Source organism: Adiantum capillus-veneris, chromosome 19 (assembly GCF_014529385.1).
Source record: "Adiantum capillus-veneris isolate H3 chromosome 19, ASM1452938v2, whole genome shotgun sequence".
NCBI classification, from domain to species: Eukaryota; Viridiplantae; Streptophyta; class Polypodiopsida; order Polypodiales; family Pteridaceae; genus Adiantum; species Adiantum capillus-veneris.
The window spans coordinates 86499154-86571242 of record NC_140949.1 but is presented as its reverse complement, the minus strand read 5'-3'; positions in this window follow the sequence as shown (position 1 = coordinate 86571242).

Sequence of the window (72089 nt, the reverse complement as noted above, 5' to 3'; positions counted from 1 at the left end):
TTGTAAGCAGTCAAGAGAATAAGTAATCTTCGACATAGACAGTGATTGAAGACAAATCAAACAGATGGAATCGACACAACAAGATTTTCCTCGTCAGCGGGCAAATTAGTTTAGTTATCTCTTTTTGATGAATTGCGGAGCCGTTAACGGCCCAGTGTGATCTGCAATGGGAGTTTAAGCTCCTAAACTATCATTAGCATTATTTAATGGTGTCATTAACGACACTTCTTCTTGATTGCATATCAGTTTCGTTGGTGTTACCAATTTTCAAGCAAGTTTTGTGCGTCAATAGCATTACCAAGTAATTAACTGCTGCTGTATTGTGCGGTGCGGCAATTTTTTGCTCTCAATTTTTCCACAGCTAGCAGCCCAGTGCTGACCTGGCTCAAGTTTCGAACACTTATCCCCCGACACCGCAGAAGCCCTTTCGCGCACATGAGAGCACTTAACCCATGGAAATCGCTCTCTCTTATTTTGCTTAGCACCTCGAATGTAGGGCCGCAGCGGCTAATTGTGTAGCAAGCCCTACTTAAACGCATTTGACGCAGCGGCAGTAAGATTCCAGCTAGGTCACGGTTTTTAGCTAGAGCGGTGGACTCTCAGGCTCATGTGCGCACCCTTTCAGGCATGTGTGCTTGCAAACACATGGACGACCACCCCTGTCTTTTTAAACTAATATATATTGTATATATATATCCTTTCCTTTGTATTGAGCAATGAACATTCACTTCATATTTGGAAACTCAAGACATGTCCATCGTTAGATTTACACACTCTCCATTTAAATGAGTGCCCACTATCTTGTTTCAACCAATCAGCATTTTTGGCCTATCAAAAAATGCTTGAAAATACAACTCAATCTTTTTTCTATTTTAGTCAGCAAAAAGAGAACGCATCTCTATAGCCTTTGCTCTTTGGACAGGCCAAAAATTTACATATGAGATTTTCACTAACAAAAAGGGAACACATCACTATGGCCTTAGCCCTTTGGGCAGGCCAAAAGAGTGATGAAATCATGAGGCCTGCAAAATGACCATTAGGAGATGTACATAATTAAAAACAAGACAGAGAGATAGAGAGTGTGGCCTGGTCGACCTTGGTGCCCTTCCAAGCCTGAGGCTACCCGACCGCTGAGGGCTACTGTGCAAGCTTCCGCGAGCTGTTGGCATATGATACCACGAGCAGTAGGGCATTGAGAGAGGGCACTAATGAGTAACTGAGGGCAAGCCACACTAAGCAACTTTTTTTTGTTAATGAGCAGAGTAGGGTGGTGCCCATTTTGTTTTGAAGGAAATTTCACAAAATCCCTCTATTTCGCACTTTCCATCTGGACAAGAGAGGGGATAGAGAGGGTGGTTGGAGGATGTGAGTGTAGGTGACATCTTGCATGTGGGCCGATGCAAGTGCTGACAACTACCGTGGGTGGAGCTGGTGAGAGCTATGGGAGGGTGCTCCTCTCTCTCTCTCTCTCTCTCTCTCTCTCTCTCTCTCTCTCTCTCTCTCTCTCTCTCTCTCTCTCTCTCTCTCTCTTGCGTGGGGGGGATGGGGCTACTCTAAGCCTCTGTGTGTGTGTGTGCGTGTGTGTGTGTGTGTGGACTAGACTGGCGATGAGACCCTCGCATGGAGAATCAAGGCAAGGCACGGACAGGCTCCGTGCTATGCAATCTCTCTCTCACTCTCTCTCGCTCTCTCTCTCTCTCTCTCTCTCTCTCTCTCTCACACAGCCGTTTTTTGACCTAGTAGGCAGCAGTTCACTCCCCCTTTCTCTCATTTTTTCTCCCTCAAATGCAAAGGTAGAGGCCAGTTTTTGAGCACCATTTTGGGCTCTCTTGGTGTGCTCTTTCACTTGGAGGTGAAAGAGGATAGACAAGAAGAGGAGACGGGAAATAATTTGGGTGGGTTGGGCTCCTCTCTCTCTCTCTCTCTCTCTCTCTCTCTCTCTCTCTCTCTCTCTCTCTCTCTCTCTCTCTCTCTCTCTCTCACACACACACACACACACACACACACACACACACACCCACACACAGCCGTTTTTTGACCATAACTTGCTCATCCGAACTCCGATTTAGGTGATCTATAGCCTCAATCGAAGAGCACAAAGCCCTCTACGCATTGATGTAAAGACAGAATTTTTCTGTGTAATGAAAGGCTTTGCTGTAACAGCATCTCAGAACTGAAAAAAACTGTCAAAACTTTGCGTTTTTGTTGCCGACTTGAAGGCAATGTCAGACAAAACTCGCAAGGGTGGAAAAGCCACACTCGCCATGGAGAATGATGCAAAATCTCCAAGGAATTTAGATGCTAATCCAACCACATCGTCTACAACAACGGAAGCAATGATCATGGCTTAATTGATCTCGTTACAAGAAACCGTCAACAAGCAAGGTGAAGAGTTGCACGCACTTGCAATGGAGAATGGTACTTTAAGAGTTCTCGTTGTGGAGAATGAGCACCTCAAGAAGGTTCTTGAAATGCAAACAACACGCTTGATGCATCTTGAGAATGAAGTTCAAGAATGTAAACGCTCTCTTGTGGACATGAATGTAGTGAAAGAGCGCTTGAGCAAAGTTGAGAGTGATCATGTATTGAAAGAGGAAACGATAGATACAATACGACATGATGTATGTGAGATGAGAAATGCATCCAAATCATGGGCTGATATATGTAAGGATAATGTGGTTTCTACATCTCCTATCACGCAAGCCGTTGTCCAAGCAAAGAATGTAGAGAATGTGGACACTCAAGAATTGCAAGAACGAAAAAAACGCTCAAAGAACATCGTCATTCGTGGAATCAAGGAGGAAAGCATGGAAACACCCCAATCTCTTGCGGTTGCTATTGAAGAGTTTTTTGCTACACACTTTGGCATGTCAGGAATCATGGCTTATGGTGCACATCGAGTTGGAAAACAAGGAGTCCCTCACTCGGGAGAAAGACCTATTGTATGTACCATGGCTGATGAGGTAAAGAGAAAGATCATCCTTGAGAATGGTTGGATCCACCTCAAAGGAACGGGTTGTAATGTATATGAGGATCGCACTCTTATGCAACAAAATGTACGTCACAAAGCATACGAGGAAAGAAGCAAGAAGGTTAAGGTATCATCTCAAGAAGAAAAGTCACTTGAGGAGGATGCAAGTCCACCCAACAAATAGGGACACGTGATCTATGAGACCAACTCACGCTTGCGAATAAGCTTTTGGAATTGTAACGGGTATCCATGGAATGCGGGAATTGGCATTGATGAGCTTACCAATGACTCCGATGTGATACTTCTTGTCGAAACATGGGAGCATGATGCGCAACGAATTCTTGGATTTGACAAATACGATGTACATTCTTTGATGTGGGCCAAAAATGCAAAGCAACGAAGAGGCCAAGGAGGCGTAGCATGTATGACCAAAAAGGGTTTGAAAGATGTTTCCATTGTCAAAGAAGATAAGTATAAACGCTACTTATGGCTGAAAATCAGCCCACCAAATGGTCAAGTCATGTTTGTGGCCGGCTACTACATTCCTCACTATGACTCCAACTTTTATGCTCGCTTGAATATGGATAGAGATCAGCCCTTTGTTGAACTAGAGGAAGACATTGCTCATTCCAAGGATCAAGGTGAAGTCATTGTTTTTGGAGACATGAATTCTCGCACAAATATGTTACAACGCGACACACAACAAGTCGACATGCCGCATGTATCAAGAAGAGTGGATGACTCATACATGTATAATCGAAGTTCTAATGATGCAAAAGAAGTGGATCACTATGGAAAGTCACTTCTACATATGTGCAATAGTACCGGAATGCTCATTGCAAATGGTGTATCTCTATGGCAAGGCACCAATGACTTTACATGTAGAAAGCACAATGGTGCTAGCGTGATTGACTATATGTTGTTCTCAGAAGCCACTCTAGAATGCATACAAAGCTTTACACTTGGTGAATGGAATCCAGAATCGGATCATAGGATGTTATGTATTGACCTCAAGTGTGGTAAACGGCCCGAGCATGTAGCCTCCAATCATGATGTGAATCATTTGTACCTACGTCTAGACTTCAAACGAGCACTTATATATGCTGATATGGTGGACCAAATGTTAAGCATGATAGAGCATCAAAGGAGCCCAACATTAGAATGCAAGTGGAAAGTTTTCAAAGAAGTAATTTTCTCTTGTGCGAAGGAATGCTTTTCGGTGAAACACATGTCTTGCAAAAGGTCTAAGAAGGGTAGCACCAAGAAGAAATGGTTTGACATGGAATGTAGTCAAGCCCGAAAACACTTGCTAAGATTGGATGCAATCAAAGACAAGGAAGTTTACTTGGAATGTTCACACACATACAAAGCACTTGTTCAAAAGAAGAGGAGAAGGTGGGAAGTCGAAAAACAACTTCTTTTAGCACAAGAGAAAGCACATGCATGTGGCAAGTTTTGGCAAAATCTAAAAGGCAAGCGCGTTGAGAGCTTTGGTGACTTGACTCTTGAGGATATGTATATGCATTGTAAGAACCTCTATGAGCAACCCAATGTTGATAAGATGGAGGGTTGTAGCTCCCTTCCATTTATGTCTCCCTTCTTTACCATTGAAGATGTATGCCGCGCGCTTGAGAAACTTGCTACTCGCAAGGCAGGTGACCTTCAAGGTGTCAAGGCTGAAATGATTAAATGGACAAGCAAGAAAACACGATATTGGATATGCGATATGTTTAACCTTGCACTTCAGTATGGCATGCCTCATGATTGGAGTGCAAATTGGATCAAACCTTTGCACAAAGGAGGAGATGTAAACAATGTGAACAACTATCGCACTATAATGGTTGGTTCTTTGATGGCAAAGTTATTTGGATGTATCATGGAGATGAAGATAAGTGAATGGGCTGAAAAGAATGGCAAACGTGCGCTTGGCCAAGCAGGTTTTCGAAAGCATCATAGCACTATTGATCACCTTGTCACTCTTCGAGTTCTTATGGAAGCGTCTCGATTGAAAGGAAAAAAGTTGTATTGTTGCTTTGTGGATTTCAAGAAAGCTTTTGACATGGTACCGCGAGGAAATCTTTGGAGACGTATGCAAAGCCTTCAAGTGCCGAGAGAATTTATGCATGCAGTCTTTCGCATCTACCAAAAAGTGATATGTCGATTACGTATGGGAGATGGAATTTCAGAATTTTTTGCAAGCACTATTGGTGTCAAACAAGGATGCCCACTTTCCCCAACCCTCTTTGGGCTACTCATTGATGAATTGGAATACATGGTTCTTGATTTTATGCAGCAAGAAGGCATAGAAGAGGTTAAGATTGGAAATGCGGTGATCATGCTTTTGCTTTATGCCGATGATGTAGTGCTCTTGGCACATACCTTAGAAGATGCACAAAAGCTTATGAGTGTCTTGGAACGCTTTTGCCTACATAGCGGGCTGATCGTGAATGGATCCAAAACCAAGGTTATGCTTGTAAAGACCCTCAATGACGAAAATCCATGCATTGTATACAACAATGAGAAACTTGAAGTGGTAGATCACTTCAAGTACCTTGGCCTTGAGGTTCCATCCAATCATAAATGGAAGGATTGTGCAATGCGTCGCTTGGAAGCTGGAAAGAGGGCTTATTATGCATTTGAGAACATGTGCAATGCAGGAGAGATCAAGTGTTGGGCTCTCAAAAAGTACCTCTTTGACACATTGGTGACACCGGTGCTTCTTTATGGAGTGGAGGTGTGGGGTGGAAGCATCGGGAAGTCTACTTGGAAAGAGTTTGAGAATGTCCAAAAGCGTTTTCTCACCAACTTTCTCCAAGTCAAGACACAAACACCCTACATGCTCTTACTTCTTGAGTCCGGATCGCTTCCCATTGAGGTCTTGGGCATGGAAAGGGTTGTGGAGTACATGCGTAAGACACAACGTAGCCCTTTGCATCGACTTCCTAGAATCGCATATGAAGCAAGTCAAAAGGTTCAAAAGACATGCAAGAGCAAAATACTAAGTTCGGGGTGGATGCTTGATATCAAGAAATGGTTTGGAAGATGGGATGCATGTCACTTGGTCAAGGATGCGTCGATCGACTCCCAAGTTAATGAGGCCTTCTTACAACGCCAATGTATCATGGCTTGGGAGAAATCCGGAGGTTCTCGCTTCAGCCATTACACCACACACGTTGCCCCAAACTACAAATCTCACTTCTTCTCGGAACGAGGTAACCGAACCCATTCCTACATCCTTGAGCCCATCCCGTTGAGTGCGATCCGCACCATTGCCTCCATTCGTCTTAGCTCCCATTCTCTACGCTGCGAGACAGGACGTTGGGGCACTGGCGAGGAGTGTCATCGACTTTGCACCTTATGCCCTCGTCAAGTGCGAGAGAGTGAGTACCACACACTACTTGAGTGCTCAGCTTTTGACCACATTAGGTCCTCTTTTCCCCATATATTCAGCCATGAGCTCTCCCTACATACCTTCCTCTCCCAACCACGATGTGGACTCTCTATTGCGACGCTCATTTCAGCCATTTTTGAGCATCGAGAGTCACTTATGAACTCCACTCACACCACGTGACATGTTCATTTGGTCCCATAGGTCATATTTGACCTCCCAGGACGATAATAGAACTATCTATCTATCTATCTCTCTCTCTCTCTCTCTCTCTCTCTCTCCCCCCCCCCCCCCCCCCCCCCCCCATGAGTTTTTCAGCATTTAAGGACAGGAAGGTGCAGCTTGGCTAGAAATGGAAATCATTGTCAGGCTACAGAAGCTGGAGAGTTGGACTCAACTACATAGAGTTTGTAATGTGACTTGTGGGTTACGCCTTCTAGCAACGCACTCTTACAAACATATAAAGGGGATGCATGCCTTATCATCGTCATCCTCCCTCCATCAGCTGCAAATCACATTTTCCAACATGGGTGTATTTTACTAGTAGCTTTCCTAAATGGAAAAGAAAATTTTGAAGGTTTGTCCCCCCCTTGAACGTGGTAAATTATATGGAAAAAAAGACCCTTTTTTCATTTGGGAATGTGTCGTGAAGTTCTTGTGATGTGTGCGTCAACTCCTTCATAAACGAGAGCATAGACAATCTGTGAAAATTCAAATGTAGAAGTAATCCAAATGTAGAGGTCGTCTTTGCAGGTATGTGGAGATGGGGGGGGATGCATCCCGGGGTGAAGCGTTTGGGAAACCCTAAGGATGCAAGTGTAGCGGTCCTTGATGAGGGAGAGAGCAACTTTATCTGTGTCGAGGAAAAGACGCAAAATGGGTGTGTACGACGAAGTCGAATACTAAATCTCACAAGAGGGGCAACCCATAGAGATTAGAAAGCAAGAAATGGACCTTTTTAAACAGAGGCGAGAGTTTAAGAGTGGGTTGCATTGGCGGCAATGGCTAACCTCGGCACTCACATATGAGACATGTGCACATTTGGACAATGGGAAGGGATCCCATACGATCCCACCCATAAGGATCAATGGTCCACTTTACAAGGCGCCAGCAAGGTAATTCTCTGTGGTCAAATTACCTCTTGTTGTGCTTCTCCTACTTCTTGGTTAGAGTCAACCAAGAGAGACAATGTGACATGCTCTAAGGTTCTCACTATTCAGCACTCACAGACTCACAAAGAAAATCTTTGAAGATACGGGGTGAGAAAATCTGACAGAGCTAGTGTCATGTGTGCCACAAATGTTGAGAGAGAGTGAGAGGGGACTCATAGACAACGCTCACAAGTCACAAGCTTACAAGGAAAATTGTAAAGAGTCGGAATGACACGAAGGGGCGGGAGCCTTGCCAACCAAAAATAATGTTTATTTAGATTTGAATGTTAGCTAAGCCTAATAGCAACAGTAAAGTCTTTAAAATTTACATTAACTTGATTAAGGCATCCTGATTCTCCATTCCCACTATCCTTAGTCCTATTCCTCACTTCAAGAACATAATGCACTTTAAAATTCTAAAAAAACTACATAACTTTTTTATTTTCCCTTATAATTATCTTTTCCTTGTATATTCAAAAGGCAATTTATCTCCTCTTCCTTTGCATACACTTAAAAAATCTAATAGGGTTTTTTTTAAAAGTTGCCAAAACCCACATAATTAATTTCAAGAGGTAAATTTTAAAATTTGTAGGTGGAAATACACTAAAACGAGGTTTCTTTCGAGCACTGACATGTGGCCTTCAGTTTTGGTTCAAGATAGTATAAAAGCTATAGGCTAGATCTTCAAGCATCTAGAACATGATAAAACAAAGAAAAGTATAGGGAATAGTATGTGCCCCCCCCTCCCCCCCAAAAAAAAATAAAAATGATACCCCCCTCCCTTATTTTTAAGCTTGGGGATAAATTATTGGGAGCCTACCCCTAACTTATACGCTTATGTAGCTTGTAAAAAACCCCCCTCCCTTGCACTTACATGGTGCGGTAAGTTTTCCATTGTGAATCCCCCGGGGTGTGTGTGTCTTCAACAATATAGATTTTTTTTTCCCACACACACACACACACACACACACACACACATTGCTAGCTATTGTTAGAGAGAGAGAGAGAGTAAGAGATGATCTTTTTTGGGAGGAGTCTACAGAAATTCCTTGGGAGGCGTCTGCTCCATTCCTCTCTCTCTCTCTCTCTCTCCATCTCTTTGACAAGAATCAGTCCCTCTCTCTCTCTCTCTGTGACACTAATAAGTCTCCCTCTCTCTCTCTCTCTCTCTCTCAGTTGGCAGGGACATGGATTCCACTTTTGTTATATGCTGATGACATAGTGTTGATCTCCGAATCCCCAGATGGAATGCAACGTCAATTGGATGCTTTGCATACGTTTGCCCACGAAAGTGGTTTGTCTGTCAACCTGGGTAAAACCAAGGTTATGGTGTTTAATACCACCCCACAGTGGATCAGGAGGTCAGCACCTACATTCACATACAGCCAGGAGACGGTGGAGTACACAGACGCTTACACTTACCTTGGAGTGGTTTTTAGCGGACCTGCATTCTCACTCGGAAGAGCAGCAGAGACCAGACTTACTAGAGCCCACGCAGCATTGGGTAGATTGGAGAGGATGTGTTCGCAGGTTCAGGTTCAGTTTCAGGAGCCCTGGACGAAGCTCTGGCTCTTTGACACCTTGGTGGCTTTAGCACTGCTCTATGGAACCGAGATATGGGGACCTTCGCTGGATCACCACGAGAGGCCGGGTCGCTCAGACGGATGGGGGAACATGGAGAAACCTCTCGTCTCTATGATCTCGCGGCTCATTAGAGCCAAGGCATCAGTACCACGGGCCATTATCCGAGCAGAGCTAGCGGCCCCCCCACTTGTGGTGGAGGCGCTCACCAGATCAGTCTCCTTCATAAACCGCACATGGGCACTTCCTAGAGACATATATGCTCGCATAGCACTTGAATCCTCTCGACAACTAGCCATACAAGGAGATACAACATGCTGGTATGGGGAGATGACATCATGGTTTCAGGCACATGGGTTCAGCATAGACAAGCTGCCACCATTCCAGTACTCATTGGATGCACCATCTCTCACTCTTACACAGTCAGAGATCACCAAGCTCATCCACCAAGACCTGACCCAGCTAGACACCAGGAGGACATGGATACAACCAGCACAAGAATTGGGCACGAAGATGGATTTCTACAGAGACCACCTCCTCCAGCTTACGGAAGATGGTTTTGTGGTGAGACCCAGATACATGGATACCCACTTGTCTCATGGGATACGATGTGCTATCGGCCAGTTACGCACATCTTCTCACCAGTTGCGGATTGAGACTGGGAGATACAGCGGAGTACCAGCAGAGGACAGGACATGCCCCTTATGTAACATGGAACTTGAGACAGAGATACACTATACATGCCTCTGCCCCATCTACTACTCATTGGATGCACCATCTCTCACTCTTACACAGTCAGAGATCACCAAGCTCATCCGCCAAGACCTGACCCAGCTAGACACTAGGAGTACATGGATACAACCAGCATAGGAATTGGGCACGAAGATGGATTTCTACAGAGACCACCTCCTCCAGCTTACGGAAGATGGTTTTGTGGCGAGACCCAGATACATGGATACCCACTTGTCTCATGGGATACGATGTGCTATTGGCCAGTTACGCACATCTTCTCACCAGTTGCGGATTGAGACTGGGAGATACAACAAAGTACCAGCAGAGGACAGGACATGCCCCTTATATAACATGGAACCTGAGACAAAGCTACACTATACATGCCACTGCCCCGTCTACTACGAGATACGAGGCCGCTTCCATTGCTTGTTCAGAGAGGGTTTTGGACCGCTCTCAAGAGTCATGGGATACAAAGATCAGAGATGCCTGGGTTTGTTCTTGCTCAAGCTGCGCAGACACAAAGATAGCCTGATGAATGGCGAGGCGAGCCAGTCTCAAAGACGGATCACAGACTTCTTCAGACCAGACACGGGACAACCGCAAGAGCCACTCCCATAGTAGAGCTCCCCCCCGTCTCACACCAGAGGCACATTGATTGACCGAGCGATTGAATTGGGAAAATCCAGGCGCCCGCGACTACGAAGAACTACACAGCATCGACGAAGGCTATGACAGAAATTTCGGAGCACGCTGGCCAGGCATACACGACACCCGGTCAGACTACTTACCATGGAGGAAATTGATGAGATTCGCCAACAACCGATGCTAGATCTCTTGTGATTCAGCTATCCCAACAAGCTGCCCATTATTCTGCTTAGTTTTTTGCTTGACTCACATAGACCAACTTAGGACCCCATAGTATATATCTTTGTTTTGTACTGTGGTTAGGTTATTTTGTTACTCTGACATTGTATCAGATCCACCACTTTGTAACTTTCGGGTCTCATAGGTCATTGTGGCCTTTTGAAGACGTTAATATAACATTTCATTTCATTTCATTTCTCTCTCTCTCTCTTTCCCTCTCTCTCTCTCTTTCTATGATTCTCTCTCTCTCTCTCTCTCTCTCTCTCTCTCTCTCTCTCTCTCTCTCTCTCTCTCTCTCTCGCTGAAGTAGTAGCATATCATCAATTACAATATCAACTTCAATAAGTGCAGAGAACCAATGGGTTGGACAAAGGATAAACAAAGGTTCATGGGTCCTAATGCAACCAAGAAGAGCTAAGAGGTCTAGTGCTATCAATGTTTACCGCTCAGCATGGAGGGCCAGAGTGTTGGATTTCAAACTTGAAATTGGCAAAAGATCTGTAAAGGAAGTTCTTGTTCAACATGTATTTACCCATCCAGACGTGATAGCAAACGGTGGAAATGTGTCAGATATACATCAACCACGTTGCAATTGTAAGTATTCTTCACATCTCAACTGCATTTAATTTGTCATTTCACTTATTGATACTCTCAATTTAACTTTTGTTATATATTTTGCAACGTTTATCCCTCTTCTTATGAGAAATGGCTCCATTCTTCACATCTCAACTACATTAGATTTGTCATTTTCACTTATTGATACTCTTAGTTTAACTCTTGTTATATATTTTTAAGATGTTTATCCCTCTTCTTATGAGCAATGGGAGCGTGTGGAGTGCATAATAGGCCTCTTCCTTATCGTTCATGCCCACATTGGTTCTCTACAGTATTCAGGGAGAACCAGCAAAAGCCTGGCTGATGATGGAATATTTTTCTATGACCACTTCTATCAACTCTGCCCAGGGAATAAGAATGACATGTTGGTGAAAGTGCCTCTACCAACCGATTGGAACATTGTGCACTAGCCAGTTCCTGAGGGAACAATGGTGGAGGCAATGCAAAGTAAGATCTACAAGGATATAAAGAGGTCTCTACGTAGCTCTATTCCCACCAAACTGGTTAGAATTGCAAACTTTTATCCTGCTGCACTGTTCATAGAGTTGTTTCATAACTACAATATACGTGTTATGAAAACTATGTTCATGTGCAAGTCATTTCAACAGTCATCTTGTGACAAACTTCTTGACAGAGGATGGTATGTAAAGGAAGAGATTGGCATACGGTGTGAGGTCGCGCTTGACACTCTAGTTGTCAAGTACATGATTACAAGCCGATCATTGTTAGTCTCCTTTTGGTATATGCGATCACAAATGCTCAGAGGTAAGTACATTCCTATGGACCAGGTTTCTACAGGTTTGAAAGATAATCCTGTTGTGGATGTGGAAGTGTTTGATAAGAGCATGGCCTAATGTTGGTGGTTACAATAAGGGAGCTATGCAGTGTTTTGCAGTTGCGGCACGACATAATTGAAGAGTCAATGGACAGGGACCTTTTAGATTTTTCCTTTGTCCTAGCTGGTTGTAAGCTAATGCGGCGTAGGGAAAAAGATATTTTGTGCAAAGAGTTGGATGGTCGGGTTGAAATAGTGTCAATGTAATAGAGATTCTAGTGAACCCAAGTGTATACGAGTGACTTTCAATACATGAAGTTTTTTTGAGCTCATTTTTCAATTGTGGTCTGTGAATATAAGTGTTCTTGAAATACATTTCTTTAGCCGTTGCCACATCTCTCTCTCTCTCTCTCTCTCTCTCTCTCTCTCGCTCTCTCTCTCTCTCTCTCTCTCTCTCTCTCTCTCTCTCTCTCAATGTAAGGCAACACAAAGACATGATAGAAGAGTCATCTTAATTCATTAGAAAGTACAAACTCATCCGTGAACAATGGACTGAGATACAATTTCTGTAAGTATGGAATCAAAATGTCTTCAAGGTAAAAATCAAAGGTATGCCCTTCAAAAGAGGGTGGTGAGATAGTTGTTCTTGGTGGATTTAGGTCTCCCTTTTCAGGAGTATCATCAATCAGTAGTGTATTATTTGCATCAAAGGGTACATCGATTTGGCTGAACGGTTTGTACAAAAGATGGAAGTTGGGTTTTTTAGGGTGGTAGTGGCCCTCAATGGTAACACATCTTCTTTGATCATACAAAAAGGCAAAATCTGCCGTATCAGCACTGGATACAATGCAAACTATTCTAACTAGTGACAACAAGTTTTGCCTTTGTACTGAAGACCATATGGCAACTCTGAAGCGTGGAAGAAGAAACTAAATAAATTCTTTTGTTCCTGGATGAACCACAACTCGAAAAGTGCCCATCCGAAATGTTTGCAAATCCTTGTAGGTGTTTGTTATACCCAGAGGCAGGTGCATCATCAGCAATCCATTGATGTCCAAGATAATCAACCTTTGCAAAAGTTGACAAGTACATATAAGTAGTTAGAAGCTGAACATATTTTGCCATACTTGAATAGACATTACCAGAAATACCATATCTATAGGTAGCAAGGGTCCATATTGGGTCTCTATAGTGTTGTTGTCATTGTTTCTATCCTCTGCTTTTGCTTCGTCATTATAGTCATTGTTCTCATCTTCATTAAGTGCCTCATCAGTTCGCTTGTCTTCCATGGTTTTCTCCAAGGTCTTTTCCTCACCCTCCGTTGGCCGGCTTGCCTCATCCATAGGCCTGCTTTCCTCATCCATGCTTGCTTGCTTTTGGGGCTCCTCCTGAGACTGGCTTGCCTCATCCAGGGTTTCCTCCATGGGCTTTTTTGGCTCCTCCACTGGTCTACTTGCCTCTTTCATTGTCTCCTCCATAAGCCTCTCTGCTTGTACACTAGCACCTTGCATATCCTTTTTTGGACTTTCTGCATCCTCAGCCCTTTCATCTTTGGCCGGTATGACCCCCTCGGCCCGTTGTGGTTCCACTGTGTTTGATGCAGGGTCTTGTGGTGGTGGCTCGTCATGTATTGTCATATCGACTATGCGGTCATCCAAGCAGCTATCTTCAACTTCTCGGGGGTTTGACATAGTGAGCACGTCTTGTATTAGACTTGCCCGATATCTTTGCAAATAATCATATGTGTAGTTCTCCACAGCACTCTGCAAAATTGAAAGGCCACATAGTGAGAAGTCTTGTTTAAAGAAAACCACAACTGATTGAATGCATTGCGAAATGGTTACCTTAGTCATGAAATGTTGTAATGCAAAGTAGCTTTGCAGGACATATTCTGCATGGAGAAGACATCTCCAGCCGCAAGAAGTTGCATTGGTTTGATCTGGTACAGGCACATCTTCGATTGGGGCCTTGTATAGTTCGTACCTTCTACATAGCTTGCCATAAGCAAGCAATAATCTCTTTACACAACTGCATAAAGGAGTATCAGGATGTTAGTTTGAGGCTTTCAAATTTACATGGATATCCATAAGAAACACCTTCTGATATATAACACTTACAACCTAATTTCAGGGTGGGTTCCTTTTATTGAATTGAACACCCACACTGCTGGCTGGTCAACATCAAGGCATATGAGACTCCAGTGATGGTTATTCTCATATGGAAAGATGATGACGGTTACTTCCAGCATAGCACAGTAAAGAAACCAACTTTCGAATGTGCCAGATGGAGTGTTCTTCTGTCTAATAATCACAGACATTTGTGGATCAAGAAGAAACACCTCCGTGTGGGTGTGCGGTGGAAGTTGACTTTTGATCAAACTGCAAGGAGTATACCTGATTTAGTACACCTATCATTTGAGTTTTCAAAGTTAGCAAAATATTAAAACTTACTTAAGACAAGCGTAGATAATTGTACCTGTTATCTGAGCATCTGGATCCAACAATATATTAATGTCCACTGTATCTAGAGCCAGCTTTCTGGCTCCATCTATAAATGGTATCTCTGCAAGCAAACCATCCTTCATTGAAAGTAGAGTATTTTTGTTGCTGGCATCTATGGATCGGGTCACATTGCATTCTCTTTGCCTATGGGACTCCACTGCTGCTTTTGTTTTCTCCTTAATTTCTGCTTTCCTTATGTCTTCTGTTTGGCGAGCAACCGTCTCTGCCCTTACCCTTGTATTAACATCATGTGTGACATCTACAACTGTGACTTGTGGCAATAGTTCAGGGGGGTATAGCAAAATTTCCCTCATTTTCTTATCCCTGCAGTCATTGGGTACCTAAAGTTTGTCATACCTCCACCTTACCCTTTTTAGTGTCTCACTGTCTTTGTCCATTACAGTCACCCTGTGGGCATGGGCTGCTACAATGGTCATGTCACTGAAGTATTCAAGCAAGAAGTCCTCTGATGCTGCTTGTAGAGCCATCAATGCAACCACTTTCCACCTTTTAGTGCCCAGGTCGCTTCCTCACAAATGGACCTCACCATCCTCTGGAAGGGCAGCTTTGGTATGCACAAATCAACACATTTCTGCGCCTTCCTGATTTCTCTAAAAAGTCCCATGCAGCTCTGTAACTTCTTCATCCTTGGACTTTTCAAAATCTTACTTGGTTTTCCAGGTCTCTTCTTTGGGATTGAAGATCTGCTACTTGCCTTAGCTGCTAACCCTGGTCCCCTTTCCCCCTTTCTTGTAGTGGCCTTTGTTCTAGCCATCCCACTGTATACAAATAGAAGAGTCTCTCTCTCTCTCTCTCTCTCTCTCTCTCTCTCTCTCTCTCTCTCTCTCCTCAAAACTCTCCCTGTCTCTCACCAAAACTTATCTCATCACTAATGACGCATGTGAAAGAATTTTATGGCGATAAAATACGCCTCTCCGCGCCGTTAGTGAAAAGGAAAGATCTCTCTCTCTCTCTCTCTCTCTCTCTCTCTCTCTCTCTCTCACTTTGATCAGCATTTCAGTCATTGTACACATTTGTTTTGGGTTCATAAGTCAGTTTTGCAGGGGAGACTCTGCTGAATTTTTTTTATTTTTCTATCATATTTTTTAGTGCAGTGGATCTATCACTTTTGTTCCTTGTCAAGTGATGGCTTCATCATCGGAGAACTCCTTGTTCAACATTGAGAAGTTCGATGGCACTAACTTCCCATTTTGGAAGGAACAAATTTACACTGTCTTAGTACATAAGAAGCAGATCCGACCGATAAAGATGAAGGGGATAAAGCCTGAGGATATGGATGAGTATGATTGGTAGGAGTTTGGATGAGCTTTCCAAGTCCACCATCATGCTGACTTTGTCAAAGAATGTATACTTCAATGTGAACATGGAAAAGACTAGCTATGAGTTGTGGAAGAAGTTATGTGACCTGTATGAGAAGCAAAGTGCAGCATCACAGGTTTATTGACTGAAAAAGTTAGTTGATTTGAAGATTGGTGAGGGCACACCCATGTGCAACCATCTCAATGAGTTCAACACAATTTTCAGTCAGCTGTCTGTACAGGGAGTCAATTTCGACAATTTAGTCAAAGCAATGTTCTTGCTAGTTACGTTGCCAGAAATTTGGGTTACTTTTCGCACAACCATAAGTAACTCAGTACCTCCTGATGGTTTAACATGTGCTAATGTTGAGGGAAATTTGTTTACTAAAGAGGTTAGCAGGAAGAATCTTGATACTCCTCATGGTACTAGCAACGCTCTCCTTGTTCATGGTGATCACAAGAAAAGGAGAAACAAAATTAGAGAGGAAAATATCGTAGAAAATCATGTGGCCAAAAAGACATTGAGTGCTATCATTGTCACAAAAAGGGTCATATGAAGAAAGATTGTCGAAAGTGGAAACAAGAGAAAGGTAAAGACAAGAAGTCAAAAGAAGACAAGACTAAGGAAAGCAGTATAAAGATTGAAGATATCAACAATGTTTTTGTTGAAGATTCTGATGGAGACATTTATCTCACATCTGCCATGGATTCATCACTTTTGGTTGCCACTAATGAATATGCTTTATAGGATTGGATTGGGTTATTGACTTAGCACTAGGTTGGTAATGGGACACTTTTATGTCCTGTTAAGTGACCATTTTTCTTGAATTATGTCAAGAGTTTCAAAATGGATTTTGAGGTGCTATCTGTCTAGAAAGTTGTCTCATGAGCTGAAAAAAACTCGACATTTTTTTGGAATATCAATTCCATCTTCAACCTTGTCCTTGCACAACATTTCACAACCTAAACTGTGTGAAAAAACGGGTCCTGTTTTTGGCTTTTTTCAACTTTTTGCAACTATACCACTCTAGAATTCATGTTTGTGAGGTTATAATGATAGAGAACTATCTTTAGTAGTCCTCAACATGTCCTAATGCTTCTAGGGAGAAATAAATGTTAAAGTTGTAAGTTATGACCAAAGTAAAAAAATTGTCAAATCCTATTTTTTAGCCAATTTTAGCTCTTCTATGATTTTTTTGGTGGCTTTCATGATATCCAAATGCAGTTTTGATTTTCTATGTCGCATATTGCAACATAAAGCTAATATTCCTTGAGTTTTGGGGCACCTAATACCCTATTTTTCATAGTAGACAACGATGGTTGATTTTTTCAATTATAGAAGAAAATGAAACATTCTAGTATATCAAGTAAAGCTGTTTCAATATTGTTAGTTTCTTGTGACAACTACATGCATTTTGTAGGTAGTAACCATATCTAGTCATAAGGATCAAATTTGGCTAGATATTGAATAGTTTCTATGGGATTCTACAACTCATAATGTTGAACCCAGTTTTTTCATGTTTGCTGTATTTAGCACTTCATCTTTGTCCCCAAGATTCCCCTTGGTAAGAGATGTATTATTCTTTTGACATGCTCCATGGCTCCTTATGAACCTAAAGGACAATAGGGAACTAAAAAAACATGCATATATTATTTGTATTGAGCGTGGCTATAGAAACTTTGATGATAGGTTTGCAGAATGGTAAAAATTCAACTTTTTTGTACCTATTTCTTTTGGCAAAACAAAAAATAGTGAGTGAGAAGCAATCATATGTTCTGATCACCAACCCATTGAAGTTAACTAGGGAATATATCTCAAGTCCTACAAAAATCCCTAATCTTATTTTTATGTAGCAAAATGTAAGAAATGACTGTTTTAATGAAAATGTACTGGTCCATCAACTTTGGAGGCTTGGTGTGACCAAAAGATGAGAAATTTTACAAGTTTCTTATTTTTTCCATGTGTAGTAGGCCTTGAACTATAACCTCATGAAAGGATTCTACAAAATGAGTGGATCTACTATGGTTTTGGAGGTTTTTTCCAAAACTCTGAAAGGACACTTTTATGTCCTGTTAGGTTACCAGTGCATCGTTTCATGTGACTCCTCACAGAGAGTGGTTCAGTACATATGATGCAGCCCGTAAAGGTCGTGTTTGTCTTGGCAATGATTTTGCTTGCGACATAGTTGGTGTCGGCGATGTGCAACTAAAATTTCAGAATGGTTCTTCATTCGTGCTTAAGAATGTGAGACATGTGCCAAAGCTTAACAAAAGCTTGATTAGTATATGACAATTGGATGATGCAGGATATTACTACACATTTGGTGATAGTTCATGGAAGAGCACCAAAGGTTCTTTAGTGGTAGCACATGGTTCAAAGTCTAGGACTTTGTACATGTTACATGTATCCAATGTTAAAAACCATGTAATTTGTGTAATCGAGGAGCCAAGTGTTTCTTTGTGGCATCACCAGTTAGGACATATGTCTCAAAAGGGAATGAAAATCTTGTCTCATTTTGGTTATGATCCTGGCTTCAATTTCTCAGACTTTTCAGTTTGTGAGCATTGTCTTTATGGTAAACAAACACAGTCACCACACAAAAGGGGAAGCACTTGGAAAAGTGAGCCATTAGAGTTGATGCAAGTGATGTGTGGGGACCTATGCCTAACGTATCCATGGGAGGTTCATTGTACTTTGTTACATTCATTAATGACCTCTCAAGGAAAGTGTGGGTATATCCTCAAAATTTTGTGGCATTAGTGGAGAATCTGTCTGGCAAGAAAGTCAAGTGCTTAAGGTCAGTATGTCACTAAAGCCTTTCAGAATTTTTGTGATTCCAAAGGCATCAAAAGAGAGTTGACTGCTCCATATAACCCTCCACAAAATGGTGTTATCTAATGCAGAGTTGTCCAATGTATTTTTGGGCAGATGTATTAGTAACAACTGCTATCCATCTTATTAATAGATCTCCTAACAAGGCTTTAGATGAGAAGGTACCTGAAGAGCTTTGGTCTGGGAAGCCACCTTCTTACAAGCATCTTAGAGTCTTTGGCTGTGAAGTGTATTGCGATGTTCCAAAGAAGTTTTGAAGCAAGTTGGCTCTCAAGTCAAACATATGCATATTTCTTGGCTATGGCAATCCTGGCAAGATGGGATTTTGGTTATGGGATCCTGAAGCTAAAAAGATAGTTTGCAGCAATGACGTATACTTCAATGAAGTAAAGATGCATAAGAAGCCTGTGCATATAGTGGAGGTCAGGAGAGTTATCTTCCAAGAAAATGGAATTGTCCACAATAGGGCTGAAGTGCCTAATGTTAGACAACAAGTACATACCTCGTGCAGTACAAGATGTTGCTGAGGGACAACCGGCTCAAGCAGTTATTAGAAGGTCTACAAGAGTTTCAAGGCCTCTTGATAAATTTACTTCCTCATTGGACTACATTATGTTGACAGATTGCAGAGATCCTTCCTTCTATAAGGAAGCCATGTCAATGGATGACAAGGCAAAGTGGGAGAAAGCTATGCAATCAAAATGGACTCGTTGCATAAAAATGTAACTTGGAATTTGGTACGGTTGCCTAAAGGTGAAAAGGCATTACCATGCAAATGGGTGTACAAGAAAAAAATTACACCTCATGATAATAAACCCAAGTACAAGGCACGACTTGTTGCTAAAGGATTTAAGCAGCAGTAGGTTATTGACTTTGATGAGATCTTCTCTCTAGTTGTCAAGATGACTACTCTGTGGTGTGTACTTGTGTTGGCTGCTAAAGACGACATGGAACTTGAACCGATGGATGTCAAGATGGCGTTCTTGCATGGTGATCCTCAAGAAGAAGTTTATATGCAGCAACCAAAAGGTTTTGTTGAGAAGGGCAATGAAGACTTGGTCTGTCAGTTAGAAAAGACTCTTTACGGTCTAAAACAATCATCAAGGGAGTGGTATCGTAAATTCTACTCGTTCGTGCTCTCTCAAGGCTACAAACGTAGCAATATGGACCATTGCCTCTACACTAAGCGAGCTAAAGATGGTAGTTTGCTGATTCTGGTCCTTTATGTGGATGATATGTTAATTTCCGGGAAATGCACAAATGATATTTTATCCTTGAAGTTAGAGTTACATGCAAACTTTGAAATGAAAGGCATGGGTGAAGCAAGCCATATCCTTGGCATGCACATTAGGCAAGATAGATGCAAGAAATTGGTCTATTTGTCTCAATCTGAGGACATTTCTGAAGTTCTCAAATCTTTCAATATGGACGAGGAAGGCATTGAGTACTCCATTGACTCCATTTGTGAAACTTTCTAGAAATGATTGCCCTAAGTATGCAGAAGAAAATGCTGAAATGGCACAAGTGCCTTATTCATCTGCAGTTGGGAGTTTGATACATGCACAACTGATATTGCTTTTGTAGTGGGACTTGTTAGAAGATATATGTCAAATCTAGGCAAGAAACATTGGAAGGCACTGAAAGGGGTAATGCGATATTTGAATGGTACAAAAGACATGTGCATTTTCTTTGGAAGAAATAGAGCATGTGTAATGGGTTACACGGATGCAGATTATGTAGGAGAATTGGACAAGAGAAGGTCCACTTCAAGCTATGTTTTTGAATTCACTGGAGGTGCAGTTTCACGGCGATCTCATTTGCAAGATTGTGTTACCTTGCTTACTATTCTGGCTCTCCTCTCTTCATTGTCTGAGCTCTCACTTCTATGAGCTTCGTGGGAGCTTTCAACAAATTTCTCACTAGATTTATAAACTTTCTTTGTCGACCGTGTGGTTCTAGGAGAAGGGTGTGCAGACACAATCCACGTGTTTTGATCTGGGGCAGGTGGCAAATTGTCTGCCATGCCAATAGCATGGCATGCTATTCTTGTCAGTACCTCAAGTGCACCCAGATACTTGATTTTACCTTCTTTCTTGGTGCCCTTTAGTGTTGATAGCACACAATGAGTGAAGTCAATAGGTTGCCTGGTTGTCAACTTCAACACTTGGGTAAATGTAGTCGCAACTGCATGATTTGGTGTGGTGTACCTTGGTGGTCTTTTTTCTAGGAAATGGAAGTGTTGATGATACAAACGTGTTGGTTCTTCCACTTTATTTTGGATGAGGTCAGCAAAGGTTGCAGCAACAGTCTCCTTGGTGAAGGTGCATGCTGTCTTTCTATCACGGGCCCTCATTGTTTTTTGTCCGCAACTTCAGGGCCTTGGCCATAATTTCCTTTGTTATAACCACTTCTACTTTTTGTCCTTGTTGGTCGGTGATTTGGGCTGATCCATCCTCTGTAATTGTAGCCAACAACTTATAGGCTTTCTGGAAATATACGTCGCATGGTTCATGGTTGTAGAAGTCCCTGAGGCCCAGCCTCTACTGGCCTCCTTTGTGTCTGGCTTTGTAGCGACATCATAGATCTCTTTTGGTAGTAGTTGCAGCTCTACGTTGTGTCCTTCTTCACTTTTGAACTTGCATGTGAAAATTTTTGTACTGTTTTCCTCAAGTTGTTCTTTGGATAAGTACGTTGCTTTGGCCGTCTTTACTGAACTTGGGTCCAGCTGGTAGGGTGGAAGCTCTTGCAACTTATCTTTTTGGGACACCCTCTTCTTGTCTTTCTCTGCATCTTGCATTGCTCCTGTTAAGTGAATACAGTGCCGAAGTTAGAAAAATTTTGCAATTTTCGCTCTGAAATGCCCTTCAGTCTGAATTGCTGACAAATTGAGTCCAGTTTGCTTCAAATCAATTTTGGAGCATGCATAGATGCATAAAAACATGTAAAGATCAAAATCATGAAGTCAAAATCATAGATGCATAAAAACATGTAAAGGTCAAAATCATAAAGTCCAAGCAAAAATTTGCAACAAAAGTAAATAATCGCAATTAATTTACAACTGAGGAATTTTTGCATTTTTGGCATCATAGGCTTGAAATATATGGCAATTTGATACTTTGAGTAAAGTGTGGGATCATTTGAGTGCACAAGGTGGAAATGGTGCCAGATTTAGGCTTTACATCTTTGAAACAGAAGGATTTTGAGTTTTTGAGATTTTAAGATCCAAGTTTGCTCAAACTTGGTCAGTGGGCTTGGGACATCATGTGCTTTGGTTTCATAAGGTCAAAGTTGCAATTTCCCCTCATCTTGGCAAAAAAGTAAATAATCACGATTATTAACTTTTTCATCAAAATGAACATTTTTTGGTGCAACTTGGTTCTAGGCTTGATGTAGACCTTGTGTATGAGATATGGGGTGATTTGGATCAAAAAATGTGACAAATAACTCAAAATTTGGATTGGAAGGACTTCTTTGCATTTTTTGTCAATTTTCCAAGTTATCATTGATAATTTTGGCTCATACTTAAAATATGGCATGTAATCGGTGTGTACAAGTGATAGGTAAGGTGAAGTACCAATTTCAAGCCAAAAAAGTGCAAAACTAAATAATCGTGATTATTTACAGCAGTCAACTTTTTTTGCTAAACTCAACAAATTTTGACCTAAACATATTAATACACCTAAAACAAGTCCTAAATTGAATTTGGTAACCTTGTCGGCATCACTTCGTGATTTGTCGACTCTGAAATCATGGATTTTTGTAACTACATGGCCTGTGGAGTTGGTTAGTCACTTTTGAAGCTATGGATTTGTCTCTACAGAGTCGTGATGCTACCCATCGAGTTTTGAAAAATTTGGAGGCAGTTTAACTTCGTATATCAAATTTGACACTTTGTAGCCTTTGAGTGGTTTTTTGCTTTTTGAGAGCTTGCCTTGATTTTTTTAATGAAACCAACCATATACATTGTATATAGACCCAATCTATAAGCTGTCTGTGGAGTCAGAATCCAATTTTGGCATCTGCCAAAAAACCTAGCTTTTCTACTTGGGACTCCCCTCGACCCCTGCCAAATGGTCATCTGGTGATATAGAAGTGTTCTATTATATAGGGACATGCTACAGTTCAAGTCTCATCCGATTTGGGTGAGCTGACAGGCCGCTATGGTCAATTTTTGGAGAGCTGACAGGCCGCTATGGTCAATTTTTGGTCGTAGGACTTTGTGCACTGCTCGGATTCTAGGGTTTTCCCTTGGGCTTAGACTAGCTACTGGCCATACAAAATGGATCATTGATAAAGTATTGAACTTATCCCTCATGTCTCGTGTGAGACTGTGTTGTAAACGGGCGACAGTGGACTCCGGAAATCATGCACAAAGAAGGTCGAAAGCTCTCTTTGCAAGGGCGATAAGTGGAAATGAAGTGATTTTAGACTACCTTGGATATCTATACTCGGGCTTCCCGAACCATTTTTCCCCGAATTCCCATGTTAATCCTACTAGGCCGTGAAATCTATGTTAGACTCAAACATTAGGAGAAAGTTGGACTTACTTTTGGGCCTTTTAGTTCTAGAGAGAGGGTGGCACTCGACCAATGAGGAAGAGGCTAACGTTGCGTTGAGAATCAACATTTTGGAGCCAAGATCTTTTAGAAAAAAGGGAGAAAATATTATTTTTGTTCATCAAATTGCACAATTTCACGCTTTCAAAGCATAAATACCATAATTCGTGCTAACTTTGTACTGACAAATTTCAGAACTTTCATTGAAGACTCTATCTATTATCTATGTTCCCGCCCAAATATGACTTTGAGTAGCTCTACTTCCCTCTCAAAACTTCTTTCCTTTTTCATATTTGAGCTAACCTTTCTGTGTATTCTAGTGCACACCATGACTACTTCTCGAAGGCCTAGCACTACCATTGACTCTGTTAGCATTTTTAACAGTTATACTACAGATGATCAAGCATGGATACCATCTCGAATAACTATCGAAAGTTGGGTTCTACTGCAAACTAGGAGAAGGAAGAGGAGGAAACGCAATGATTTCGTGGAGGCTTTCAAGGGACACGTTAAAGAGTTTAAAGTGTGTGCACAAAGAAAGTGGGTGAAAGAGGTCCTCACACAACATTCTTTCAAGCATACAGACTTAAGGTTGCAAAACATCTCCTCCAAGTTTTCCACGGCATCGACCCAACTGTAAGTTATTTTGAGCATCTCACTTAGTGCATGATTATATTCAAAGGTTAAGTGGTGGATATCATCTTTGGTATGTTTCAGATATTTATCCATCGAATAGGATAGATTGGCAACCAGTTGAGAGCATAATTGGGATTTTTGATGCTTTCCATGCATTTATTGATGAGCAAATGTACCGAGGAAGACAACGCAAGCAACTTGCAGATAATGGAATATTCTTTTATGATATGTCATATTTGGAACCGAGAACTTCCTTTGGTTGGGATTGTGTAGCTCCTTTGTCACTTCCATCCTTTGATAGCAAGGATTGGTCTTTGTTAGCTTCGCAAACTAGTAAAATCTTTAGGAATAAGTTGTTTCAGGATATACAAAAGTTCCTCAAGTATTCAATTGCCACAAAAATAGTTTGGCTCGCACTATTTATGCCTCTAGAAGTGTTTGTAGATTTCTTCTTCGATGAGCAAATAAGAACTACCGCAGCAATGTTCATTTGCAAGTCTGAGAGCTGTTTGGACTTTTTAGATGATAATTGGGATAGGAAACAGTCACAAGGCAAAATCTGTATTTTGCAAAAGAAGTCCATAATTTGCAAGTTCATTATAAGCTCTCAAAATTTCATAGTGTTGTTTTACTATTTTATATATCATCTTTTTAGTGGGCAGGTTATTCCACTCGACCAAGATATAGAGTCTAGCCTCGAGAACAAACCTTTACCAATGGAGATCTACTTTTGAGACAGCCTCGGGGGGTTCATATGTGTAAAACTACCATATCACGTGCATTCAAGACATGTTTGTAAAACCCCTTATCTGTGAATTTTGTTAAGAATATAATATACCCTTTTGTTTTAAAATCTGTAAGTTTTTAAAATTTTAAAAAATAATGCCCTTATGTATATATATTTCTGTAAGTTTTAAGAACTTTAAATACCCTTCTGTTGAACTCACATGATAGGTTATATTTTTATTAGGCGGGGAGACAACCTACTTACTATGATGGAGACAATGTCAAGCACAACTCTTGCACGGCTCAAGCTAGATCTTACATGTGAAGAACATTCACTTTTGTCGGAATTGTATGCATTCAGTCTCAACAACAGAAAGGTGCTTACAAAATGGATGAATTTTGATTGTATTTAATACATTAAGACATAGAATCTAACTTTTTCTTCTTTTCAGATTCCAAGACGCAAGGAGAAAACAACATTGTACAAGGAGTCACTCTCAAATACACTTCACTCACTGAAAGCTAGATCACATATCTTGTGCACGCAATGAGCTTTGCTACCATGCAAACCATGATGTAGTCTTCAAAATGACTAATACAGAGACATTTTGTGTCGCTCAAACAATGTTTAGAAAATGTACACTTTTCATTGTCTCAAAACCTTGCAAATTGTGTTGTTTCTGTCAAAATGTATACAAGTTATTGCTCCCTTTCCTTGCTACTACTGCTCCCCTGTCCTCTCCCACGGTTTGTGCCAATGCCCACTAGTCCCCTGCCCTCTCCCCCGATTGTTGCCATTGGTCCCCTGCCCTCTCCCCCAGTTGCTGCCACCACTCCCCTGCCCTCTTCCCCAGTTGCTGCCACTTTTGCCTCTGGGGACGTTGGTCTCGGGCATCCTTTCGCATTGTTTGAAATCATGGTCCCTTCCAAGGCTTCCCATGCATCTTAGACCTGTGAAGCTTCCCTCTGTTCTTGCTCTTGCCACTGACGTGTAGCCCATTCCTCTACTTCTACGACGTCCGCATAATATTGATTTATTGCTTCTTGCATATTTCGAACCTCTTCTTGAGTCTGATTGTAGCGCTGCGTCATTTCGTTAATGTGAGCCTGTTCCAACTTCTTAGCTCTCGTTGTTGGAATTAGGGTTGCAGAGAAACACACATAACTTGGAGAAGACGAAGGAAGCTCTAGGCACACAATAGAGAGTGTGTTACTTAGTGTGAAATGGAAAGATAGATAGCCCTAGAGTGGCGGGCATATATACAATGCACGAGGGAAAAAACCTCCTAAAGAGGAAAAAAATGCCCCGATGGTCCTAGTGTGTTCACACACATCACTACCACATGTATATGGTAACAAATCCCCCCTGGAGTGATGCGGTGAACGAGAGCTGGCACATGAGTAAAGGGAAGTGCCATGCCCTGAGGACATGATCAGTCCACAAAGGGGAGAAAGCCCAAAGCTTTGCGGAAAGCTTTGAGCTTCTCAAGAGACAATGCCTTTGTGAAAAGATCTACAAGGTTGTCCTTTGTTGGCACATAAGCCCTAAGTTGCATTATTCGTTATTCGGGAGACATATAATATGCGAATAATGGGCGTATTATTCGTTTATCTAAATTATACGACCGTATTATACGGTGCCACATCATCATAAACGGCTAATCGTATAACTTCTTGGTTTTTCGATCGATCGAATATGTTAGTATATATAGCAGCACGCGACAGGCCTTATACCAGCTTTCACAGTCAATGTTGTCTATGTGAGTACTATCACCAAACGATCAAAAAAAGTAATTTGTAAAAAATTAAAATAATTTGAGTTTAATAAAAATTAAAATTCAATAGAATTTTAAGTTTTGTGATTCAAATATATGAATTTGTTTTGAAAAACTTAGTAAATAGTTGAAAGTTTGTATTTTGTGAAGAGTTTAATCTCTCACTTGATACAAACTGTAATTATAAGAATCACTTGTCAGTGTGTTCAATTAATTGACACTTGAAAGTGACTAATAAAAAAAAGTAAGATATTATCGTTGTGTGTAGAGTGTAGAGCTATAATTTAAAGTTCGATTTTGATGTGTAGAGATTTTCTCTCACTTCAAAATGAATATAATGAAACAAAATTATATTTTTACGTTTTGTGTAGAGCTATTCACACTGCTATGCTCTCACTAGAGTAAAAATTTAGGAAAAACATGTCCAAAAATATTGATATTCTCTTATCTTTATTTGGACTGCAAAATCTACTGTACTGTGTGAGAGCATACACATGTTCGCATTGTAGATAGATAATTGCTTTAAAATCTATGGTAAAGTGTAAGAACTTTTTGTTCGCACTTTACATAGATACGATAATTATCAAGTATTGTAAGTGATTATCGCTTTGACATTTAAAAATGTCACTTATAGCTCTTGTATGTATAGCAATTTATAATGATAATCATTTTAATACTTGATTTAATTGTAATTATTGATTATCGTAATGTGTTAAAGCTACAAGTTTGCACTTTAGATAAATCGATGCAATTTATATGTAATCCAATGGTATTGTTTTTTATTATTGTATTTTTGTTCAATCATTGTTATTAACTATTTTAATTTCGTTCAATCATTGTTAGTTAAATTAGTTTAATTTTTTAATTGATTTTGATTATGAAAATGATCATTGACTTTGTTTTTACTAGCAAATTACTTTTGTGCATCATGGTGAAAGGACAAGAGTGGAGTTATGTGCATGAGTTGAAAGCTGGGAGAAATACATCTCGACTTAAATGTAAATCTTGTGGTCACGAGTTCAGTGGTAATGCAACCAAAATTAAAGAGCATTTATTTAAAGTCCTTGGAAATTTTGAAAAGTGCGGGGCACCACCAAAAGATATTTATGAAAAATTTTCCATGTATTCTCGCAAAGTAAAGTTGATTCTTGCAGCTAAACATAAAGGTGATGTTTCTAAAGATATTCATGCGAATATTGAACGATCTGTATGCAATGAGGCAACAGAAGAGGTGTGTACCACTCAAGTAAACGATCAAAGTTCTCAATTAAACCCTCTTCATGGACATGCTTCTACATCAGGAGGAGTTCCTAGCACAAGCAAATCCGGTAGAGCATCATCCAATGGACAGACAATGTCTGAAGCATTAGGTAAACAATGGTTGCTTGAGCTGCATTTAAAATGGACACAAGCATTTGTTGCGTGTGGCATATCGTTCAATGCTATGAGCAATCCAATATTTCAAGATGCTTTGATGAGTCCAGCCAAAAAAGGATTTGTGCTTCTTGACTATAACAAGATGCGAACTGAATATCTTGATAAAGTCAAAGACAGTACTGAAGCCATTCTCAAACGCACAGTTCTAGAGTTTGTTCCAACATATGGATGCACCATAGCATTGGATGGATGGACTAACTGTCAGAAAAAACCTTTAATCAATGTAATGCTTATTAACCCTAGAGGGGCTATGTTTGTGGAAGCAATTGACAGCTCATTGAAAGAGAAGACTATCACCTACCTAGCAGGGGTGTATGAGCATGCAATTGCAAAGGCAGATGGACCAAAGAATGTGACTTCTATTGTCACAAATAATGCGGCCAACTACAAAGGAGCAGGAAGAGCTATTCAAGTCAAGTATTCGGAGATTTCTTGGGTACCATGTGCAGCTCACACTTTAAATTTGCTTTTAAAAGATATTGGTAAAATGGCATGTGTGAAGCAAACTTTATTGGATGCAAATCATGTGGTGAAATTCATTAGAGAGCATCAATTTTTGTATGCTCTTTTTCGAACCAAGTCACCAAATAAAGCTTTGCAAATATTTTGCGCGACAAGGTTTGCTACGGTATACTATGTTCTTGCTGCTTTGCAAGAGTTGAAGCCTGCATTGATGGAAACCTTAGCAGACAGAATATGGGATGGATGGCTCAGCAAGTATCCAAGTTATCAGGAAGCAGCTGGTCGATGTGCGCAAATAGTAAACTCGCCAGTCTTTTGGTGTAATGTTGAAAGAATAGTAACTGTGTCAAAGCCATTTGTAGATCTTTTGAGAGCAGTTGACACAGATTCTTTTATTTTTGGTCGGGTCTACTGGTATATGTCAGAGGCTATACGCAAGCTAAGAGAAAATGTCAGTTTTGGTGCAAAGGATAAAGCTACCATGATTACAATTGTTAACAAGCGTTGGGTCCAGTTGCATACGCCATTGCATGGTGCGGCTTTTGTATTGGATCCTAAGTTTCAAATGCATCAGCAATCTGCCAACAAAGAAGTTATGTCCGACTTCAAAATAGTGTGCTCCCAACTCTTAGGACACGAAGATGGAAAAACAGCTTTTCATCAGCGAGTAGATTATGCCAACAGAACTGGTATGTTTCAGGATCCGTGGCATATAGATGCCATTGGCAAAACAAGTGCACCTTTATGGTGGAAGGAGTATGGTGGAGAGAAAGTGGAGTTGCAACACATTGCAGTTAGAGTTTTATCAGTAGCTGCATCAAGTGGAAGTTGTGAGCGAAACTGGTCAGCATTAGACTTTGTGCACACTAAAAAGCGAAACAGACTTCATACTAAACGGGCTGCTGATTTGGTGTATGTTTTTTGCAATATGAGACTTATTTATAAGCCTCAAAACATTGCAACTAGAGCCGCTCAAAAGCAATATGGAGTCTTCCAAACGCATGAAGCTATTTCTGCAAAAGTTGATGATGATGATGATATGGAATGGGAGATAGTTTCAGAATGCTCAGATGTGGACGAAGTAGATGATATGGTTGCAGTTTTTGAAGATGGAGATGATTTGTGAGAGTACCATTGTAATACTTACTCAACAAGTTTTTGTATATGATGAAAGAAAGTGTTATCTCGTTGTCATTCACATCAAAACCTCTCTCTTTCTCTCTCTCATACACACATATTCACCCACACTCAAATATAAACTACCGATAATATCTTGTCGAATAACAATTACATAAAGTCGATGTAGGTTTGAAATTACATCAAGGTTCTGGGAAATTACTCAATCGAAAAGAGTTTGATATAATTTTGAGATTACAAAAAGCTTCTGAGTGACTTATGAGTTTGATAGATTTTCTATAAGTTCGTCTATGGTAAAATTTGTAATTCCTAGCTCAGGGGATGGTTGAGCAACATCTTTATGTGAAGTGGTAGTATCATTTGGCAAAGGTCCATACAATGATTCATATCGTTGAAGCTTTGCTTGTGCATTACTTAACTCTATTTCAAGCTCAAGAATACGGCCACGAAGCATGTCCGGTGTTTCTCCTTGGCTGGCAAGGTCTTGTCCTTGGCTGGCTAATTCAGTCAATGTTTCTGAATCTTCAGGAAGTAAAACAATAGGACGCTTGAGAGGAGGCATTGGATTATTTGCATTGCGTGCTGCCACCTTTTCTGCAATGCGTCCACCTCCAATGCCAGCGATGCCTGGACGATCTGACCAATCCACTCTCTTCAGCAAAACATATCGAACATAGCATTGCTGGATAAAGTAGATTGCTACTTGGTTGTTGTTTGGTAGGCATCTCTCTTGTCGTATAAACCTTTGCAACAATACACGTGCCAGTCCTTTATGTTGCAAATCAGAGAGCTTTAACGGAGCTGTATCTTTTGCATTGCCACTTATTTGAAATAGTTGATGGCGTACAAAGTAATTAGGGCAAAGATTTTTGCACTCTTTAAGGGTTAATGGTTCGCCCTGCAGCTCAGATTCATCTTCTTCAATGTTGGCAATAGTAGAAAGATCTGCTTGTCCACATCTAACTTGTTCTTCTTTAAAAATTGCCTGAGCTTCAGCGTGGTTGAGTTCTTCTTCCATATCTGCATATCAGGTGAACATATCATTACTTTTAAATACCCATTCAATTAATTTGACATTGGACAGTATATCGAATGACAAACATAGATATTTTGTTCAATTAAACATACAATTAAATCTGACACCAAAAGTAAAATAATGATGAAATCATGAGACTGTGTTTTCATTAATCATCAGCTGGTCGTAAGCCAGATGTCATTACAATGTTGTAATCCACTCTATGGGCACCATTTAAACATAAGGAGAGATCAAAAGCATTAGGCTGGGTTTTGGGGTTTTGGCGCTTGCCGGTTTCAAGATGAGCAAGTACATTACTCAAAAAATGTCTCTTGCTTTGTTCTTGGGGCTTTGGTAAGCACTTCAAAATGCGTTTACATGTATGACACATGGAATAAATAGCCATAGCTTTGTCCAGGAGGGAGGATTACTAGATATACATTCGGGTGCTGCCCATGGATAATCTCTCTCATATTGTTTTCTAGTTTCTATCTGCATATCGCGTAGAGGAGGAAAACCGACTGTCGTATTTGTTTTGGTGCATAAACCCCAATCCACGATGCCGGCGTAAACACCTTTTTCGCCAAAATAAAACATCATATTCCGAGAGTGTAGATTATTGTGGAGGTAGTTATGCGTATGTATATACTTCAGAGTTTGGAGGAGAGCATTGATGATCTGCAAAATATTCTCCTGGAATAGCTCTACTGTTCCTGCAGTGAGTACGTAATTGCAAATGACAGGCTGAGTGCCGTCTGCAGTGCATTCTTTGATCCATTGCTCCACATGGCCGCCATTCCAAAATCGTGAAATGAGCATTGGTCGCTCCACGTGGCACACCATGGCAAGAGGGTAGATAATACCTCGATGTGAAATATCCAAAATTGTTGCTTCGTCTTTGACCTATTGCTCCATGGTGGGCCCATGTAAGTGTACTTTGAACACTTTTGCAGCATACACTTGATCTTTGAAAGCGGGATGTGTGACACCCACACGCTTCACATGTGCCCATCTTCCCTCTCCCAGCTGTGGAGCTTGGATATTGAAGATGGTTGTGATGGGTAAAAGGTGTAAAATAGGTGGGAGCTGAGAGAGGTCTAATGTAGCAACGAATGACGTTGCAGGCTCTTTTCTAAGAATGATTTCTGGTTCAACAACAGCTTCAGAAGAGCTGGCTTCCACTCTTGCACGCTTTGCTGTTGTTTCTAACTTTTCCTTGCTCTTGAACTCCGTGTAAAGCTATTGCACAAGATGTATGTGCTCAGCTATGTTTGGCAAGGAAGTAATTGCAGGATTTTTCAGTTCTTGAAAGGTTTTCATGATCTGTCCAATGGTTTGTTTGACCATGTTTACTAAAGCACCTGATGTCAGGAGGGCTATGTCAAAAATAGCTGGTGCAAACTATGCCTGGAGCTGCTCAAACACAGACTTGGTTAGAGTCTCTGTAAGCTGATAAAAATGCTCCGGAGCGACAGGGTTTAAACAACGCCTAATCTCTGCCTCTGACGTGTAATGGAAGTGTCTCACAATCACTTCGGAGATGAACTTTCGTTGATGTTTCACTAGCTTTGTGTCTGCCATATCTGTATGACAAAATTATAAATTAAGAATCTTACGAAAAGATTGTACACCATAGTAACATAGTTATTATATAATGAGTGTTAACCTTATATATATTAAATGATGATTCAAATTTATTAAATAATATTAAATTATTGCAAATTAAAGAGAAAATATTATGATTACAAACCACATTGTGCGAATCGACCATGAAAATTAAATTAGATAGAGAGAGAGAGAGAGAGAGAGAGAGAGAGAGAGAGAGAGAGAGAGAGAGAGAGGCCAGGAGTGTGAGATGCTCTCAGCACAAGAACTGGACCCTGCTATGTGCAGAAGTGCGAGATGATGAAAGAAATTACATCTAAAGGGTTGGAAAATCGTACATGTGAACAGCTCAGCTAGTGTGAGATATTCTCAGCACAAGTCCTGGATGCTGTTGTAAAATAGATTGATAGTTTTTATCAATCTAATCCCTAATAAAGTGTGTGGAACTCACAACACAACTATCAGCGGATAAATTAACAATTGCAGATGTAAGTTACCTATCGTATGTGTTTACGTCCAAAACAACACCAAGTCATTTAATGATGAAAAATGATGTTCTTTTGGAATATGAAACACACGAGTAACTAGTATGTCACATTAAGATGAAGAGGGCATGAAAATATGCATCTCTTCACTATGAATATAACGAGTGGTAACGCTTGTGTTTCTATGTAACACATATGACAGAAAAACTTAATCTAAAATTGTAAATTCTATAAGCTATTTCTAATGGAGTGTGTGGAACGCATAGCACAACCATCAGCAAACAGCTCAACAATCTCAAATGTAAATCAATTGTTGTATATATCTATGTTCAGAGTAACACCAAGTCATCTGCTGATGAACAATGATGTTACTATAGAAATAGAAGCACAAAAATAACGAAAGTCGCATTAAGATGAATAGGGCATAAAGTATGCATTTCTACACTCTTAAAATGACGAACGTTAATCTTTGTGCTTCTATGTAGAATAATCAATAATGATTTACTTTAAGATTGTAAATTTTATAGGCCACTCTGAAGTGAGAGGTGTAGCATCATGCCTACTACACTCCACGAGTCGACCTCTAATCCTAACTCATCTCTATGGTGAGAGATATACTACTACACCATACGAGTGAGAATCTAAATTTACCCTAAGCCTTCCCTGGAGTGAGTTATATAACTACACACCACGGGAAAGCAAACTATATTCTACACACCTCTGGAGTGAGCCATATGGCTACACACCACGAAGTGGCCTACGACCTGCAAGCCAACTTTGTGGTGAGAGCCGAAACTACTGCACCACACAAGTCTGGCACAAGACAAAAAAAAGTTAGTATTTACTGAAAATTTAAAAAATTTACCTGAAAATCGATGTAAACCGAAGACGCTGTCGCTATTTGTCAAACTCTTAGAAGCTCCAAGCTCTCCAAACTCCAAAAAACGTCCACAATGCTTTTCGATCGAATACAGCGACGATTGTATATATATACAGTTTTTCGATCGAAAAATATCTCGATCGAAAACGGTTTTATACGGCTATTCGGTAATTATTCGGAAATACGGCGTATATTGACGTTTTATACGTATAATTTTTGTTATATGGGCGTATAAATGCAACGCAGCATAAGCCAAGCTGATCTCTCCTGCTGAGAGACTCTCCCTGACATAGTGGCAATGCACCTCAATGTGCTTTGTGTAAGCATGAAAAATTGTGTTCTTCGCAACTGCCAATGTGCTCTGATTGTCAGTCTGGATAGTGTTGGCAGTGTCCTGTCCAACACCCAAATCAGCCATAAGGCGTCTGAGCCATACACACTCAATCGTAGCTATCAAGACTACCCTGTACTCAGCCTCACAAATCGAAGTGGCCATAGTAGGTTGCTTCTTGCTCAACCATGACATACATGAACTGCCAAGCATGAAACAAAAACCACTTGTGGACACTCTCGTGTCAAAACAACCAGCTGGCAATCTGAGTCCGAAAAAGCATGTAAGTCTGGCGACAATGATCCCCCCTTGGGATAAAACAAGCCAAGATGTAAAGTGCCAATAAGGTAGCGGAAAATCCTCTTGACAGCCTGCCAATGCTTAGACCCTAGGCTATGCATAAATCTGCTGACCTGTGAGGATGCAAACTGAATATCTGGCCTTGTGTTGCATACATAAATGAGGCAGCCAACAACAGTTTGGTAAAGAGTGACATCAATAGGATCACCAGCATCATGTGGACTCAACTTCAAACCTATTTCCATGGGAGTGGCAATAGGTTTGCAATCCTCAAGTCCAAACTTACATAGCAATGTCTCTATGTAACTTTTCTGACACAAGGCAATACCACCATCACACTGCTTAAACTGTATACCCAAGTAATGATGCAATAACTCCAAATCTTTCATCTTGAAAGTAGCATTCAAATCAGCCTTAATTCAGCAATATGTCTCTCATTTGGTCCAGTGATCAACAAATCATCTACATAAAGAACCACAATGAGAAGTACATCACCCTCATGCTTTACATACAATGTGCTTTCTGTTGGATTGTTAGAAAAGCCTTGTTTGACCAAATGAGTGTCAGTTTTCTCATACCAAGCACGAGAAGATTGCTTCAACCCATACAAAGCCTTGTTACATTTGCACACTTTGTCCTCTTGTCCTTTCTTGACAAAACCGCGAGGCTGCATTACATAAACTTCCTCAAATATGTCACCATTCAAGAAAGCACTAACAATGTCTGATTGATATACATCCCAACCAAAATGAGCTACCAATGCATATAGAAAATGCATAGTAGTCATACAACAATGTAAGATCCCCAATTTTTGGGTCTCTTTTAAAAATAAGAAAAATAAATTTCAATATCTATTTTGTCGAATTTTGGTCGACAGTATTGGAAAGTCATAATTATGTTAGGATGTTACGGTGTGGCGTAGTTTAGCTACGGTTTTCATTAGTTGGTTAGATACTGTTTGGATGGTCAAATTTAATGTAAAAATTGAATGGTAAGTGGGAGAGTTGACCACCAAAAAGCAAAGGCTTGTTTTTAGGAAAGAAAGAGTCTTCTTAGAAAAGAGAGGAGGAGCTTAGTTTAGAACTCTTTTCTTAGAAGCCAAGCTTCTTCTTAGAGTCTCTAAATCACGCATCGAAATCCGTGTCCTCAAAAAAATAAATAAAAAATAATAAATAAATAAATATATATTTTTGAAAAGCTATGAACGTGCGCGAACTTGTCTCTTCTTGCCTCACTCTATTCTTAGCTAGTGCTTTAGCAATGTCTCTATGTAACTTTTCTGACACAAGGCAATACCACCATCACACTGCTTAAACTGTATACCCAAGTAATGATGCAACAACTCCAAATCTTTCATCTTGAAAGTAGCATTCAAATCAGCCTTAATTCAGCAATATGTCTCTCATTTGGTCCAGTGATCAACAAATCATCTACATAAAGAACCACAATGAGAAGTACATCACCCTCATGCTTTACATACAATGTGCTTTCTGTTGGACTGTTAGGAAAGCCTTGTTTGACCAAATGAGTGTCAGCTTTCTCATACCAAGCACGAGAAGATTGCTTCAACCCATACAAAGCCTTGTTACATTTGCACACTTTGTCCTCTTGTCCTCTCTTGACAAAACCGCGAGGCTGCATTACATAGACTTCCTCAAATATGTCACCATTCAAGAAAGCACTAACAATGTCTGATTGATATACATCCCAACCAAAATGAGCTACCAATGCACATAGAAAATGCACAATAGTCATACAACAATGTAAGATCCCCAATTTTTGGGTCTCTTTTAAAAATAAGAAAAATAACTTTCAATATCAATTTTGTCGGATTTGGTTGACAGTATTGGAAAGTCATAATTATGTTAGGATGTTACGGTGTGGCGTAGTTTAGCTACGGTTTTTATTAGTTGGTTAGATACTGTTTAGATGGTCAAATTTAATGTAAAAATTGAATGGTAAGTGGGAGAGTTGACCACCAAAAAGCAAAGGCTTGTTTTTAGGAAAGAAAGAGTCTTCTTAGAAAAGAGAGGAGGAGCTTAGTTTAGAACTCTTTTCTTAAAAGCCAAGCTTCTTCTTAGAGTCTCTAAATCATGCATCGAAATCCGTGTCCTAAAAAAAAATAAAAAAATAAAAAAATAAAAATAAAAAATAATTATATATATATATATATATATTTGAAAAGCTACGAACGTGCGCGAACTTGTCTCTTCTTGCCTCACTCTATTCTTAGCTAGTGCTTTTGGCCTTGAGAGCCTATATAAAGACCTCTCTACTTTCACATGAGGAGGATAGATACACTCTCAGACGCGGAAGCTCTCTTTCCTTGACGTCAAAATTACTTATCTATTATACGGAGTGGTGAAAGCTCTTCATCACCATCTCCATAAACTCTTCTCTCTCGTGAAGAAGAAGAAGAAGGATACTCTCTCTCTCTCTCTCTCTCTCTATTTGCTTATTATCTCCTCTCTCATTTCACGGTGTACACGCTCCCCAAAAGTTTTTGTGGTGGATACCTCTACGTAGCTCTCATCATCGCTCTCTTGCGGCAAAGTAAGAAGCCTTTCGACAACCCCAAATCAATCCGAAAGCACGGTGAGAAACCATAAACTTCATAGTCATCATCTCTCTATCTATGTCGTTTTTTTTGCGCAGTCACCCTCTCGGTGATTGTTTTTCGTATACGAGTGCATGTATGGATTAACAAGTACATACGAGGTTTCCTCATGATTGTTTTATCATGTTTTACATGTTGATTTATGCACATGATGCGTTATGGTCACGCACGTGCATAAAGAAACGCTTTTCGTTTCACGTCATAAAAGCGGTAGGAATACTGTTTTGGTCATAAATCACAAACCATTATGAATCAGCCTGAACCCTTTGAACTATAGATAAAACACATCATTTAGAACATTTTATCTCTTATGTGTAATGTGAAAAACACGCACGAGTTAAGAGATATGGTCAAAAAACAGATTGCTGTCCACTACACCACCAAATGTTTTGACTCCAGGCTCCTTGGAGAACTACTATATAGATTCACTGGATGGGCAAACCCACTTAAAAAATTGAAAAGCTTGATAAAATTTGATGATAAATGAATTTAGGTCTCCGTTATCACTTCGGGAATGCGAGTTATTAATCACTCTATTATCAAGTTTTACCTACAAGCATAGGAGTGCTATCAAAGGGGGATACCATATGACGTTGTGAGTTAACCGAGCCGTTTGGATATGTTCTATGGTTTGTTCTGGTGAGTTGATTTCAATTATTAGATGGCCCTAAACTTACATGAGAGTATATGGTTAAACATTCCGAACCGCATAGGCAGATATGAATAAAGTGACTTTCTTTGGGGGTTACCGTTTGTTGTGTGAGTATCATATGGTCAAAGTGACGTGATGGAGTGATAGTATACATTATAGAGCTGAACTTGATGCATTGGGTTGAGGTCAGACACTTTCATATGCATGTTTTTCATGCTCCAGAAAATGTCAGAAAGTTGTTTTTGCATATGTGTGAAGTTATGGTTTATGGTTAAGCTAAAGGTCGGAGTTGTTTTGCATCATGTTATGGTGTTGAAATGTTATCATATGATGTATGAGAATTCATGGATTGATGTGGATGCCTCATATGCATGGTTATGATTGCTTTCCACCTTCCTAGGTTAAAACTAGGTCTATGTGCTAGAGTGGTGAAGTGCGGATGTGATGCATCAACTTTGCATGGTTGGATGTTGTCAAAAATTTGATTTTTATATCATGATTAGTCGTTGGTCAGACTCTTTTTATGCATGAAAGAATCACATCTTAAGGGTCACATGTGTGTAGACTCCGATTGATTACAAGGGATATGTCAAACTCCAAGTGTGGGAGTTGATTCAGTGTGATTATGATTTATGGTTAAGGGCTAAGATTCCCTCATGGATTATGGTTGATATTTTATGGTGGAAGCCGGTGTGGCTTATGGTTTTTTTTTTTGGATTGAGTTATGCTGCCAAAATGCAGCTGAAATTTTTGCAGCCATGTTATGTTCTAAAGTGGTTATGTAGGATTGGTCGTGCCTCACCCAAGTAGGGTGGAGAGCTCACTCGTGTGATGTGATTGGATTATGGTTTATGGTTTATGGTTTTTGGATTTGATCATGAAGTGATTAAGATGGTTTATCGTAGACGTGTAAGGGTAGAGACCCTGTACAGTCTAACTGTTTGGAAAAGGAATTGTTTGTGCATCTGGGAAGTGCTATTGTGATTGGACTCATGTGTTATGTTTCTCATGACAGTGTCGCTACAAGACTAGGATCACCTACATTGCTTAGCCTTAGACTAAAGGGTCGCTGACCTGGGGCTTTGCTAGATCGGGGGTTTTGCCTAGGTCTTCTTCTTTTTGTTAGGCTCATCTACATGGTTAGTGTGTCGGGGGTTGAATGACCTACACGGATAACGCGTCGGGAATCTTGCCTTGGATTTGCCTAAACACCCGATGCTGGGCATCGAAGAGGCATGGCACCTAAACTGGTATGGTTGGTGTTGATACCCTACTAGCTGTGCTGGTATTTGGGATCCTTTCAAAGCCCGGATTCATGGAGGGAGGTGAAGCGGCCTCACCTATGTCTGGCTCAGGTAGGATGGAGGTGTTCTAGCTCGCTCTCAGCGAAGTGAAATTCTCTCTGTCCGTAGTAGAGCGGAAGTGGATGGGTGGACCGGTCGATCCCTACACAGGGTCCGGTGCTCTGCTAATTATTTTGTCATAAACTTTTTGATGTTATGGTATACCCAGATTTTTTCATTGCATTAATACATGGTTTCCTGTTCCATTTAGATGGGCATTTAAAGATTCTCTGTTGTCAATTTCTCATGTCTCTGTGCACTCTATTTCACCCTCCACTATATACTTTCTCTCTCTCTTCCCGCAACGTGGTGTACACACATATTCACCCTCCAGAATGTTATATTTTTTCTTGAGTACGCTTCATAACACCCATTCAGGGGTAGCACTAGTCGCTAGGTACATCTGGATGCAGTCCGGCTCATGGCCTAAACTCCATGCTTGGTCGGGCGCTAAGATCTCCTCCCCTATGCAAATGCTTCCACAACTCCAATGTATATTGAAATTGTATAAAAGTGTAAATTGTATATTTTGTGCATAGACCCCTGAGGAGGGGTATCTCTCACCTGGTATCAGAGCCAAATGCTTAAGGTTATAGGGATAGCCTAAAGCCTGATACTAGTCAGGGTAGTTATGCATCATGCACGCATTCATGCATGTTGTTTGAGAAAGGATATTGTATTCGTGATGCATCTATAAGTGACATTGGTTAATGGTACTTGTTTGACTTGTCTTCTTGAGTGGAAGTGTTTGGTTTGAGTTATGGTAAAGTGATTGAAGTGTTCAACAACGACGATGTAATTTTATTTGAATTTTTGTTTTGTAGTAACCAATGGATCCTAGAGTGACGTTTGACTGCTTTAGCCAAGGGAATGAGGTTTTGGCCATAGTGTTCAACAACATGGCAACACGATTGTCCAGGGATGAACGAGAACTCTTTTACTTAGAAATTGGGACCAAAGTCTTGGGCATACCAAGAAGCACAACTTGTTGGAAGAGTATTGATCATAGTAACCTTACCTGACACCAAGAACCTTTCCGTCAATTCTTCATCTATATTGACGACAGTCCAAGAGATAGGGTTGCCAACCTCAGACTCCTTCAACTCAGAATATGGTTAGGTCTAGAAGACATGTTCTACTACTTGGCGATGTGTTCCCAAATGTTGAGGATTACCGAAGTTGCCAAAAAGTTTGAAGCTCTTGCAGCTGTCATAGGAAAAGAAAAGTTAGAGGATAACTACAGACCATGTTGTCACGTGAGAGCTCCGAGAGAATACCCTATTATGAGAGTTAAAAGGATATTTAGAGAATTAGCTCCAAGACACCCATAATATTGTAATGAAATCATAAAGATCAAATTTTGATGAATAGAAGAAGCATAAACTTAGTTTTGATTCTCAAGTGTACTAAGTTTTCTCTCTTTCTCTTATTATAGATGGATCTTCTTAATTGTCTTGATGAGCTCCCGAGTGATTTTTCACAAAGAATCTTTTTCAATTACATGGTTGGATTCAGTCTCCATTGGGGAATTGAAGTGACTCGAGTTTCAAAGGGGACTAGGGATTTCCTTATACCCAACAATTACGTAGCATGGGAGTTATATGTTGAAGCTCAGCCCGAACATCAAACACAAGTACCTGATAGATTCGTGACTAACCCATAGCTTTGGGTGAAAGAAAAGATCCAAGAAGGTGATGTTAAAGTGCAAGGATATGTTCTTTACATTAACTTATGCTCTCTTTTGGACATATCGAGTCGTGAACTCATACTTAGTAAAAAGGTCCTTATGCTAAACCAAAGATACGGCTTTTGTGAGAAGGTCATAATCAGAGTATGGAAGAAGTCAAATGGTGGCAACCAATTCTATTATGTACTCGAGGATTGGTTCAATAGTGTCTATGGACCCATTCTCAAGTACAACCCTCACAATGTTACCATTACCTTTGCTGACTACAAGAAACCAAGGTGCATTAGTGACTTTGCTCGAGCACAACCAATAGCAGTGAGCTCAAGTAGATATTTCTACGGAAATGATGTAAATGAACGACATGCCCATGTAAAATATTTTAATGGATTACCACCCAAGGATGTGTCATGGGGGAAGGAATGGTATAAAGAGAAAGACATGACTTTTAGTGCACAAGTTGAAGTGCTAAACTTTGACACCCGAGATGTGAACAAATATAGGGATAGAACCTCAGTTGTAGGAACCAAGAATTGGTTCATTGGACCCTTTCGTATCGATGTATCTCCCAAGAAACCCTATGTATCTTCTTGATCTTCTACGATTAAATTTTTCTTTTAACACATTATTTTGAGAATATAATACTTGAGTTTGAATCTTGGTTTTTATCCTTCTAACTAACATGAGTGATGGGGTGTGTGTGGAGATGATTGACATCTTACCTTCAGGGATATGGGCGGATATACTCCCTCGCCTTATGGTGAAATAGCATTTCCAAACTGGAGCGGAAGTAAAAAGACTTCTCACTACCACGTATAGCGGGGAAGAAAGGAAAAGGTTGATGTCTACGGATTTCATTGTACCAAATACATTCAGAGCTTGGTATCACTATGCTGCAGGGAATCCCGAGTTTAGACCACCTCAACATAAACCTTCACCTGTTGGGTGTATCGAGTGGATACATTCTAAGCTGGGAAAGGAAATTGTTGTCACAAACCAAATATTGTATATAAATGCGTATGAGCTTACATTAAGACCAACAAAGGAAATGTGGATAGCTAGAAACATATTACCCTTAGTAATGGCTACGGGATGTTTCGGCATTGTTATGTTTAAGGTATGGGGGCGACAGTGCGAGAACAATGACCGACATTCCTATAGTCTAATACCTTGGAAGTTATTCTTCGACATATTTGGAAAGTCACTAATCTACAACCCTCGCAATGTAAAGATTTTATACGATGCCTATAGCAGACCTCCGTGCCTTGTGGATTGTGCAAATATTCACAGCTCAGTTGGATGTGACACACCGGATGTGTTTTGAAAGGAATCTGCTTTCTTCAATGACGACTTTGGGTACAGGAAGGAGATTATCCACACTGAAATGAGGGTACCTATAACAAACAAATCTCTTACTCAAGAATGGTATGACTCGCACGCCAACGAAGAGATGTTCGAGCCGAAGATTGTAAAGGACTATTGGAGTCAACCATCAGACATACTGAAGGAATGGGACAACTATGCTCCATTGGTGGAAGGATGTCACAATGGATATTACCGAGTACATCATGTAGGGGCCACTAAGATTTATTAGAGACTTCCGAAATACCTTGTAGCCTTTTGAAAACCCAAAGTTTTGTGATATCAAAATTTGATTGATTTATTATTCCTTCTCCTAATTGATTCTCATCTTATCTTAAACGTCTATTCTAATTGATTTAAGGACTTCGAGTGAAATAGAATATTTTTCTAAGTGTGACCTTGGTTAATATGGTGCAATAAGTTACCATGCCTCCTAAGGAAATGCGATTGCTGCTAACGCAAATGCACCTATTGTTCCTCAACACACCATCATCAATAGGGACATCGATGCTATACTTCACAAGTCCCAACCTGGAAATTTTAGTAGGGAAGGAAAAGATATAGGCAATATTCTTGAAGATTGGATTGAGCGCATGGATGACTACTTTGATTTGGCTCACTCATCCGTAGAGAACAAGGCTATCATTGCTAAGTTCAAACTGAAAAAAACAGCCAAGCATTGGTGGAGAGACCATTGCACAGAGAACAATGTTGATCCTAATGGTGCAACTTGGGATTATCTTAAGACCCAACTGAAGAAGAACTATCAAAACGATGTTTATCATTCAGACCGTATGAATGAGTTTCTTGATTGTACTCAAGGGACAAGAGATATAGAATCATACTACCAGCATTTCTTAACCCTTGTCAAGTATGCTCCAGCAGGGATGACTCAAGAGGTTAAGGTAGCTCGATTCGTGTCAGGACTACATAATCCTATGAAGACTAGGCTCCAAAGTCTTTGCCTTACCAATTTTGTAGATGTCCTTGATGCAGGAAAACCCATTGAAATAGAGTTATCTACTACCGGAAAGAGGAAACTAGAACCTGTTTCTGTTCACGAAACCAAAAGACCTCGTCCAGAGGAGGAACAAAGATCCAGAACTCCACAACAAAGAAGAGAGATCTTATACGTATGAAAGCTAGACATGATCATTTATGCTACACTTGTTTTGATCCTGGTCATCAATCCAGGGATTGTCCCTTTAACAACTCAAGCTTCACAGGATTGGTGGACAATTGTGAACATAGAAATTTCAATCCCAATCAGAATCATGGAAACTTTAGACCCAGGCCATCAGCAGTTCAGAGGAAATTCAATCAGCAAAACATTAACCAAAACCAGAGACCGCCTCAAAACCAGGGAAATTTTAGACCAGGCAATCCGCCTTTTGTTTGAAACGGACCACCTGTCAAAAATAACAACAATGGGAATGTTAAACGTCAACTTCACTGCCAGGAGGAGCGGGAAATCAAAGACCTCAAGGAAGACCTCAAGCTAACAGAGCTCATGGGGCTAGAGGTGAAGGAAATCAGGCAAACGCGTATGTTCATGCTGCAATTGAACATCAAGGAGTGAATGAACAATTTTCAGTTATTCAAACCCCAACAGAGTATCAAGGTAACCACTTTACCCTATTGGTTGATTCAGAAAGTACCCATTCTTTTATATCTCCTAAGTGCACCAGAAACCTCATTCTGACTGACTATCCTGATACAGACCTTAAAATAGAATTAGCTACGGGTAGGAAGGTTAGATCTTCTACTTCAATGGATAATTTGAATTTTGCTTTGGATGGTCATAATACTTCTGCAAACTTCAGAATCTTACCCATCGGAATTTACGATGGAATCCTAGGAATGGATTGGCTTAAAGCCAACGATGCTCACATACATTGTAAAGATGCTTCATTGAATTTTCAAAATGATCAAAACGCTAGATTTACAGTCATTATGCAAAATTTGGACTCACAAAGGGGCCCTTTAAGGAGTTTGACTTTACCTCTTTTCACCAAAACGGGTGCATGGATAAATTTTTTCAAACAAACTCCAAAGTTGGCGGAGGTTTGACAGTTAGAATGTCCTCTTCAAGCTCTATCTATTGATATATAGCACGCCATGAGATTCCTCATATTTTAGAAGATTCTTTTTTTTATTCACTTAGATTTCAACGGAGTTGTCACATCATAGGTGAATCAAAAAAAGAATCTTCTAAAATATGAGGAATCTCATGGCGTGCTATATATCAGTAGATAGAGCTTGAAGAGGACATTCTAACTGTCAAACCTCCACCAACTTTGGAGTTTGTTTGCAAAAATTTATCCATGCGCCCGTTTTAGTAGAGAGAGGTAAAGTCAAACTCCTTAAAGGGCCCCTTTGTGAGTCCAAATTTTGCCTAATGTTCTAGGAAAAGGGGAAATCCTAAGCTCAAACTAGTAAACTTTACCAAACTTTTGAAGAGTCATACGAAGAATGAGAAGATTTATGCAGTAAAGCTTAACCCTAAAGAGAAGAAGATACATTCACCTGAAGCCTAATGGATAACAGAGTTTGATGATGTATTTCCCAAAGAACTTTTTCATCTACCACCCAGGCGTGATGTTGATCATGCAATAGATCTTACTCCAGGAGCTCAACCAGTTGCTCGTAAACCTTACAAAATATCAGTACCCGAATCTGTGGAACTCAAGGAGTAATTAACACAACTTCTTGAACAAGGCTTCATTCGACCTAGTGTTTCTCCATGGAGTACTCCTGTTCTATTTAATAGGAAGAAGGATGGTACTTTACGTCTCTATATTGATTATCATGGATTGGACCAGGTAACAGTCAAGAATAAGTATGCAATACCAAGGATTGATGAATTACTCGATCGATTACATGGATCTTTTATCTTCACAAAGATTGATATTAGGTTAGGGTATTACAAAATCTGAATCAAGAAGAGGACATACCAAAGACCGGATTTAATACTCGTTTTGGACATTATGAATTTATAGTTATGCCTTTTGGACTTACTAACGCTCTTGCAACTTTTAATCGTCTTATGATCGACGTGTTTCGAGAACATCTTCATGATTTTGTTCACGTTGTGAGGTCCCCAAACCCGAGAAGATTGGGGCGACTTGATAGATGGCCTTCCTTTATTCTCCTTTTCCATTGATGACACCCTACTCTGTTTCCACAAAGTAGAGATACGAGCAATAGAAGAGAGGAAGTCCTCTATCCATCGTTTACGTGGTTATAAGGGTCATACGCCACAAGCCAGGTCGATAAATCCATGAATCCAATGAAGTTGTTCCTAACATAAATATGAAAATTTCATTGACATATTTAGAATCCATAAACAACGCCTTTTTCCCCACATTTAAGAGGGACGTCCGCCATCCATAAACCATAAATATGATATGAGACTTAGTTTAAACTAAATAGTAATTTTATGTCACGCAGATTTGGGTCATCTCGACTCTTGGCACAATGAGTCTCTAATTTCACTTCTCTTAATAAGAGGGAGTGGAGAGTTTCTCGACTAATCGAGACCACCCATTCTTGACTGGCAACTTGAGCCAGCCCCCACTTTCCACCCCACACGCACACTTTTTACCACACTGTTTTACATATACAAACAATGTACCTTAATTAATTCCAAACACAGGTTCTTTTATACAGCCCTTCAAACAATACCAAAATAATTCAAACAAGGCTTAATGAAAACAGCCCTATATTTCAACAAAAACAACTTTTCAAATTTCTCATGAGTTTGCCACTATCCGCGGACTCCCTCTGTTTAACCAATAGAGCCTTTGCAAAGGATTTATTTGCTAATCGTGAGTTGTGGAACCTTCCCATCTCGCTAACTGCGAGGCATCCCGCTACCCGCAAGGCATCTTGCTAACCGCCAGGCATCCCGCTACCCGCAAGGCATTTCGCTAATCGCGAGGAACAAAAGAGAGCCGATAACCTGAGCTTAATCTCCGCTAACCGCGGAATCATCTCGCTACCCGCGAGGAACAAAAGATATTCTTTCAATAATTTTTCTCTTTAAATGATTCTTAAAACATGGTCAACCAATTCTTCATATCAATCAAAATCCACTTATCAAACAATAACAATTTGTTAAGCAATAACAACTCAACAAACAGGGACAATTTATCAAACAATTCTTTCACTAATCTATGAAAACATATGCTTGTTTCTTGTGATAGAATCACGTTTTTTGGATGGTTTAAAGGGTTCCCTATGCTTAGCTTCTCAAGTCAAACATGAATAGCAATGTAGAATTAGAAATTTGTCTTACCGGATTTGGAGCGCGTGCAGCTAACTCCTGTGGTGGAGGTTGGACGGCTTCGACTTCTTTTTCAGTTGATGCTTCCGCATGAGATACGTTCAGACTAGACACTTTCCTTCCCACCTTCCTTGATGGTGCAACAGCATGGGCATCTTTGGAAGTTTGCGTTACACGATTGAGAGCCATAACTTCGGAATAGAGAAAAGAAAGCGCGTTGTTGGAAAGAGAGAGAGTGCGTGTTCACAAATCGGGAGACGGAACTTCGACGATTGGAGATGGAGATGGCTTGAAGGTGAGAGGTTAAGGGAGAGAGGCTTCCTCCAGTGCGTCGTTGCAAGAGAGCTTCCGCTTTTGTAGATGTGTGTGTTCAAAGTGAGAGGAGAAGGGTTCTTTATATAGGCCCTAGGGGGGTGCTAAGAATACTGAGAGGGTTTCAAGAATAGGAGAAGGAAAAGCTCGCGCATCGTCGCGGCTCTTAAAAAAAATAAAATAATAATAAATATTTTTTGTTTGTTTTGTTTTTAGCGTTCGCGAATCTTATGCGCGATTTTTAAAAAGCTCTATACTTACAAGTTCCCATTCTATTTTGAGAGAGAGAGAGAGAGAGAGAAAGAAATATCTTAATTTTGACTCACCTCTCTTTCTTTCCTAAAAATACTATCTCTATGCTTTTTGTTCACTCATAGATTAGGTTCCCACATAAACCTATTGTTCCACATAAAGAAAGATCATAAATAAATAGATTCTAAACCCGATTTCAATCCGACTGCTCTGATAAACTCATGATGACTCACAAAATTGAGAATCTCAATTACTTTGCAAAATAACTGAAATGACTTATATGGATAAATGTTGGGTACATTACACGTGTCTTCTTTGATTATATCCTGGTTTACTCAAGTACATGGCTTTCTTGGTTTGACAGGATGGTATTGCACATTTATGAGGGTTATGCTAAGATTGTATCTCCATTGACTAATACGCTTAAGAAAGAAAAAAAGTTTACTTGGAATGAACGTGCTCAAGCTAGTTTTGAGAAACTCAAAGAAGCTTTGCTGAATGCTCCAATACTACAGCTTCCAGACTTCTCAAAGGCATTGACTGTGCTCATTGATGCAAGTGGACAAGCGATTGGTGGCGTTCTGTCTCAAGAAGGAAAACCAATAGCTTATGAATCTCGTAAGTTACGTATACATGAGTTGAATTATCCTACACATGACTTGGAATTATTGGCCATTGTGCATGCTCTTAAAGTATGGCGACATTATCTTCTTGGAAGGAGATTTGAACTACATACCGACCATAGAAGCTTAAAGTGGATCTACACCCAACCTGACCTTAATATGTGATAGAGAAGATGGATGGAGTTGTTATGCGAATATGATTTTGGAATCGAGTATAAACCTGAGAAGGAAAATCTGGTGGCTGATGCCTTGAGCAAGAAGAGTATGGTAGCGGCTGTCACAACCTCTACTACTTCTCTAATTGACCTTATTCGAGAAGGTATGACTAATGAATTACTACTTAAGAATCCAATACTTGATAAACCTAAATAATCTCACAGAGAAGCAAGAAAGGCAAATCAAAGGCTTTCATGTTGAAGGTGATGACCTTTACTTTGGTAATCGTCTTTTATCCCAAATCAAGCTGAAATCAAACTTCAGATATTACAAGAAGCTCATGATATACCTATAGCAGGACATCTAGGAAACATTAAGACTTAATCTACTGTAAGAAAGAGTTTCTTTTGGCCAGGATTAAAGCGCGATGTGTTGAACTATGTTACAAGACGTCAACATGTTAAAGCCAAACGAATTCGATATCCCGGTAAGCTTCAACCTATTGATGCTCCACAAATGAAGTGGGAGTGCATATCTATGAATTTTATTACAGGACTTTCTACATCTTTGGGATATGATCTATTTTTGTGGTTGTTGATATTCTTACAAAAATGACCCATTTATTTCCAGTCAAGACAACATTTATGGCTAAGGACATACCTCAAGTCTTCATGAAAGGCGTTTTTATGTCTCATGGTCTACCTCGAAGGATAATATGTGATCATGATGCAAAGTTCATCTCTAATTTTTGGAAAGCGTTATTCTCAACTACAAGAACCCATTTAGCCTTCAGTACTGCTTATCATCCTCAAACTGATGGGCAGACAGAGAGAATTAATCAAATCACGTATGCATGAACATAGTAAATGGACCAGGTATTTGTATTTGGTTGAATTTCCATATAACTCATCATTCCAACGCTCAATTGGAATGTCTCCTTTTCAAGCACTGTATGGACAAGAGTGTCTTACTCCACTCAAATGGACAGACCCTCTTATACAAGTTCAAGCATCCAAAGAAATGTTGGATGAAATGCAACTACAAACCGATCTTAACGGCAAGATATTAAGACTGCTCAAGATAGACATAAGAGTTAGACTGATCCAAAACGATCTACCAGACTTTTTGAAGAAGGTGATATGGTATTCTTGAGGGTGAAACCCAAACGTAGTTCTTTATCAATGGGTAAGTATAAGAAGCTTAGTGCAAGATATTGTGGACCTTTTGTAATCACCGAACAAATTAATGACCAAGCTTATAGACTCTTGTTACCACCACACATAAAGGTACATGATGTTTTTCACGTCAGCTTACTCAAGAAGTATGTACCTGATCCAAAACATATTCTTGATGACTCTCTATTATCTACATCCACCGACACAACTTTTGAAGTATATCCCGAAGAAATACTTTAGAGCAAAATCAAGCCTCTACGTAATCGGACCACTATTGAACACCCTGTTAAATGGTCAACGTATCCTCAAGAATATGCCACTTGGGAACATGACGATGTAATGAGACTAAATTTTCTTGACATCATATTGAGGTGAGGACACCTCAAAGTTTTCAAGTGTGGGAGGATGTAAGATCCCCAAATTTTTGGGTCTCTTTTAAAAATAAGAAAAATAACTTTCGATATCTATTTTGTCGTATTTTGGTTGATAGTATTGGAAAGTCATAATTATGTCGGGATGTTACGGTGTGGCGTAGTTTAGCTACGGTTTTCATTAGTTGGTTAGATACTGTTTGGATGGTCAAATTTAATGTAAAAATTGAATGGTAAGTGGGAGATTTGACCACCGAAAAGCAAAGGCTTGTTTTTAGGAAAGAAAGAGTCTTTTTAGAAAAGCAAGGAGGAGCTTAGTTTAGAACTCTTTTCTTGGAAGCCAAGCTTCTTCTCACAGTCTCTAAATCATGCATCGAAATCTGTGTCCTTAAAAAAAAAAAGCATTTGAAAAGCTACGAACGTGCGTGAACTTGTCTCTTCTTGCCTCACTCTATTCTTAGCTAGTGCTTTTGGCCTTGAGAGCCTATATAAAGACCTCTCTTCTTTCACTTGAGGAGGATAGATACACTCTCAGACACGGAAGCTCTCTTGCCTTGACGTCATAAGTACTTATCTATTATACGGAGTGGTGAAAGCTCTTCATAACCATCTCCATAAACTCTCTCTCGCGTGAAGAAGAAGAAGAAGGATACTCTCTCTCTATTTGCTTATTATATTCTCTCTCGTTTCACGGTGTACGCGCTCTCCAAAAGTTTTTGTGGCGGATACCTCTACGTAGCTCTCATCACTGCTCTCTTGCGGCAAAGCAAGAATCCTTTCGACAACCCCAGATCAATCCGAAAGCACGGTGAGAAACCATAAACTTCATAGTCATCATCTCTCTCTCTATGTCGTTTTTTTTGCGTAGTCACCCTCTCGGTGATTGTTTTTCGTATACGAGTGCATGTATGGATTAACCAAGTACATATGAGGTTGCCTCATGATTGTTTCATCATGTTTTACATATTGATTTATGCACATGATGCGTTATGGTCACGCACGTGCATAAAGAAGCGCTTTTCATTCACGTCATAGAAGTAGTAGGAATACTATTTTGGTCATAAATCACAAACCATTATGAATCAGCCCGAACCCTTTATACCATAGATAAAACACATCATTTAGAAAATTTTCTCTCTTATGTGTCATTTGAAAAACACACACGAGTTAAGAGATATGTTCAAAAAAACGTTTGCTGCCCACTACACAACCAAAGTTTTTGACTTCAGGCTCCTTGGAGAACTACTATATAGATTCACCGGATGGGCAAACCCACTTAACATGATGGGCAAACCCTGTACATTCTAACTGATTTGAAAAGGATTTTTCTGTGCATATGAGAAGTGCTATTGTGATTGGACTCATGTGTTATGTTTCTCATGACAGCGTCGCTACAAGACTAGGATCACCTACATTGCTTAGCCTTAGACTAAAGGGTCGCTGACCTGCGGCTTTGCTGGATCGGGGTGTTGCGTAGGTCTTCTTCTTTTTGTTAGGCTCATCTACACGGTTAATGCGTCGGGGGTTGAATGAACTACACGGCTAACGCGTCGGGGATCTTGCCTTGGATTTGCCTAAACACCTGATGCTGCGCATCGAAGAGACATGGCGCCTAAACTGGTATGGTTGGTGTTGATACCCTATCAGATGCTGGTATTTGGGATCCTTTCAGAACTCGGGTTCATGGAGGGAGGCGAAGCGGCCTCACCTATGTCTGGCTCAGGTAGGATGGAGGTGTTCTGGCTCGCTACCGACAAAGTGAAATTTGATCTGTGCGTAGTAGAGTAGAAGTCGATGGGTGGACCAGTCGATCCCTACACAGGGTCTAGTACTTTGCTAGTTATTTTGTCATAAACTTTTTGATGTTATGGTATACTCAGATTTTGTCATTGCATTAATACATGGTTTCCTGTTCCATTTAGATGGGCATTTAAAGATTCTCTGTTGTCAATTTCTCATGTCTCTGTGCACTCTATTTCACCCTCCACTATATTGTTTCTCTCTCTTCCTGCAACGCGATGTACACATATAGTCACCCTCTACAATGTTATATTTTTTCTTGAGTACGCTTTTATTCATAACACCCATTCAGGGGTAGCATTGGTCGCTAGCTACCTCTGGATAGAGTCCATCTCATGGCCTAAACTCCATGCTTGGTCGGGCGTTGAGATCTCCTCCCCTATGCAAATGCTTCCACAACTCTGATGTATATTGAAATTGTATAAAAGTGTAAATTTTATATTTTGTGCATAGACCCCTGGGGAGGGGTATCTCTCAAACAAGTGGGAGCAAAGGTCTCTTCATAATCTATGCCTTTTTGCTGTGCAAAGCCCTTTGCAACAAGTTGAGCCTTATGGCGATCGATCTCACCATCCGGCTTGCATTTCAACTTGTATACCCAGTTTGTACCAATGGCCTTTTTGCCAGAAGGAAAATCACATAATGTCCATGTGTCATTTTCTATAAGTACATCATATTCTGATTGCATGGCAGCCATCCAATTTTTTGAATTTTGTGCTTCATCAAAAGATAGAGGCTCCTCAACATCATGTAAGCTAGATACAACCAAAGCATAACAATCTGATGCATAAGATGCATGGCGAGAGCCTGAACGAGTACGACTAGACAAAGGTGCATCCAACTTACTGTCACGCAAAGTGTGCACCAACCATTTTGGCATACCTCTAGCCTGCTCATTTTCTGCCCTTTCCTCATCAAGTACATCATGTACAAGTGCATCAGTAATAGGCTGATCTGTAACATTTTCAGAAACCACCATAGGCTATACATTTGCCTCATTGGAACTTACATTCGTATTTCCACCACCAAAAAGAGGCAACAAAGTGTCATAAATGTCCTGTGAGCTTACATTACTGTCTCTAGTACATGACAACAAGGGCTGAACAGAATCTTCCACAAACACTACATCTCGTGAAACCAGAATACGTTTTTTTTGCGGATGATACAACCTGTAACCTTTGCTTTCAATACTATAACCAACAAAAATACATTTGACAGCCTTATCATCCAATTTTCTGTGTTGTGTTTGTGGCACGAAAGCATATGCCAAACAGCCAAAAACATGCATGTGCTCAATAGAAGGCTTTCTATCATGCCATGCTTCATATGGAGTAATATACTACAAAGCTTTTTAGGACACCTTTTTAGTACATACGTGGCACACATGATGGCCTCAGGCCAAAGGCAAAGCTTGACTTTTGACCATACATCGTGCCATTTCCGTAAGTGACCTGTTTTGCCTCTCAGCAACACCATTTTCCTGAGGTGTAAAAGGCACTGTACATTGGTGTTTTATTCCACGACTAGACAGAAATGCATTAAATTCATGAGACATATACTCCTCCCCTCAATCGGAATGAAGGGTGCCCATAGTACATTTTGATACATTTTCAGCCATAGCCAGAAATTGTTTGAAACACATAAAAACTTTGGACTTTTCTTTAAGCGGAAATAGCCATGCATGCCTGGAGTAATCATCAATGAAAGTCATGAAGTACAGGTACTTGCCCAAGGACGGAGTTTGCATGGGCCCACAAACATCAGTATGCACAAGCTGCAACTTGCATGTGGCCCTAACTGAACCATCCTTTGGAAACTTCGAACGCTGTGTCTTACCCAAAATATAGCCTTCACAAACATGTTTGACAAGTGCTTCAAGAGGCGGCAAAGAAGCAACGATATCAGATTTCTGCAAACGCAGCAAACGATATCAGATTTCTGCAAACGTAGCAAACTGGAAAAATTCAGATGACCAAAACATACATGCCAAAGTTTTGCATATGAAATAGCCCTTGAATTTGCAACTGCATTTGCAAAATTTTGTCCACACTTGTCATACGAAGTGAGCTTATACACCCCACAGTACAAAAGCCCAGATGCAACAATTTCATCACCAAAACTAAGATCATGAACTGTATATCTGTCATTCACAAATTTGACTACAAGTCCAAGTCTAGCAAGTGCAGATATAGACAAAAAATTGTTCTTGATCCCAGGTACATAAAGTGCATCAACAAGTGTGAAAGAACTGCCATTAGTAGCAGTAAGCACAATCTTTCCAGCTCCCTGAACCGGATAAGAGGCATTGTTGGCACAAGTAAATGAATTCCCACGAGGGACAGACTCGAGAGAGGTGAACAATTCATGATGTGAGGTAATGTGCTTTGTAGCACCACTGTCGAAATACCACACATGTGAATCTGCAGCAACTGACAAGCATGCATCATGGATAGTAGGATTGTAAGTGCACTCTGTGCTAAAAGCCCATTCTGCATCAACATCAGTAGTACAATTTCTTTTTACGGAAGACTCAACAATGGATGCATTTGTAGTGTAACTAGCATTTGCAGTGGAGCCACCCTCTTTCTTCTTAGCCTCTTTTGCCTTCAACTTAGGAAACTGCTTAATCAAGTGATCATTAGCTTTACAATAATGGCAACGCATCTTCTTTTTGCCCTTATCACCAGAATTGCCAGACGAAGTGCTGCCTGTAGAAGCATTGGGATTTGAAGTTTTGCCACTCGTAGCAGAACCATAAGAAGTGGTTGCATTGCTATTACCACCCTTTCCTTGAGAAGCAATAAAAGCCTGTTCAACTGTATGCTGTCTAGTCCTGCTTTTTCTGGAAAGTGACTCTTGCAACAGTAGTGTCCATAATGCATCAAATTTGACAACTGCTGGATTTCCTGGGGTCATAAGTCTCCAAGTACTAGAAAAAGTCTAGTAAGAATCTGTTAAGGCATCAAGAACAGTCTGCACAAGGGATCTGTCTGAAATGACTTCACCTGCAGAAATAAGTTGCTCATTGATATCCTTGACACTAGCAAGGAAAGAATCCATATCATCTTCCTCATGCATTATCTTCGACTCCAGATCTTTACGCAGCAAAGCAATTTTAGCCTCATTGCGACTTGCATAAAGACCAGCCAAAATATCCCAAGCTTGTTTTGGAGATTTTTTTGAACGGATGTGAGGAACAATGGTGCACTTCACAGACAGTGCAATCAATGCATGAGCTTGCGCTTCCTTTACATCCCAATGAGCTTGTTCTGTCGTAGGCAAAACAACACTAATAGCAGCAATCCTTGCAGCAAGACCTGCAACATCCTCAACATCGCTTGCATCCTCAGAACCAAGACGTACATCAATGCCTTGCACAATATTCCAGACACCCTTTGACACAAGAACATGTTGCATCATGTAAGCCCACATAGGATAATTGTCCCCATCCAACCTGTCCTTAGCAGCAAACATCTTGAACACATGTGTGTTGTTGTCATCCATGGTAAATGTTGCACTTGATGTGAAAACTATTCAAAAATAGGAGAAACGGAGTGGGAACAACACGTGCTATATAGCACAAACCATAGAAGACATTAAGGCACCTGTTATGCAGAAAACGACAGTTACAGAAATATTGCACAAAATGATGAAATAGCTTGTGCAGTACTGCCTGTACTGGAAACGAAGGCCAAAATGAGCGCGAATCAAAATCTGAGCAGACTGAGCTCTACGAGCACACCCAAAAAAATTTTTCGACCTACGAATCCTTGCCAAAGCTCACTAAAATCGGAGAAAGTGAGCAGGAATGTGTTGGAGCAGTTGGCGACTAAGCCCAGGAGGATGCAACCTGCTTTGATACCAATTGTTGGAATTAGGGTTGCAAAGAAACGCACACAGCTTGGAGAAGACAAAGGAAGCTCTAGGCACACAATAGAGAGTGTTTTAGTGTGCAATGGAAAGATAGATAGCCCTAGAGTGATGGGTGTATATACAATGCACGGGGGAAAAAACCTCCTAAAGAGGAAAAAATGACCGAGCGGTCCTAGTGTGTTCACACACATCACTACCACATGTATATGGTAACACTCACCCCTTCCTCTCTTGTACGTCTTTTTACCAAGATTATAATATGTTGGATGTCCATTACAAAAAAATGTTGCACATCGTTGGGGGTGTAGTTATGTAATTGAAGTTCTTGTAGAAGCGTGGTAATAGGAAACTAAGTAAAAATGTTGCTTCTTTTAATACAAATGTTGCAGCAAACAAGCAATGAAACAACATGATTACTTATGTTTGGTACATCCAAAACTGGACTGAGGAGAAACAAGGCATTCAAAAAAGTTCTCTAGCCACAGCTATAGTCATCAACTTGCGTGGGCATGGTTTCCCGTTTGTGCCGGATGGTATTCCCTAGATCATGTTCTAACAAAACATGCTCTACACAGCATACAAGTTTTTTCGCGGCAGTACATACGTAACCACTTGAGTCAGTAACACATTACAAAGAGACACTACTTCCAAATGTACGCAGATGTGCCTTATGTTTTTACATGACCGTGAAACAACCTGCTTTTCCCGGAGTTTGCGTAGTAGACAATCTTATCTTCAATGTCAAAAACAACAGACTCCAATGATCACTATACCAAAACCATCAAAGATGAGGAGAAAGATCCTAAATCCAACAAGGCAAGAGGAAACTCATGATTGACTGTATGCAGTGACCAGAAAGCACGCTAGATCAAAATTGACTCTGCTAAACCAACCCATCAGAGCCAAAATGCAAACTCTGCTGTTCTGCAGCATAGGCGATATCAACGGATCTATTACGTATATTTTGTTTTGAACCTCAGCGGGAAGAAGCGAGATAGCGTACCTAACATGAATGAATGGTAGAGATTAGACTTAAGATATTTCAGTGGGCTGTCACTGCCACAAACCCATGAATCAATATCGAGTGACTGGGACAGATATCAAATTCCATAAGCCACTGACTCGCTTGGTATTGACCCATGTCTTAGCGGTAGTGAGCCATCTAATGAACAAAGGAAAACTTGAGATGTAACACAGCAATGTTGACAACTACCGCGAAGACATGGGTCAATACCGAGCGAGCGGTATCACTATCCAATTCCATAAGCCACTAACTCGCTTGGTATTGACCCATGTCTTGGTAGTAAGCCATTTAATGAACCAACCGTGACTATAAAGAGCTTGAGAAGTACCACAAAGCAATGTTGATGACCACATCTGTTGCGTTAGAGTTGGAAAAATTGTGCATGCACAGGAAGTCTTGTTGATCAAGATTGAAAATGCAAGCCTCCTCTGACCTTCCAAGCAGCAGTATCTATGCATGCAGAGGTGTTGACATGATCAAAACTTGCAAATCCTCTTCGTTCTCTTTGTGATTTGCTCTAAAATAATTGGCTCATCTGATTAAGGCTCCTCATTGGATGGCCCTTTGTTGGAATCAGGGTTGCAGAGAAACACACACAGCTTGGAGAAGACGAAGGAAGCTCAAGGCACACAATAGAGAGTGTGTTACTTAGTGTGCAATGGAAAGATAGTTAGCCCTAGAGTGATGGGCGTATATACAATGCACGGGGGAAAAAACCTCCTAAAGAGGGAAAAAATGCCCCGGCGGTCCTAGTGTGTTCACACACATCACTACCACATGTATATGGTAACAAATCCCCCCTGGAGTGATGCGGTGAACGAGAGCTGGCACATGAGTAAAGGGAAGTGCCATGCCCTGAGGACAGGATTAGTCCACAAAGGGGAGTAAGCCCAAAGCTTTGCGGAAAGCTTCAAGCTTCTCACGAGACAATGCCTTTGTGAAAAGATCTGCAAGGTTGTCCTGTGTTGGCACATAAGCCAAGCTGATCTCTCCTGCTGAGAGCCTCTCCCTGACATAGTGGTAATGCACCTCAATGTGCTTTGTGCGAGCATGAAAAACTGGGTTCCTCGCAACTGCCAATGCGCTCTGACTGTCAGTGTAGATAGTGTTGGCAGTGTCCTGTCCAACACCCAAGTCAGCCATAAGGCGTCTGAGCCATACACACTCAACCGTAGCTGTGAAGACTGCCCTGTACTCAGCCTCACAACTCGAAGTGGCCACAGTAGGTTGCTTCTTGCTCAACCATGATATACATGAACTGCCAAGCATAAAACAAAAACCACTTGTGGACACTCGCGTGTCAAAACAACCAGCCCAATCTGAGTCCGAAAAAGCATGTAAGTCTGGCGGCAATGATCCCCCCTTGGGATAAAACAAGCCAAGATGTAAAGTGCCACTAAGGTAGCGGAAAATCCTCTTGACAGCCTGCCAATGCTTAGACCCTGGGCTATGCATAAATCTGCTGACCTGCGAGACTGCAAACTGAATATCTAGCCTCGTGTTGCATACATAAATGAGGCAGCCAACAGTAGTTTGGTAAAGAGTGACATCAGCAGGATCGCCAACATCATGTAGACTCAAACTTCAAACCTATTTCCATGGGAGTGGCAATAGGTTTCCAATCCACAAGTCCAAACTTACATAGCAATGTCTCTATGTAACTTTTCTGACACAAGGCAATACCACCATCACAGTGCTTAAACTGTATACCCAAGTAATGATGCAACAGCCCCAAATCTTTCATCTTGAAAGTAGAATTCAAATCAGCCTTAAATTTAGCAATATGTCTCTCATTTGGTCCAGTGATCAGCAAATCATCAACATAAAGAACCACAATGAGAAATACATCATCCTCACGCTTTACATACAATGTGCTTTCTGTTGGACTGTTACGAAAGCCTCGTTTAACCAAATGAGTGTCAGCTTTCTCATACCAAGCACGAGGAGATTGCTTCAACCCATACAAAGCCTTCTTACATTTGCACACTTTGTCCTCTTGTCCTTTTATGAAAAAACCGCGAGGCTGCGTTACATAAACTTCCTCAAATATGTCACCATTCAAGAAAGCAGTAACAATGTCTGATTGATGTACATCCCAACCAAAATGAGCTGCCAATGCACATAGAAAACGTACAGTAGTCATACGACAAGTGGGAGCAAAAGTCTCTTCATAATCTATGCCTTTTTGTTGTGCATAACCCTTTGCAACAAGGCGAGCCTTATGGCGATCGATCTCACCATCCGGCTTGCGTTTCAACTTGTAAACCCACTTCGTACCAATGGCCTTTTTGCCAGGAGGCAAATCACATAAAGTCCATGTGTCATTCTCTATAAGTGCATCATATTCTGATTTCATGGCAGCAATCCAATTTTCTGAATTCTGTGCTTCATCAAAAGACAGAGGCTCCTCAACATCATGTAAACTAGACACAGCCAAAGCATAACAATCTGATGCATAAGATGCATGGCGAGAGCCTGAACGAGTACAACTAGATAAAGGTGCATCCAATTTACTGTCACGCAAAGTGTGCACCAGCCATTTTGGCATACCTCTAGCCTGCTCATTTTCAGCCCTTTCCTCATCAAGTACATCATGTACATCTGCATCAGTAATAGGCTGTTCTAAAACATTTTCAGAAACCCCCATAGGCTGTACATTTGCCTCATTGGAACTTACATTCGTATTTCCACCACTGAAAAGAGGCAACAAAGTGTCATAAATGTCCTGTGAGCTTACATTATTGTCTCTAGTACATGACAGCAAGGGCTGAACAGAGTCTTCCACAAACACTACATCCCGTGAAACCAGAATACGTTTTGTTTGCGGATGATACAACCTGTAACCTTTGCTTTCAGCACTATAACCAACAAAAATACATTTGACAGCCTTATCATCCAATTTTCTGCGCTGCACTTGTGGCACCAAAGCATATGCCAAACAGCCAAAAACATGCATGTGCTCAATAGAAGGTTTTCTATCATGCCATGCTTCATATGGAGTAATAGGCTGCAAAGCTTTCGTAGGACACCTGTTAAGTACATAAGTGGCACACATGATGGCCTCAAGTCAAAAAGAATGCGGCAAAGCTTGACTTTTGACCATACATCGTGCCATTTCCGTTAGTGACCTGTTTTTCCTCTCAGCAACACCCCCTCGATCGGAACGGAGGGTGCCCATAGTACATTTTGAGACATTTTCAGCCATAGCCAAAAATTGTTTGAAGCACATAAAAACTTCGGACTTCGCTTTAAGCGGAAATACCCATGCATGCCTGGAGTAATCATCAATGAAAGTCACGAAGTACAGGTAATTGCCCAAAGACGGAGTTTTCATGGGCCCACAAACATCACTATGCACAAGCTGCAACCTGCATGTGGCCCTAACTGAACCATCCTTTGGAAACTTAGAACGCTGCATTTTACCTAGAATACAGCCTTCACAAACATGTTTGACAGGTGCTTCAAGAGGCGGCAAAGAAGCAACCATATCAGATTTCTGCAAACGCAGCAAACTGGCAAAATTCAGATGACCAAAACGTGCATGCCAAAGTTTTGCATCTGAAATAGCCCTTGAATCTGCAACAGCATTTGCAAAATTTTGTCCACACTTGTCATACAAAGTGAGCTTATACAGCCCACGGCACAAAAGCCCAGATGCAACAATTTCATCACCAAAACTGAGATCATGAACTGTACATCTGTCATCCACAAATTTGTTTACAAGTCCAAGTCTAGCAAGTGCGGATACAGACAAGAGATTCTTCTTGATCCCAGGTACATAAAGTGCATCAACAAGTGTGAAGGAACTACCATTAGCAGCAGTGAGCACAATCTTTCCAACTCCCTGAACTGGATAAGAGGCGTTGTTGGCACAAGTGACTGAATTCCCATGAGGGACAGACTCGAGAGAGGTAAACAATTCACGATGTGAGGTAATGTGCTTTGTAGCACCACTGTCGAAATACCACACATGTGAATTTGCAGCAACTGACAAGCATGCATCATGGACAGCAGGATTATAAGTGCACTCTGCGCTAAAAGCCCATTCTGCATCAACATTAGCATCACAATCTCCTTTCACAGAAGACTCAACAATGGCTGCATTTGTAGTGGAACCAGCATTTGCAGTGGAACCACCCTCTTTCTTCTTAGCCTCTTTGGCCTTCAACTTAGGACACGACTTGATCAAGTGATCATTGGCTTTACAATAATGGCAACGCATCTTCTTTTTGCCCTTATCACCAGAATTGCCAGACGAAGTGCTGCCAGCAGAAGCATTGGGACAGAATTTTTGCCACTCGCAGCAGAACCATAAGAAGTGGCTGCATTACTGTTACCACCCTTTCTTTGAGAAGCAATAAAAGCCTGTTCAACTGCACGCTGCCTAGTCCTGTTTTTTGTAGAAAGTGACTCTTGCAACAGCAATGTGCATAATGCATCAAACTTGACAACTTCAGGATTTCCTTGGGTCATGAGTCTCCAAGTACTAGCAAAAGTCTGGTAGGAATCTGGTAAGGCATCAAGAACAGTCTGCACAAGGGAACTGTCCGAAATGACTTCACCTGCAGAAATGAGTTGCTCATTGATATCCTTGACACTAGCAAGGAAAGTGTCCATATCATCTTCCTCATGCATAATCTTCGACTCTAGCTCTTTACGCAGCAAAGCAATTTTAGCCTCATTGTGGCTTGCATAAAGACCTGCTAGAATATCCCAAGCCTGTTTTGCAGATTTTGCTGAACGGATGTGAGGAATAATGGTGCGCTTCACAGACAACGCAATCAATGCATGAGCCTGTGCATCCTTAACATCCCAACGAGCTTGTTCTGCCGTAGGCAAAACAACTCTAACAACTGCAATCCTTGCAGCAAGACCTGCAACATCCTCAACATCGCCTACATCTTCAGAACCAGGACGTACATCAATGCCCTGCACAATGTTCCAGACACCTTTTGACACAAGAACATGTTGCATCATATAAGCCCACATCGGGTAGTTGTCCCCATCCAACCTGTCCTCAGCAGCAAACATCTTGAACACATCTGTGTTGTTGTTGTGAGCCATGGTAAATGCTACACCTAATGTGAAAACTGCCTGAAAATAGGAGAAATGGAGCGGGAACAACTTGTGCCATATAGCACAAACCGTAGAAGACTATAAGGCACCTGTTATGCAGAAAACGACACTGACAGAAAATCTGCACAAAATGACGAAATAGCCTGTGCAGTACTGCCCGTAGTGGAAACGGAGGCCGAAATGAGCCCAAATCAAAATTCTGAGCAGACCAAGCTCTTCGAGTAATCCCAAAATAGTTGTCGACCTACGAACGCTCGCCAAAGCTCACTGAAATCGGAGAAAGTGAGCAGGCGTGTGCTGGAGTAGCTGGCGACTAAGCCCTGGAGGACGTGACCTGCTCTGATACCAATTGTTGGAATTAGGGTTGCAGAGAAACACACACAGCTTGGAGAAGACGAAGGAAGCTCAAGGCACACAATAGAGAGTGTGTTACTTAGTGTGCAATGGAAAGATAGTTAGCCCTAGAGTGATGGGCGTATATACAATGCACAGGGGAAAAAACCTCCTAAAGAGGGAAAAAATGCCCCGGCGGTCCTATTGTGTTCACACACATCACTACCACATGTATATGGTAACACCCTTGTGAAGCAAATCCTTTCCCTTGCCTTTCTTGAGGTTTATCCGTGGCTGCCTCATTCTCCTCCCTTAATGGCACATGCTCCTCCCTAACAGGAACAGGGTCCTCCCTAATAGGCAAGGGTTCCTCCCTTATAGGCACAGGCTCCGGATCCTCCATGCCTTGCCCATTTTCCTTCATAACTGGTTCCTCCATAAATGTCTCTGTTTCTTCAATGACCACCTCAGGGTCTACCCTGGCCTGCTCATGCCCCTCATCAGCCTACACATCTGTGTCATTCCTCTTGATGCGTGATTGTGTCCTTCTGCTATTTAATCCAGCCCTAGAAGGCTCTGTCTTTTGTGCACGAGGATGGAGAGGGGGATGTTAAGAATATCCATTGTTCTCATATCCCGGATAGGTACTGGCTGAAGCAGCCCATTGTAGCAGAAGCGCAGCCTCCGAAGAGTGTCAAAATCCTGTGGCATGATAGTAACGTGGTGTGCATGAGCAGCCAGTATATATCCTTCATTGAAGAATTCAACAAGGTAGTCTTTTGCAATTTCTTGCAGGCAGAGAAGTGCATTGCTGGCCCATCGTATGCCAACTCTCCACTGCTTGCAAATCTCTCACACTACTCGCTAGAAAGGAAGACGTGGAATGGCCGGCTGAAAGTGTTGTTTGATCCTTTGCAGCTCTTGTAGTACACTCTGTGTGCCTCCAATCGGCGTCTTCTTGCTTGAGCATTCAAAGAGTCACCTGTTGCCCTTCTAGGCGTGGTATTTGCACGATTGGTACTGACCACACAAAATACAAGTGCACAAAAGTGTAGTAGCATACCTCTTCACTGTGTATAGAGTTTTGTGTCACTAAAGCACTGCAGAACAAGAGTAAGAGGAGGATGCGCAAAAAGGTGGAGCACTAGAGAGTAAGAGGAGATGCGCAAAAAGGGTTGGGAGCACAAAAGAGATTGTTTGTGTACCATGTAGAGTCAATGGGGGTAGAGTTAAAATGATGGGCAGTAGAGGATGCGAAAAGAGGTAGAACTTGAGTGCTCATCTGGGGTGAGGGTATAATTAAAATGTTTGGCGGGGGTACTGCCTCTATACTTTGAATGCCTACCTCGGTGAGGGTCACAACTTCACTTATGTGCATGATTACACCCGAGATTGTGGTTTCAGTTTCAATTGACAACAAAACAACTCGTCTTGGAAAATATGGGTAGACCCGTGGCACCCAGAGCTCAGGTAATGAATAGTCAGTCTATTCACTTGTGGGGAAGGTCGATGCTAGAAATAGACAAGAATCATATGGTAATTTTTAAAGGCATTCAGACGGTATTGGAGATGGCCCAATGATAAAATATCATGATCAATCTTTTTGTTGACAGGTGCTAGTGTATGATGATAGTTTCCTTAGAAGAGTGAGAGGGTCACGACAACGGCTTGTCACTGGAGTACAAGGCAAGGATGCGGCGTTGTCTCACTACATCGGGTGTTTCAACCACAAAAAGTTTTGTAGAAACAATTCAAGTACTTGCTAATTGTACTCATCTCACTTACGGCCCATAAATGCTTTACTATTTTTTTGTAGATCATAATATACCACAAGGTATACTCTGAGGAAAATGCAAAGTTTCCACTGTTTGCAATAAAGTTATTACAAGATTGTGTGGTGGGCACCCCCTCCCACTAAACACAGAAAGAGTAATTTTGATTGAGAAACAGTTTGCTGTACACGTCTTTGGCATTGGGTATGGGTGCCAAGCACTCAGAGCCCCCTATTTCATGTCCTACACAGAGCTGGCTGCAGGGGTTGAAGACCCGGAGAGCTTAGATACATACAACAAGCGGTTGTTTTTGAGGGAAAGAAGATGCTTGATGCCCGTGGGGATGCTGCCATCAATAGAGGAACGAGCTCGTCTATAGAGCTTGCACATCAAAGAGGTACAAAGTGAGGAAGAACAAGGTGCACCAAAGAGAATAAAAACGACGGGCTCAGGTCCATCTTCTCCCGCTCCTGACTTGTGATTGTCACCACCTTGCATGACGCTCCCCCACATTTGAATTTCCCAAAGCTATCTGTTTCTTCTCTTTGCAGATATGTTGTAAAGACCGTGTAATTTCTGAACTCTTAAGAATCTCCTTCTGCCTTTCTCTATGAATTAGTCGTTTATAAGTCCATTGGTGTAACTCTAATAGGCTATTGGCCTTATCCTTTCCTCCCCCATGTCTACTGTGCTTAAAATAACCTGTTCTTGCCATGTAGTGGGTTTTTTCCATGCCTTGTGTGGACCATATTGATAATGAGCCGTATGTCTTGGAAAAATATGGACCATGGTTGAACAGTATGTGCTGCATTGAAATAAAACAAAATGGTGAGTAGAGTAAAATTTAAAATTTTGTTTTGTATACATAGAATGCTAATCCACCATGGAATGTGTGATATGTTGCCCACCCCACCCTGTAAGGTAAGCCTTCTTCGAATCCAGCAAGGCTGCTTGAAATGATGTGAGGTTACTTTGGTCCCAAGAATGCTGCTCAACGTAGTGGAAAATTTTATCTAATGATTTCCACACGTTCGCCTTGTGATTTTGGATTGCCCCACCACCAGCATTGTCTTTAATCACTTTATGTAACTGTTTCCATTTGTTGAACAGGTTCCTCCTTTCTTCTCTATCTGAATCTTTGAGGCTAAACCCAAGAAACCTTCTGGCCTTCACGCCGCCTATTGATGCTTTCCTAGGTAGCTTGTAAACAACTTTGAGACATCTTAGGGTCCTCTTTGATTTTGACATTTTCTCCATGCAAACCAATGTCTGAGAGCACTCGTCCTAATGCTTTGATCACTCTTTTCGACTCACTCTCTAGCTTTAATGTCCATGCAAAACATATGTACAAATAAACCACCTTTTCAATTATTTGATAGAGTGCATGAAGTGTACAGACGTGAACTCTACTCAGAGGAATATCAAGCACTGTCCTAAAATTTTTATCTTGAAGATGTCTGTTGGGAGCTCTATTCCATTGCACACTCTCAAGAGATTTTGCATCAACCATGTAATATAAGCATGGATTTGCCACAGCTGCTCCATGTGTTATGTTGTACATACACTTAAGAGTCTTTAAGTCACCTGCCATGTGCCATTCCACTGTATACTCACCAAATCCTTCCATTGAAAGAACGACTCCGTTTCTTTGTTCATTGATGATAGAAGGAATTGGGTTTGACTAAAAACCCAATTAAGGATTTCAAATTTCCCTTATCAATCTGCAGTGAAAAATGAAAATACAAAATCAACAACCAAATAATCAATATTTTTGTTATTATAGAGTGAACAAAGTATACCTGAAATGATCCTAGAGTTAGAATGTTGTTTTTGGATTGCACGCTGAAGTATTGTGGGTCCTCTTTTGTTATTGATGGATCTAGAGCTTTATTCATGAGGGTAATGGTGACTCTCCTTAGCTTCTTGTTCTTCAGGACCTCACACTCGTTGAGCTTCAAATTAAAACAAACTTGAGAACCCCACCGCAGTCCTCTTGACTGATGTCAAAGAATGAACTGCATACCTTTACAATGCTTCAAGATCAAAGAAGAGGTTGTTGTGCTTGTTAAACTGTACCTCTCTGCCGCCCTTGCCTAAGAAAGTTGCTTCAATATGGAATGGTGACCCAAGTTTCTCAAACACCTCATCATTTATGTGCCGGCGAGCAGCCTTTACATGTGATGTCTTTGGCAACAATGATCCTCTCTGGAGTTTATTTTGTGACTTTCTAGCTAATGCTTTGAGGAGTTCCCTGTATCCCATCTACGAGATGCCACTCTCATCAAGTATTTCTTGCACTTCCATTGGTTCCAACTGATTCTCGTTCATGAAGGAGGTAAGCAGCAACTTACAATTTTTTTTTGAGTTATCATCTCTTCAACTACGTCTTTTGAAACTAGACGTCTTTTGCACTCCGACATTGAAGCCTACACCATTCGAGTTTGGATGCAATAAAGACCTGCCAAAAAAGCACCATGCGTTATGATCATGTATAGGAAAGTGTATCCATTTCTTAGTGAAGCACATTGAAGATACAAAGCAGAAACAAACTTCGGGTTACCTTAAAGCTCGTATTTGTTTTTTCCGGCCACCACTACCAATGTTCATGTTGTCAATGTTGCATAGATCTCGTTTTCTTTTCCGACTACCAAGCCTGGTGTCTTTCTCTTGCAAACTTGTGATCTTCTTCTCAAGGCCTTAGATTGTCTCTTTGTTTGTTTGATGAAATATTTTGAGAGCATGCTTCTTTAAGATTCTTCAGCTGCATGTTCTCCATCACCGAGAAGTTTCTTTGCCTTTAAGCATTCAATCCTCTCATTTCCAAATGTTTGGTGTATCGCAAAGCCTATCCTTGCCATCGCCTGTGAAATGTAAGAGGTTAGTGATATTATCAAAGGGAGGTGGCGCATTTGTCGTAGGATCCTTTGGATAAATAGATTCATCGGTCCATAAATCCAAATAATGTTCCTTTTTTCTCCTTCTAATTTCTTTCTCCCATTGAGATAAGAAAGACTCCCTCCTACGTTTTTGCAACGGTGCGTACTCTTGCAATACATCAACATGAAGATGATGTGTGTTCTTTCTTTGGGTAAGTGTTAAAGATGAAGGGGTTGAGGATTGCAAGTTCCAATTGGTGTTTTCCTTTGAAAAAGAAGCGTTCTCCATTCCTAGAGTTGATAGAGAAAAAGACAAACACTCGAAACTCATGAAATATCTCAGGTTTTGGGAGGGAAGATCATATTCTCATGTTTAGAGTTGATAGAGTTCGTGTGGCTTATGTTTCTGGAGGGAACGCTTGTAAGTTGGCATTTCAAATCATTAGTCATATGGTTATTTGGATTCCTAACAAGAGAACGAAGGATAAGAATGATAAAAACGGTGGCTACCTACCAAAGAATGTCATTTTGGCTTTTTGTTGGCGCAAAAAAGTATCACATAAAATGCGCAATTTAACATTTTCATTTTCTCTCTCTAAGCCGACGTGGAACTTCTTACAGGGCCCAAAAGTAAGTCCAAATTTCTCCTAATAAATTTCCTCAATCGGAGTTCGATAGCTCACTCTGCATAAATTTGTGGAAGTAGGCCTTGGCCGCCTAATTTAGGCTTCCCGCTTTCATATTCCGATTCGATTGAGATTTTTTGTGCCTATCTGCCTTGTCCTTTTGATTATCAACGTATCTTCAGTAATTTTCCATCTGAGCTCATTTGCTATTTATTATTAATTTTTGACCTGTTTATTAAAAAATCAAAGAAAATAACAAAATGCGCTAAAAAGGCAAAGTGAAAGTCCAATAATTAAGAAAATCCATTGACAAACACAATTTTATTTATTTTTGCTGAATTTCTTTATTTTTAAGTCCCAATATCAAGAAAATTGATGAAAAATAATCGAAAAATACCATTTTTTGATGATTTTCTCATAGTATATACACTATTTACACTCATCAAGGAGATGTTATCATTTAAATTTCCGTTGTTGATGATTTGTAAGGGCAATATTAGGTAATTTTGCAAAAAATCACACGTTAACATCAAACTTTTTTCTCCCTCTTCAAACATTGCTCTTAATTACTTAGTTCCCTTCCACCCCTCCTAGATAGCATACTCCGGGACAATTGTGTGCATGGGTTGAACAATTGTGTCTATGCATAGCCTTGGTTGGCTCTACCATGCTTTAAAGATCAATGCAATTAAAACCATTATGCTGTGCAAGAGTTGGGTCTTGAGCCCGGGTCTTGAGTAATTAACTCAAGGGTTTCTGATGTCGAGGTTTTCTTTTTCTATCTTCCAAAGAGAAAATCTTGTAATTGGTGTGCTCTTTGCTTTATTGTACCGTCAGGATTCTTTGGCACGCTAATTTCCTGAGCTGTTGGTATTAGTAATGATGGTTGTTGATCTTTATCCTCCATTGATATCTTGGTTTGCTTTGGTCAAAATGGTGTGGTTGAGTCTTCTGAAACTAAACCTTTCCATTGCTTGATCGATTTTACAGTTTGCAGAGAAGATAAGTGCTCCTTTTTCTTCTAAATCCATTTTGTATTAGGTTCCCTGGTTGAAGATTTTCTTCTTTGTCTTTTGAACCTTGGAACCGTCTTTGGTATGGTAGATGATGTTTTGGGCACCCAAATTTGAATCGACTTGTCCTTAAGCTGTGATTTTGGTACCCAAGTTTTCCTGACTCCTTGCATGCTACTTGTAGCATTTTCTTGTCGATAGGATAGAGAAGATTGATTTCTTTGTGGTTTGCTCTGCTGGTAACCCCCTTTCCATTCCTCCTTGCTTGGTGCAATTGGAACAATGAGTTGTCCACCTTTAGGTGATAGTCTGAGCTGATTGGTATCCCAATCTGATACTGCCTTGTACGTCCGCATCCATGAGATTCTAAGAATCATTGTTTTATTCATGTGTTCATCTGGTAAGCATACAAACTGGTGAGGGCATGAACATCCATGTACTATCACATTTAAGTTGACTATTCTTAATGTCAGTGTTGGGTTCTTGTTGAATCCTTTAATAGTTGCTATTCCTGCTGTCAAAGACTGACTTTTTGCTTTCTTGTACATGGAATAACTGATTGTATTTACTCGAGGTCCTGTATCAACCAATGCATTTGTGCTATGATTGTTCAGTTGTTCTTTGATTCGAATGTCCATTCCATCTAACCATTCATCATCTGTTGACACTGCATCTTTTTGTAATTCCCATAGTCGGTCATCTAGTTCCAGAGTGTTCATGGGAATAGGTATTTGTTGATTTTGAGAGCGACTTATTGTTTGAGTACTCAAAGTTGAGCTTCTTCTTGGGCTTCATCAATAACCTGCTGTCATTTTATCTTTGTTTGATTTGTTGCATGCATCCTTTCTAGCAATTCATTGGTTAGTGGCAAATTGTACTTCTTTAAACGGCATCTACTAATCCAATTAGCCATTGGTTCACCATCCAGGGTAGACAGCTTAACTTCTCCACTTGCAGATACATCTTCAATGAGAAACACTTTGTTTCTCTTTTTCTTAAACTTGGGAATGTGTTGCTTAAGGGAATAGACTAAAACTAAGTCCCCTTTTTTGAAGATTTTTGTAATTAGATGGGAATCAAAAAACTGTTTTTGTTTTTGATTTTGTGCATAAATGTTAGATACAGCTGTTCTCTTTTGCTCATCAAGCTTTTCTAAATCTTCAAGCCTCTTTGCAATTCATGTCTAGTCCACTCAAGATCCTTAGCTACCCTTAGTGTCGGCAATAGAAATTCTTTGGCAGTATGTCATCAAGACCATAAACAGTGTTAAAGGGTGTAGGATTTAAAGCTGTTTTGAATGAAACTTGATAAGCCCATAGAGAAGCATGTACGTTCATTTCCCATTCTGCCCTTCTCGAACTAACCACTTTAGTCAATACCGATGAGCTAAGAATTTTATTTGTATGCTCATCTTGTCCATTTGCTTGTGGGTGATAGGGAGCCGATTTGTTACGGATGACCATAAATTTATTAAGCAGATACTCAATTACCTCATTGAGGAAATGAGTTCCCCTATCACTGACAATTTCTATTGGTACTCCATATCTTGTGAGAACATACTCATATAAGAATGCGGTTGTGGTTCTGGCATCATTCTTTTGAGTTTCTTTAGCCTCGGCCCACTTGGTCAGATAGTCTGTAGCTATAATGATATATTGAGCTTGGGTTCTATAAGCAGGTGTCTGTATCGGCCCAACAAAGTCTATACCCCATTTTGCAAAAGCTCTAGTCCCCATCATTCGTCTTAAGGGCATGCTATCTACACGGATTGGCATTTTAGCTCGTTGACATGCATCACATCTTTGAACATATTCCTTGGCATGTGCAAAAAGTGTTGGCCACCATATGCTTGCCATTAAGATTTCTCTTGTGGTGGCTCACTAGAAAAGTGACCTTCAACTATTCCAGTAAGGTGAAAGCATGTTAACCTGTCGCGCTTTTTGTGCTAGTTAGCAGTTTCAAGTTAGCACATCTTCGAAAAGTTGGGCGTCCGATAAATTTTTTACAAATAATATCAAAATTTGTCAGAGGTTGTACATTTGGATTCCTTGTTTCAAGTGCTTTCTATTGATATATCATATGTCATAGATCTTGGAGATGTAGCTTAAGTTATTGTACTAGTTAGCATATATCAAAATTATGCTAGGTAGCATTGTCCGGGACATGAAAAAGCATGACAGGTTAACATGCTTTCACCCAGTATGTGCTTGCTCTATAATGGGATTATATTCTTCTTCATTCGCACAAAGACGCAAATGTGGATCTTTACCTCTCCGATATAATTGGTTTTCAATAAGAGCATAGTCTCTTGCTTCTGTTTCAATTTATTGCTCCTTGATGGTGCTTACTCATATCCTCAGGAAATGTTTTCCTTGATAAGTAAGTAACTAGATAGTTACTCCACTTAGGAACAAGTGATATTTGGAACAATGTCACATGAGGTATGGGTGTTTGTTTCTGACATTGAGGACATTGTTTTACAAAAGAATGAACATCCCTTCTCATAGTTGCCCAAAATACTCCAAGTCTCAAGATCAATCGCATAGCTTGGTCTTCTACAAAGTGAAGTCCTAATATGGTAATATGTGCTTGACTTAGGTATTGGGTTTTCTCTTCACAATTAATGCATAAAAGCAGTATTCCATCTTGATTTCTTTTGTATAGCCTGCTAGCTAGTAATTGATACATAGCCGATTGCTCAATTAGTCTGATTTTAATAGGAAGTGGTATTTGAAAATCCACTTAGCTATGGTCATCAATGATACCATACAGTACAAGAGGCTATGTGCACTTGTGACACTTTTAGCGACGGAAATACATTGGGTTTTTTAACTCCCCGGCGTCGCTAAGACCATCGCTAAAGCACGCTACAAGAATGTTGCTAAAACCGTTGCTATAGGCGTCGCTATATGCGTGGCTATATAGCGATACATATAGAAATGGTTATAGCGACAGTTGCAGTCCTTCTGTAGCAACGCTTATAACGACGTTGCAAAACCTTATATAGAAACGTTTATAGCAATGCCCGAGAGTAAAATTTTTGGGGTGGTAGTGCATTCATCAACCATATTGAATGTTTCCATAATAAAGTATACCTAAATGAATCCAAGATAAGCATAGATTCACCTTTGAAAGAAAGTACAAGGTACAGACCCAAAGTAGTCACCCACAAGACAATATAACCATTAACTCCATCATGCATAGTATTGTTTGCAGAATAAAGATACAAAACTGAGAAAAGTAATTGGACGAAAGTGAATTGACGAAAGTAAATCAATGACAATTATACACACCATAGGCAAAATCACTTGATTGTTAAGCTTTGTAAATGTAATAGTTATAACACAGTTGTCCTTATTAAGAAAATACATGGTTTTTAATAGTTACAAAAAGACGTATACACGTCATCTCATTATACATGCTATGAAAAAAGAAAACTAATGCGTATACTTACAAAACAATCTATTTTCTTAGCTTATCATTAAAATAAAACAAATATAAAAGATAAAGTGAAAAACTCACCATACCACCGCAAGAACTGAGAATGTCCATCAGGGCGTTTAAGGCCTTTATGCCTACGTACTCGCGCTTATACGGTGTGGGGTCATGTCATGTCATCGACCACTATTCAAAACATACAAAGAATACATTATGCTAGAATTTAAAAGTACAAATAGACGTAAATACAAAACCTAAAGAGAAATGAAAAAACACTTACAAAATCCACCTCAAATAATTCCCACCTGCCGCTCCCCAAGTGGTGCAAGCTCCCTGCCTCTATTTGCGCTTTGGCTGCCTCCTTTTGTTGCTTCCACTTGTCAGGATTCTCATGCGCTGCTTGCTTTGCATTCTTCCAATCTACTTTGGCCAGCCAATCTGGTCTGTTCCACCCATGCTTTATTGCTTTTTATACTTCAAATGCTTGTGCTTGAAGTATTCGCACATTCGAACCTTCATCACGTCTTCATTGAAGTGCTCATCCCGACTTGACATGGGAAACTCATCATTCAGCATGCTGATGACTCTATCTTTTAATTCATTTGAAACTTCACTCTAGGTATTTAGTATGTAGTGTTGAAACACCACAGAGCAAAGACCGCACATGCGCGAGATCACCTTCTTGCCTTTGTCATCCAAGATGATGTCGCCGCTGATGTCGATTGAGTACGGCAAGCCCTCTCGCCTGTGATGCGTGAACCTGGGTGTCTTGGCAGGGGTCTCGAGTGGTGTCTCTAGCGGCGTCTCGATGGGGATATGTACATCAGGTGTTTCCATTGGAGTCTGGTCCCCGAAGCGAGGAGCGTTGACTGGGGTGACTCCCGGAGGAGAAGCTAGTGGTGTGTAGCCAGGAACGGCCGATAGCCGTGCAAAACCTGGCGTAGATGGCAATTCTGCGGTAGGTGTGGGGCCGAGCAAAGAAGGGGAAGGTAAGGAGCCTCGTCAAACATGAGGTGGTGTCGAGACATCAGCGCCGTCATCCACACAACAATTCCCACCGTCACCACTAGAGCGTCGGTGCCTAGACGAGTTTGAAGATTGTCTCATCAACATCGAAGCTTCGAAGCATGCTAAATGCTTTGAAACAGAGGGAGACACTGAAGGAGTGGAACAATGTGATGGTGCTCCAGAGCAATGATGCTCCTCGTACAACCTCCTCTGTTGGGGTGTGACAAAGAAGAAAGAAACTCATCATCACCCATACCTACATTAAACACACGGATATTTAATCTTAATATTGAATGGAGAATAAAATATGGACAAGTTATAATCTATACTATTAAACAGATTA